General features: G+C 42.7%; 1 protein-coding gene and 1 long non-coding RNA gene across 2 annotated transcripts in view; both read left to right on the top strand.

Annotated features, from left to right (window-relative positions):
- Positions 1 to 21,249: 21,249 nt before the first annotated feature.
- Positions 21,250 to 54,372, top strand: STK38 (serine/threonine kinase 38). Its single transcript, XM_030221834.1, has 13 exons — positions 21,250 to 21,607; positions 24,967 to 25,018; positions 26,471 to 26,593; positions 27,393 to 27,476; positions 28,634 to 28,757; positions 33,830 to 33,984; positions 34,639 to 34,741; positions 35,033 to 35,094; positions 40,098 to 40,215; positions 44,132 to 44,255; positions 46,018 to 46,113; positions 50,265 to 50,359; positions 51,450 to 54,372. Exons 1-13 carry the CDS (start codon positions 21,477 to 21,479, stop codon positions 51,578 to 51,580), a joined length of 1,398 nt encoding a protein of 465 aa, XP_030077694.1. The 5' UTR covers positions 21,250 to 21,476; the 3' UTR covers positions 51,581 to 54,372.
- Positions 54,373 to 71,347: 16,975 nt separating this feature from the next.
- LOC115481813 overlaps positions 71,348 to 72,089 on the top strand; it is an 11,009-nt gene continuing 10,267 nt past the window's right edge. The window contains exon 1 of the long non-coding RNA XR_003944008.1: positions 71,348 to 71,478. This is a non-coding gene — a long non-coding RNA (uncharacterized LOC115481813). The remainder of the gene's footprint in view (positions 71,479 to 72,089) is intronic.

The following is a 72,089-nucleotide window of genomic DNA, read 5'->3' as shown; positions in this document are numbered from 1 at the left end:
GATGGGTGACGTGGAGGGGCATAATCGAAAGGGGCGCCCAAGTTTTGTTGAGGACGTGCTCGCAAAACATCCCAATGGAGGGGCGGGGAAATCCGTATTATCGAAATAAGATGGATGTCCGTCTTTTGTTTCGATAATACAGTCGGGGACGCCCAAATCTTGAAATTTTGGTCGTCCCTAGACTTGGTCGTTTCTGATTTTCGGCGATAATGGAAACCAAGGACGTTCATCTCAGAAATGACCAAATGGGAGGAGCCATTATTTGTAGAGCACTGGTCCCCCTGACATACCAGGACACCAACCAGGCGCCCTAGGGTGCACTGCAGTGGACTTCATAAAATGCTTCCAGGAACATAGCTCCCTTACCTTGTCTGCTGAGCCCCCAAACCCCCTTAAAACCCACTACCCCAACTGTGCACCACTACCATAGCCATTATGGGTGAAGGGGGGCACCTAGATGTGGGTACAGTGGGTTTGTGGTGGGTTTTGGAGGGCTCGCTGTTTCCTCCACAAATGAAACAGGTGGGGGGGGGGATAGGCCTGGGTCCGCCTGTCTGAAGTGCACTGCACCCATTAAAACTGCTCCAGGGACCTGCATACTGCTGTGATGGACCTGAGTATGACATCTGAGGCTGGCATAGAGGGTGGGAGGGGGTTAGTGACCACTGGGGAGTAAGGGGAGGTTATCCCTGATTCTCTCCGGTGGTCATCTGGTCATTTCGGGCACCTTTTTGTGCCTTGGTCGTAAGAAAAACAGGACCAGGTAAAGTTGTCCAAGTGCTCGTCAGGGATACCCTTTTTTTTCCATTATGGGTTGAGGAAGTCCATGTGTTAGGCACGCCCAAGTCCCGCCTTCGCTACACCTCCGACACGCCCCCTTGAACTTTGGCCGTCCCTGCGACGAAAAGCAGTTAGACGTCCAAAATCGGCTCTCAATCATACCGATTTGGATGACCCTGGGAGAAGGATGAGCATCTTCCAATTTGTGTCGAAAGATGGGTGTCCTTCTCTTTTGAAAATGAGCCTGTAAATGGCAGACAGCTGTGAACTGGAATGATGGAAAGAATGGACACTTATCTAGCTTTGACAGTCATTGTGCCCATTTCATTCATCTCTTACTTCCATTGTGCAAAACTATCTCTCTGACTGGGAACGCTTAAAGTCTGGGACAGATGGCAGCTAAAAATGTTTTCAGCAGCTCCAGACCTCTGCATAGTGCCACTAGCACGACAGCTACATTTAGGAGGTTGGTTCATCGTCTAGAATGGCCCTTGTAAAATCTAATTTCTGATCAACAGTATGATGAAATAAGCCTTCTAGTGCACCAGGATTCTGTCTGAGAAGACAAGTGGACAGAATGTGCAGCCTGTGCACATCTGGATGGCACAGAGCATGGAGTGTTTACAACATGTAACTGGTGCCCATGTCTGGCTATATTAAGGTTAGCATTGACAACACTTAGAAGTCAAGAAGGGATGAAGGGGAGCCTTCTGTCTCACTGCACCCTACGCCTGGAATAAACTTCCTGAGCCCCTACGTCTTGCCCCATCCTTGGCCACCTTTAAATCTAGACTGAAAGCCCACCTCTTTAACATTGCTTTTGACTCGTAACCACTTGTAACCACTCGCCTCCACCTACCCTCCTTTCTTCCTTCCCGTTCACATTAATTGATTTGATTTGCTTACTTTATTTATTTTTTGTCTATTAGATTGTAAGCTCTTTGAGCAGGGACTGTCTTTCTTCTATGTTTGTGCAGCGCTGCGTACGCCTTGTAGCGCTATAGAAATGCTAAATAGTAGTAGTAGTAGTAATATATGTCAAGAAGCTGGAGATATTCTTTCATAATACAGTAGGCTATGTGAGCACTGAGAACACACACACACGTTTTGTGTATGGATAAACAACAACACAGGATGTTGTTGCATTCATCAACATATTTGAATGCCTGAGATGCCACTTTGTCATTATTTGCTAATACATTTCATTGGCAAGGATAATTCAGTACAAATAGTTGTGTCCTCACAGGTGTTTACACAGCATCCCGTGTGACAGGCACACCTGCTGCTGGAATAGCTACCCTGCCATACAGGGCAGATGCATGCAACATTGTGGAAGGTGCCATGTGCAAGGCGTGAACTGATGTGCTGGGTGGGATCTTGTCCTTAATGAATAAAGCTTTTGTGCTTCCACTGGTGTTTGCTTCTTCCTGGTATTTCCTGACCATGTTGGAGTATAGACTGCTGTTTACTAGTCTCTGCCTCTTTGTGCGGACTAACTTTGAGAAAACCAAAATCCCTGAAACGTACACCTCATGTCATGAGAAAGCTCTTCAAATATATCGTTTGTTTCCTGTAGATACACAAATAAAAATAAAGCAAGATCTCTTTTGCTAATATTTCTATATCTTTTTTTCTTAAGAGCACATGTTGCATGACGCTGGGTCAGAGCAAAGGTCCATGAAACACAGTATCTTGTCTCTGAAAGTGGCCAGTCTGAGTCACTAGGAAATCCATGATAGATCCTATAGAGTTCCACATCTCACAAAAAGAGCAATCTTCGATATCAAGAGATGAAGGATTGAAAATATAGCACTATCAGATATCCTTAGATAATCCTGAAATGTGTTTATTCATTAGGAGGAAAACCTCAAATTTAAAAGGGGAACACTCCTTTGTTAGATAACCAACATAAGGGAGGACCCTTTAATCATCATCCCCCACGCGTGGAACAAACTCCCCGAGCCCATACGCCAGGCCCCCTCCCTGCCCATCTTCAAATCTCTGCTTAAAGCCCACCTCTTCAACGTCACCTTCGGCACCTACACCTCTACCCAGGAAATTTAGACTGCCCAACTTGACATTTCGTTCTTTAGATTGTAAGCTCCTTTGAGCAGGGACTGTCCTTCTCTGTTTATTTTGTACAGCGCTGCGTAACCCTAGTAGCGCTCTAGAAATGTTAAGTAGTAGTAGTAGTATCATAGGTAAAAAAAACCTCCTACTTTTAATAAACGGCAACTGCTCAATGTTTTAAAAAAATATATTCATAAATATGAACTGTTTCTACATCTCGTTAAACAACGGATCACTTATCTTTTTATCTTTTAAGATTTGCAGTAAGAAATACCATCCACGGTCCGACTTCGGCCCAAGTTTCACATTTTGCCTCAGGGTCCATGGTATCTGACTGCTCTGTGAATAAAACACAAGAAATCAGTATCATACCTTAACCAACATGACTTCAAATAAGGATGATTTTATATGAAGGTCCTTACAAGGGATTTCATTGACGATAGTGTCTGTTTCTACTATCTTCATAAAATGGCTGCTTATTTATATATACTGACGTCAGACGCTTTCACTTCTAAGCTCTGCCTATCAGCTGTCATTCAATATTTAGATCCTATATAGTAGCAGGGGTGACTTGCCCAAGATCACAAGGAGCAGCAGTGGGATATAGTCAAGATAGTGTAACACCATTTATTAATAGGACAGTAGTGGTGGCGACACACCGATGAAAGGACACTAGGTGAGTTGGCCAGTTGAATGACGAGGAGTGGCCTAGTGGTTAGGGTGGTGAACTTTGGTCCTGGGGAACTGAGGAACTGAGTTTGATTCCCACTTCAGGCACAGGCAGCTCCTTGTGACTCTGGGCAAGTCACTTAACCCTCCATTGCCCCATGTATGCCGCATTGAGCCTGCCATGAGTGGGAAAGCGCGGGGTACAAATGTAACATAAAAAACCTGGATGTGTACATATAAGCAGATCATGCATGTGCAACAGCATAAATATTAAATCACATGATACGAAAATAAAGTAGCCCAGATCCAGATTTTTTTTAATATACAGTTTGTTTATTTTTATTTGCCAAAGTAGCTTTCTGTTTGAAATTGCCACAGTCCCAAATTTGAGTGATTCAGGTTATTATTATTACATACATTTCTCTAATTGAACACTATCATTCCTTGTTTTACTGGTCACCAGGGACAAATTAAGGGACCAATGCAGAAAGGCTTGTGGTAGAGCTGCAATCAGATGCCTGACTAGCTTCTACCATAAGCGTAATACTGCAGCTTGAGGAAGGTAATTGCATGCAAATTTTATGTGCAGAAAACCAGCGGCAAATGTGGGGGGGAGTATGCCGGATGCAGGCGCATATGATTTTGTGGTAAACGCAGCTTCTGCGCATGTCCAAATAAAAAACGAAAGTGTCAGTGAACATTGGCAGCTGTTCTTCTGCACCTAAATATAAGCCTTGCAAAAACCGCTTACACATAAAATTCTGCGTGCTTTCAGTTTTGGTTTTTCTCCAACATGCATACATGTCTGTTACTTTCCATCTGCCTTTAAAACTTGCAGGGGCTTCCTGCTGCTTGCAAAACAAGACAAAACAGGCAGTTAAATTTGAAAGATTGACAAGAAATCCTCTCTGCAAAACCTTCGATGCCACCCGGATTCTAGCGAAAAAATTCTCGCATTGTGCCTGCATCACGAGTGACATACTTTCTGCGTTGCACAGAATAACTAAGGGCCCCTTTTACTAAGCGGTGATAAGCCCAACGCGGGATTACCGCTGGCTAAATAGGAAGTACCGCCAGGCTACTGCAGCAGCCCAGTGGTACTTCCTACCCCTATCACGCCATCATATCTGGTGCTACAAAAATAGATTTATTTTTGTAGTGCCGGAGTGTACCCGGCAGTAATCGGTTACTGCTGGGTTAACGCAGGAGCCCCTACTGCTACCTCAATGGGTGGGGGTAAGGCCCCCCCCCAAAAAAATGGCCGCGTGGCAAGTGCTTGACATGCTGCATGGCCATTTCCTGCAGGAGAGACTTCCCTTTTCCCCACTGCAGTAAAAAGGGGCCTTGGCGCATGTGAAAAACACGTGCCAACACTAGTTCAGGCCCCCTTTTGCCGCAGCTTGGTAAAAGGTGCCCTAAATTAGCTCATCAGCTTACATTTTAATGCAGTGTGCAGCTGTGTTGTCTGTGCGAGATCACAGCTGTGCACAAGTCCTGTCTGCATTGCTTGGTGCGTACAACCTATGGGAACCCCACAGCTAAGCCCTTGGTTGCTCTCTGCATCGGCACCTAAGTGTGTCTTGGGTGGTACTCTCATTCATTTCCTGCAATAACAGACCCTTATGCTCAATCTGACCCTGTGTACAGGCTCCTTCTAGGCTCATGCCCTGGGAGACTGCCTCATTCTCCCTCCCTTAGTCCAGCGCTGATAGTCCCTTGACGTTGTGCATCGGTATAGTAAGTTAGGACTTGTGAGTCATCTCTACATCTGACTTGAGTGGCTTGCTACGGTGACTAGAAAATTTCAGAACCATCCAGCAACCTCTCCCCATTGATTGATTGACACTGCCTTGGTATAAAAGAAGCAGCAGCACAGAATCTCTCAGTGCACCAGTAACTATAGGACCAGGAGGGAAAGAGACTGGGGCTTGTCAAAAGTCTGCTCTACGCTTTCAGATCTGACCAGTAAGTATCGGCTGGGCTGGTAACTGTAAAAATTGATATGTCTAACTTCATGGAAATCACTTTACAAGCTGGTAACATGGTTAACTTTGTAATTCCTTTTAATGCAAAGGTGATTTTCCTTAGGTTAACTTTGTAATTCCTTTTAATGCAAGGGTGATTTTCCTTTAATAGCTTGTTTTAGGAAGACAAGATTTTTATATCAGTTTTACATTTTCATGTGCACACAACTGTCCTGCAAGGTAACATATTGCATTATTTTTATTTTCACTGTTCTTTCTCTTATCAAGAGTCAAATTCTATAAATTTGGCACCAATAATGCTCAATGCTTTGGAATGAGCACTCTATAGAATAGCGAATTTGGGGGTCCTTTTACTAAGCCACAGTAAAATGTGGCTTGCAGTAGTGTGGGTGCATGTTTTGGGGCTTCTGACCTTTCATTTACGGCTATCCAGGGATTTCCCCCCCCCCCTGTATTCCATGTTTATAACCTTTGGAGAAGAGTGAGCAAAATATGAAAGTACTTTAATACCAGGTTTCTACCCTTGCACTGTTTGGCTCTTTTTGATGCTACTTCTGCTCCCATTGTGGTTGCAGTCTGATTCTGTTACAGCACTCAGAAGCACAATATATTTCTGTTTTCAGTAAGTTGTCTTTGTTGAGATTTTTCATCCCCTTTCCTTGATATACACTGTCAGCCTTGGAGCAGGGGTGTAGCCAATCCTCCAATTTTGGGGGCGCCCAGGAGTGGCAACATATTCCTCCTTTCTCCTCCCCCCCTCCCGTGTGTACACTAAACATGCCTTTGCTGGCAGGGATGCTGAAGCCCCGCCAGACAAATAAATAGAGGTACCCAAGCCGCTCCCCTCCTCCTCATGTTGCTTCCTTAATGCAGAAGTTGATGGCGTGCCTACAGCTGCCGATGCCAGGGGCATGCGTGAGAACTCCTGGTGTTGGCGACCAAAGGCATGCCGCCAACTTCTACATTAAGGAAGCAGCATGACGAGGAGGAGAGCAATGGCACTGTATTTATCTGGCTGGCGGGGCTTCAGCATCCTTGCCAGCAAAGATAAAGCACTGCTGCAGTTCTGGAGGGGGCCCAAGCCCAATATATGTGTGGGGATCCTAGTTCCCCCCCCCCCCAATGGCTACACTAGTGCCTTGGAGTGGCTTGAGATAATGGAGCTGCTATACTGAAGTGTGCCCTATGTGAAACAGAGGGGTAGCCTAGTGGTTAGAGTACTGGGCTCATTATCCAGGGGTGCCTGGTTCAAATCCCACTGGTGCTCACCGTGATCTTGGGCAAGTTACCTAACCCTCCATTGCCTCATCTACAAAATTAGGGACAGACAGTGGATTGAATGTAACTCACCTTGAGCTACAACTGAAAAAGGTGTGACCAAAATCCAGATAAACAAATAATACAGTGGCACACTTTACCATATATAATGCTATATATCAGCCTTGTTGATGTGTCAGGATCAGCTGTCATTTGCAATAAAAGCTAGCAAAATAAGAGTATGTGTTTCCATAGGTGCCAACTTTTCAAAATTATTGGGGGTGCTAAGCCCAATGGAAATTACCCCTCCCTGGACACATACAAGGAATTTTCTCAATATTGGGGGTGCTCAAGCACCCACAGAGTCAGCTCCAATGTGTGTTTCAACAGTTCTTGCCCCTGTGATAACATAAGAAGCTGCCCATCCCTACTCATTTGTTCATTTTTTAAAAATGATTTTAAACTTACTTAACTGAAAACAATTTTTACACAAATTGGCGGAAACATTAGAGATATGCTTATGTGTTACAATATTTCTCCTTGTGTTTAACTAAACAGGTTGTAAGGAAATTTGCAGCGATGTTGTTATCCCAAAAATCTCTTCATCGAGCAACATATCTGGGGATTCTATTTCTTGCCTCCTTTGCTGCATGTCAAGAAACTGAAAAGTAAGACAACAGTTCTTTTCAGCAAATAAGCACCTGCAGAAGGCAACAAGCTTTCAGTATGAAGGGCTGGTCGGGGCAGACCCTGTGGGGAGGTTCCCCAGTTCAATCTTTGTGTGTTGGCTGAGGCTGGGAATGCTGTGGAGGCAGAATTTACAGCTTCTGGGGAGAGGGTGTAGTGGTCATTATTAAGGGTGACCCCTGGTGGCCAGATTTAAAGCCCGTGATACAGGGTCTTCAAGGAATCCTGTGCCCATCTTCATGCCACAGGACCATCACTGCAATGACCAGACTAGGAAGAGCGGCAGGAGGGATCTATTTAAAAATGGAAAAATGCATTGGCATTTGTGAATGAAGGATTATGGGACCAGACTCCTAATATTGCTTACAACTGAACTAGAATAGAAAGAAGAAAGAGGGAATTACAGTGGTGGAGAGCATTTTTAAAGTGCTTACCATCACTGGCTAAATTAGCTCCTGCCGGATTAGAGGCAGTTGCTGGTACTTATGTGAATCCTGGCCAATATTCAGCCAGGCACCTGCAGAGAGGTTTCTGGTTGGGTTCCTTACTTGCCCCGAATACAAAATTCCTCCCTCCATCCTTCCTCCCAAGAGCAAAGACTGCTCCAAATCCAATCTCCCTCTCCCCGTACCATGTTGCCCTAACATGAACCCCACCCCTTGTGGGCCCCTCAGGTATACCTTTCAAACCCATGATGATCTAGTGCCCAAGGGGCAGGTGCAGTCCCTACCCACTGCAGCTCCAGATTCAAAATGGATGCCGCAACCTCGAGTGGCAGGCTTGCAGTAGCTCTGGAGCAGAACATCAAAAAATGCTTGGTTATTTTCAGTCCTACTTGTGGAAACAGGTGCACCCCTACCCCTTCCTGCTGAGAGGAATACAAAGAGTAGATAGGAGCCTCTTGAGAGAGCAAACAAGCCAAATACGCTGGTCCACTCATATGCAAGTAGTAATATACCACTGATAGCGCTTTAAACTGAACCCTTGCACAATCAGTAACCAGTGCTGACTGTAGGCACAGGAAGGGAAATGAAGAGTGACAGAAGGTGGAAACATTCCCCCCTTCCCCCGAGCTGTGCTTAAAATTCATGTGGGATTCATTCAAACAAGTTGCTCTGGTCCAACACCATGCAAAAGAACTGACAACACAGAACTGCCCAAATCCTCTGGAGTCCATGAGTTCCTAGGTGTCTGCTTGTCCTGAATAAGCTTCTTCCCTGGACAACAAAAAGAGAGTCCAAATCTCCCGCAAAAACACTACTACTACTATAAATCACTTTTATAGCGCTACCAGTCGTACGCAGCGCTTTACAATTGAACATGAAGAAGAAAGACAGTCCCTGCTCAAAAGAGCTTACAATCTAAATCAGGACAAACAGACAGGACCAAAAAGGATAAGGGAAGGACAGACAGAAGGACACATAAGGATAAGATAAAAGTTACAAGTCAGGAGTCAAAAGCAGCATCAAACAGGTAGGCCTTTAGCCTGGATTTGAAGGCTGCGAGGGATGGAGCTAGACGTAATGGCTCAGGAAGCCTATTCCAGGCATAAGGTGCGGCAAGATAGAAGGAGCGGAGTCTGGAGTTAGCGATGGAGGAGAAGGGTGCAATTAGGAAAGATTTGCCCAGTGAACGGAGTTTTAGGGAAGGAGTGTAGGGAGAGATGAGGGTGGAGAGGTAGTGAGGGGCTGCAGAGTGAATGCACTTATAGGTCAATAAGAGGAGTTTGAATTGTATGCGGAAATGGATAGGGAGCCAATGAAGTGATTTCAGGAGAGGGGTGATATGGGCATAATGACTTTGGCGAAATATTAGTCGTGTGGCAGAGTTTTGAACAGATTGAAGAGGAGAGAGATGGCTGAGTGGAAGACCTGTGAGAAGCAAGTTGCAGTTGTCTAAGCGAGAGGTGACGAGAGTGTGGATGAGGGTTCTGATAGCGCATTCAGAAAGGAAAGGGCGAATTCTGGCGATGTTATAAAGGAAGAAACAACAGGTTTTAGCAATCTGTTGAATATGGGCTGAGAAGGAGAGGGAGGAGTCGAAGATGACCCCAAGGTTGCGAGCAGACGAGACAGGAAGAATGAGCGTGTTGTCGACAGAAATAGAGAATGGGGGAAAGGGGAGAGGTTGGTTTAGGAGGGAAGATAAGGAGTTCAGTTTTGGACATATTGAGTTTCAGGTGGTGGTGAAACATCCAGGTAGCAATGTTACTGGTGTGGAGAGGTAGATTTGGTAGATTTGGGAGTCATCAGCGTAAAGGTGATACTGAAAGCCGTGTGATGAGATCAAAGCACCAAGGGAGGAAGTATATATGGAGAAAAGGAGAGGTCCTAGAACAGATCCTTGAGGTACACCCACTGACAAAACACAAAACAACAAGAAAAGCGGAAGAAACCCCAAAAGACCAGACTGAAACCACAAGTGGTAAGAGCACCAAAAAAAGTATAGGGTCCCGTCTGTGGTTTCAGTCTGGTCTTTTTTGGGTTTCTTCCGCTTTTCTTGTTGTGTTAAGCTTCTTCCCTTTCACTTTACACATTGGAACTTGCAGGGAAGAGGGAAAGTGAAGGGGATGGGGACAGGGAACTCACTTGCCTCCCTCCCTGAGTGCTACTGAGTAACGGGATCAATATTCAGCTGGCGTTGATCAGAGTTTTGCTGACTGCCGATGGCGTTATGCCTGGAAATTCAATGCCAGGCCATGTCCAGGCTTTGGCTTTGGATTTCTGGGTTTGCAGAAATGGCTAAAACATAAGCCTGTTAAATGTGATATTCAGCAGTTAACTGACTATGGGGAACTGTATAAAGATAGGACTGAGGTTTATGCAGTTATCCTGGCTGAATATTGGCACTTAAAGGGCCAAGTGCTAACTCTGCCCCCAAAACGTTCCAGAATAGCCGGTTTCAATATAAATGCTAACCGGACATTTTCAGCAGCATTAACCAGTTAAGTGACACTGAAATGACCAGTTAGCCCCAAACTGGCAATTTAACTGGCCACAAGCTATTTCTGCCTGGTTAAATCGCTTTGAATATTGACCCGAATAATTATAGTAACTATTCTTATGAGTTTGTTTTGGTATATACATATTTCTTTTAATTATTTTTAAACCCACCCCCAAAAATGTGCTGCAAGTACAGTTGAAGTTATGAATTAAATCCAGTCACAGGAGCTGATTTACTGACCCCCCACTCCCCTTCCCTCCAAAACACATAGTTTCATGTTAACTCTTGTAAAACATTTATGCACAGCCTGTCTCATAGGTGTGAGCAGTTTCTTTTGTAACTTCAGTATAAAAGAATGGATGTAAATAAATACATTGGCTCCGATATTCAGACCATGGGAAATAGCTGGGCTGTCTCAAGTGTTTTTAGGCTGCTTGTATCCCTTCCCAAATTAGCATAAACCAGCCATTCTCAGCTGGGAGGGGTAAAAGAAACCAATGCTAAGTGCATATGAGAAAGTATATTTTATTCACTTACCAAATACAATAGTTTCGCATGAGAGATCAATTCAGTAACATTAAAAAGCTGCTTACTGTCTGCATCTCTGAAATACTCTTCTGAGACGGCAGCTTATATCCTTTGTTTAAGAAAATGATTTACATGACTCTTTTTCTGCAAACTATCCTTCTCACAGATTATTATCTGGTTCCCTTAAGCTGTTAAATAGCAACAAAAGAGAGTCTAAAACTCCCGCAAAAAAACATCTGTGGTTTCAGTCTGGTCTTTCTGGATTTCTTCCGCTTGTTTTGTTGTTTTTCCCTTAAGCTGTTAGGCAACATTCTTCTGATGTTTATACTAGTTTCTTTCCCAAGGCCTCGTAAGGGTATCATAAATACCAGAGATCATGCAGGCTCATCAATCTCTGATAGACTCCAGAGTCGTACAGACTTATCAATCTCTGGCCTTTTAACCCATTCCATAATGCATATCTGTGCTCATAATTCTACACAAGGGGTCCGCACTGAACCCAGATATTCAATGCCGGGCTGTTTCCAGTGATCGGCATTGAATATCCGGTTTAACTTTGGCGAAGCTAATTTTCAGCGCTGCTGAATTTGGAGCTGGCCAAAGTTATTCCACCCACTGTGGTGGACAAATACGGCCGCCAAACTTAGCCGGCTCCATGATGAAAATCGTGGAATAGCTAATTATATTGCATGATATAACGGGCTATCTTTAATCCACTAACTGGTGATATTCAACGCTGGATAGCCGGCTACCCTGTGATGAATATCGCCAGATAGCTGGTTAGATGTTGTTTCAGCGGTCATTTCCCTTTAAATATCAGGTGGATTGCTTTCAACCAAGCACATTTACCCCCAAATTCTATTGTGCATGCCCAATTTAATTGAATAGGGAGACAATTAGCAAGATAATTGGAATTTTAACAAGCAATTATTGGTGCTAATTGGCTTTCATTCAAATTTACATGCCTAAATTTAGGCACAGGACCAGAAAGGGAGGGTCATGGGTGGATCAGGGGTGTTCCTTTAATTTATGCATGTTCTTATAGAATTTTGGGGATCCACACCTAATTTAAAGACAGGGATTTACACCGGGGTTTCGTTGATGTAAATGGCCATGCCTACAAGTAGTCGGGGTTCCCAGTGCTAAGCGCTCTTCTATAAACAATGCCTAACTTTGAGTCCGATTTTTTAGGTGTCATTTATAGAATTTAGTCCATAAGTAACTTCAATGCGTTGCTCTATTTCAGTAAAAGAACAGTGTCAGAACACCAGCTTTTGAATGACAGAGCAAAACAGATGGAGGAGCTGAAGAGAAAGATGTGGATTCAAAAGGCAATGGAAGCTGTGCACACTGCCAATGGCAGAGACCTCTCTTACTCCAGCTTATTGCGGGACTTGCCGAAAAAGCAAGCCATTCCTGACCTAGTCAAAGATATTCACTCCGAAGCACGAGATCTGAAGAGGCGGTGGGGTGCTTGGATCCAAGATGGGAACGGTTCATTCCGGCATGTGAAGAAGGCAGTGTCTAGCTGGGATTTGAGTGATCTCGCTGCCAGATTTCAGCGCCAAGATATGGGACAGAAAGAAAACCATCAGCCCTAACACAAGCTAAGTAAGCCTTCCCCTTTGTGTGTGTACACATTTCTCTCCCTGCTCTGTGTATTCTGAGAACTCTCCACTTACATTTGCATTTCACCAGCTCTAATAGCACTGCAAAAGTCAGGATTTCAATATAGATTTGTCAGTGATATTGCAGACATGGAATCATTTATTAAGGGTTTTATTTGCTAAGCTGCATTAGCTGTTTAACACAGGAGTCAGTTACTGTGAGTTAACAGCTAGCCCAGGCCACACTAACAGTTAAGCATGAACTAATTCCCACCCTAAGCAGCTAATGTGGAAAACATCATTTTGGGGTGGCAAATGGGCAGATTGTACCTTACAGTTAATGCCGAAGTGGCTACTATGCATTAACTGTTAATTCTGCAGAAAATGCCATCTCAAGGGCATCTTATCATTTGGCACATGCTAATCATTAGCGCGTGCTAAATCTGTTAGTGCACCTTAGTAAAAGGACCCCAGTGAGGGGGTGGGAGAAATTAGGGGTCTTATTACTAATTAGTTCCAAGTTATAGAGCGCCATTCCTTTTTCTAATCTCCCAGTTTCTGATGCTTTGTTGGGCTCTTATCTCAATCGGCGACAGACCCTACTGGGACCAGAGTGCAATGTATTTTCATTTGCAACTAACTACAGGTTTTCTCTATATTTAAGTTTCTCCTCCTTTGTAGCCTAGCCACTGCCAAGGACCACCCCTCCTTTTGGAATAAAGTGTGTGTGCACCCTGACTTTGATCAGTAGGTGTTGCTCTTGAGCGATGGCTGGAACTCTCCTTGGTCAAAGATGGGCTGGGAGGAGAGATTGTGAATATTGCCTTCAAGTATCCCTAGACCTGGCTGAGACACAGAGCAACAATCAGGCTTGAGAATCAAACCTACATTTTCCACATGACACCGCACAGCATGGCCATCAAGCTAGAATCGCTGTGCCTTTTTATTGACTTTTAACTACTAAAACAAAATGGCACACACTGAAGGAAAAAAGTAGACTCAGTCTATGTGGCTGTTCTTTCTGTATGCTCTGAATTTGTAGGGCCATTTTGGTCATTAGGATTATTGTGTACTCAGGCACTTTAATCATATCAACATTTCAGGGATGATAAAGGAACTTTGCATGTCTCAAAGTGGTTAAGTTATGCTCAATGTTTCTGGTCCCTGGTGAATTATGGAATCTTTAATATGGCCACTGAATTAAGATTCTAAATGGAAACCAGTAATAAATGTCCCTATGAAAACCTTAAAACTCTGGAAATATTATGGCTAAAGACAAAAATCACGGGCCCTCTACTTCACATGAATAAAACGCATGTTGGTATATACATAGAGAAGAAATTAGTGTTTACTTCCAACGATAACCCAAAATAGCAAGCATTCCCTGAAAAGGGATCAATGAACTACATTGCATTAACATCAATTATTAGTGGAGTGTTTAATGCATATATTAACAGCCATACACATATTACCATGGACAGTAGTGCAAAATCGTAACTTCATCTCCTTTTTATTTGTAATTTTTAACATTTAATTTATTTTTCTTTTTTTCTACCTCCTTAAGGTACAGTTACATTTTTGCATTAATAAGTTACATCACTGCACTAAGAAATAATGAGCTAGTTTGCATTCTGTTCCATCTCATCTCATTAGTATAGATTTTGCGTTACCCCCACCAACACAAGCTAGATTATGCAATTAACCACTTGCAACAGACAATGGAGGTTCTTAATGCACATGAACCTGCTTAATACCATGATCCCAAAGTGTATGAAATCCATATTAATGAGGATATCTCTCTGCTACATGTCAACAATTTGGTGTCTGTGACAAAAGCTTTGGCAGAGTAACCAATCATTCACGGTGAAGCCCCTGCATACATGTCTGACTTGGTAGACTTGCCACCCAGAAATGCCAAAAAATCATCCAGAACCTTCCTCAACCTCCACTTCCCAAAGTGCAAAGGCATAAAGTATAAAGCACTACATGCATCAACCTTCACCTACAAGAGCACGAAACTCTGGAACGCACTGCCACGCGGCCTGAGAGCGGTCTATGAGTTGACAGACTTCCGCAAACGATTAAAGACCTATCTCTTTGAAAAAACATACCGCAAGGATTAAAACATATAAATCCCATATACATCATAATAATGCCTCAAGACATTACCTCACGTACTCCACTTCCCCGTACTCTCTCCCACTCAACAATCTACCCACAGATAAAAACTGTCTACCCATCACTCTCTTGCTATTATTCGATCACCGTAGTAATTCCCCAACGTCATATCCTATAGTTTCTACGCCCCAAAGGTGACCGATATAACTCTGTCTTCCTTAACTATTCACAATGTAACCATAATCGTAACTGTATTTCCATTATTTATTATTTACAATATATTGTAAGCTACACTGAGCCCGCAAATAGGTGGGAAAATGTGGGATATAAATGCAACTAAATAAATAAAATAAATAAATAACCCAGCACATAATATGTGCAACAAACAGATGCTACTATATGTCTGGAAAATAAACCAATGTCTTGCATAGGTACTATGTTCATTTTGTGATTTCAGATCGGTCATGGAAACCAAAAGGTAATCATGGATTAAAAACAGCTCTGATGTTATTCTTGGTGTGCCCGACATTTTGACCAGGAGTAACTCAGCTACTTGAAGTCAACTCCTCCTCTTTCAGTGGAAGGAATTCTTTATCATGGATGTGGACTTCCTTTGACAACAGCGACAGGATTTGAGAAAACCAAAATCCCTGAAACGTACACCTCATGTCAAGAGAAAGCTCTTCAAATATATTGTCTGTTTCCTGTAGATACACAAATAAAAATAAAGCAAGATATCTTTTGCTAATATTTCTATATCTTTTTTTTTCTTAAGAGCACATGTTGCATGATGCTGGGTCAGAGCAAAGGTCCATGAAACCCAGTATCTTGTCTCTGAAAGTGGCCAGTCTGAGTCACTATGAAGTCCATGACAGATCCTATAGAGTAGATCCATTTTTGCACCTCATTCCAAGGAATAAATAGTCCAAAGTTTACCTGGTTAACAACTGTTTATGGAATTTTCCTCTAGAACGTTCCAAACCTCTTCTAAAACTAGCTAGACACCTTGACAATATCCTCCAGAAACAAGTTTCACAGCTTGTTTGTTGGTTGAGTGTTTTAATGCTGTTACCCTCATGGAATGTCCCTTAGAATCTTAGTAATATTTGACAGTATAAATAACTGTTCCCTATTAATCTGCCCCACCCACTCTGGCTGGATCAACACTACTGGGATCTTTTACTAAAGCTTAGTTCGAGTTATCTGCAGCAGGGCCCATAGGAATAAAATGGGCCCTGCTGCAGATAACTCAAACTAAGCTTTAGTAAAAGAGCCCTATATAAGGCCCAAGCCAAATACAGTACACTCTGGTTAAGTGCAAGGCCTTGGGACTTGCACATAACCAATGTGACCCTTTCTGAACTATATCTTAGTTACCACATGTTACTACTTACACAGCCAATGAAGTTTATTCCTGTCACGGTATGCGCAAAACTAACCCATTTGGAGAAATTGCCCCCAGTGTAGAACCGTTTATGCATTAATAGGACAGTAGACAATTTTGTAAACACATCAGTTAGCTATTCACACAAATATTTATTATTTATTTAGACTTTGCTCACACCTTTTTCAGTAGTAGCTCAAGGTGAGTTACATTCAGGTATACGAGGTAGTTCCCTGTTCCCAGGAGGGCTCACAATCTAAGTTGGCACCTGAGGCAATGGAGGGTTAAGTGACTTGCCCAAGATCACAAGGAGCAGCAGTGGGATACAGTCAAGACAGTGTAACACCATTTATTAATAGGACAGTTTTGGTGGCGACACACCGATGAAAGGACACTAGCCGCCTTATTTTCGAAAGAGAAAGATGCCCATATTTCGACCCAAATCGGGAGATGGGCATCTTTCTCCCGTGGGCGCCCAAATCAGTATAATCGAAAGCCGTTTTTGGGCGTCTTCAACTGCAATCTGTCGTGGAAATGGCCAAGTTGACGGGGGGTGTCGGAGGCGTGGTGAAGGCGGGGCTGGGGCGTGTTTATCGGCCGAGGAGAGATGGGCATCCTCGGCCGGTAATCGAAAAAAGAAAGGCGTTTTTAGCGTGAATTTGGGTCACTTTTTTTAGACCCTTTTTTTTCACGAACAAGTCCCCAATAAAGTGCCCTAAATGACCAGATGACCACCGGAGGGAATCGAGGATGACCACCCCTCACTCCCCCAGTGGTCACTAACCCCCTCCCACCCAAAAAAAAGAACTTTAAAAACTTTTTTTTCCAGCCTGTATGCCAGCCTCAAATGTCATACCTAGCTCCATCACAGCAGGTCTAACTCAAAACGTCTTAGTTTTATTTTTGTTTTGTTCCATTATGGCTGAAAAACGTCTACATCTTAGGAATGCCCAAATCCAGCCTTTAACACACCTCTGACATGCTCCCTTGAGATCTAGATGCACTGCAGACGAACAGTATTGAAAATACCAATTTGGGCGTTTTTGTGAGAAAAGCGTCCAAATGCTGCTTTATGCCACTTTTTAGACATTTTCTCTTTCAAAAATGAGCCGCGTGGAGGGGCATAATTGAACGAAAACGTCTATCTCCATGGGCGTTTATCTCCGAGAACGGGTCCGTGAAGGGGCGGACCAAACTGTATTTTCGAAAAAAATAGACGTCCATGTTTTATTCGACAATTTGTGAGCTGGGCGTTTTTGTTTTTCAGTGATAATGGAAAATGAAAGCGCCCAGCTCAAAAACGAATAAATCCAAGGCATTTGTTCGTGGGAGGGGCCAGGATTCGTAGTGCACTGGTCCCCCTCACATGCCAGGACACCAACCGGGCACCCTAGGGGGCACTTTTACAAAAACAAAAAAAAAAGGTAAAAGAGCTCCCAGGTGCATAGCACCCTTCCCTTGTGTGTTGAGCCCCCAAATCCCCCTCAAAACCCACTGCCCACAAGTCTACACCATTACTATAGCCCTAAGGGGTGAAGGGGGGCACCTACATGTGGGTACAGTGGGTTTGGGGGGGGTTGGACGACTAAGCATTAAGCAGCACAATTGTAACAGGTAGGGGGGGGATGGGCCTGGGTCCACCTGCCTGAAGTCCACTGCACCTCCTAACAACTGCTCCAGGGACCTGCATACTGCTGCCAGGGAGGTGGGTATGACATTTGAGGGTGAAAATAAAAAGTTGTGAAACATCATTTTTTGTGGTGGGAGGGGGTTAGTGACCACTGGGGGAGTCAGGGGAGGTCATCCCCGATTCCCTCTGGGGGTAATCTGGTCATTTAGGGCACTTTTTGGGGCCTTATTCGTGAAAAAACAGGGTCCAGGAAAAGTGCCCTAAATTCTAGCTACAAACGCATACTTTTTTTCCATTATCGGCGAAAGGCGCCCATCTCTCCTCGGCCGATAACCACGCCCCAGTTCCACCTTCGCCACGTCTCCGACACGCCCCCGTCAACTTTGTACGCTTCCGCGATGGAGTGCAGTTGAAAACGTCCAAAATCGGCTTTCCATTATACCGATTTATTCGTTTTTGTGAGATAAACGTCTATCTCCCGATTTGGGTCGAAATCTAGGCGTTTTTCTCTTTCAATTATAAGGTGGATAGTAACCTATGGAACATTTTAAATGTAAGTGCTTTGAAAATTAGCCCCGTAGAGTCCAATTTACTTCCTCTCTCAAACCTTTCTGTTCTACAAACTCACATTCACTCTCCCTTTCCCTCACCTGGAATCTCCATTCATGGTTTTCTCCCCCCCCCCCCCCCCACCCTGCATAGTATAGAGAAAGCTACAGGGCCTGTTTCTGGGTTTGGAAGCAGTAGCAGGTGCTAAGTGAGTGTTGGGACCATGCAAGCAGATGCTTTGAATACAGTAGTTAGAGCGGTGGGCTGAGAACCAGAGCTGACCAAATTATTTTCATTCTCGATTACCTCTGGTAGGAACCAGACACTAAGGGTGAAGTGCTCCAAAGAGTGAGATTGAAGGTCAGAGAGTAAGACTGAAGATGAAAGAGTGAGATTCATAGGTGACGTGTCCGATATATAAACCTAGAGAGTTTTAGGGGGGTAGTTATTAAAGTGCGGTAACTGTCAGACTTTTACAACACCTTGATTTACTGTGGGAATAACTGCAGTTTCTCAGTACTGCAGATCAGAAATCCCCAATGTATGTGAATAATGCAGCAAAAGGCCCTTATACAGCAGCTTGAATCCTAGTGGCGGAGAAGCCTAGTGGTTAGTGCAGTAGATTTTGATCTTGGGGAACTGGGTTCAATTCCCACTGCAGCTCCTTGTGACTCTGGACAAGTCACTTAACCTTCCACTACACCAGGTACAAATAAGTACTTGTATATATTATATAAATCGCTTTGAATGTAGTTGCAAAAACTACAGAAAGGCAGCATATCAAGTCCCATTTCCCTTTTGACAGGACTGACTTAAGGCATAAGCTGGGTGAGGCACTGGTTCAGGATACCAAAGCCTAAATCAATGACTCACCCTTTACAGCAACATTCCATGCTACCAATCCTAGGGCAAGCAGTGGCTTCCCCCATGTCTATCTCAATAGCAAACTATGGACTTTTCCTCCATGGACTTGTCCAAACCTTATTTTAAACCTAGACACACTAATCGCTGTAACCACAGCCTCTGGCAATGAGTTCCAGAGTTTAGCTATTCGTTGAGTGAAAAAATATTTCCTCGTATTCATTTTAAAAAGTATTACCATGTAACTTCATTGAGTGTCCCCTAGTCTTTGTACTTTTTGAAAGAGTAAAACATTGATTCACTTTTACCCATTCTACACCACCTCTATCGTCGTATCCCCCTTTGGCCATCTGTTTTCCAAGCTGAAGAGCCTTTCCTCATATGTGAGGAGTTCCATCCTCTTTATCATTTTGCTCGTTCTTCTTTGAACTTTTTCTAATTCCGCTATATCTTTTTTGAAATATGGCAACCAGAATTGCATGCAATACTCAAGGTGAAGTCACACCATGGAGCAATACACAGGCATTATAATATTGTCTTATTTTCTATCCCTTTTCTAATAATTTCTAGCATCTTATTTTCCTTTGCTTGACCGCTGTTGCACACTGGGCAGAAGATTTCAGCATATTATCCATGATGACTCCTTCATCTTTTTCTCAGGTGCCAACTCCTAAGGTGAACCCTACTATTACTACTACTTAACATTTCTATAGCGCTACTAGACATACACAGTGCTATACACTGGACATGAAGAGACAGTCCCTGCTTGACAGAGCTTACATCTAATTAGGACAAACAGGACAAATAAGGGATAAGGGAATTATTAAGGTGGGAATGAAAAAACATGGGTACTGAACAAGTAAGTAAGGGTTAGGAGTTAAAAGCAGTATCAAAAAGGTGGGCTTTTAGCCTAGATTTGAAGACGGCCAGAGATGGAGCTTAACAAACCGACTCAGGCATATGGTGCAGCAAGATAAAAGGAACCAAGTCTGCAGTTAGCAGTGGAGGAGAAGGGTGCAGATAAGAGCGATTTACCCAGTGAGGAGTGTAGGGAGAGACAGTGGCGTAGCCACAGGTGGGCCTGAGTGGACCAGGGCCCACCCACTTAGGACAGGCCCACCCAACAGTTGCCAGGTGGGCGGTTTTACCGCCCAATTGGGCGGTTTTCCGTGACCCGCCGCGGGAAATTTTTGCCCGCGGCGGGTTGCGGTTTTTTGGGCTCCTTTTTGGCTTCGGGGCGGTTTTTTCGCCGGCTTTTGCGGTTTTTTCGCCGGCTTTTTTCGGCCGCGGTGGGCGGGGTTAATGACGTTTCTGGGCGGGGTTAGTGATGTGGGAGGCGGGGTTAGTGACGGGGGAGGCGGGGTTAGTGACGGGGAGGCGGGGCCGATGACGGGGGAGGCGGGGCCGATGACGGCGGGGGCGGGGTTGATGACGGCGGGGGCGGGGGTGATGACGCGGGGGCGGGGGTGTCAGTGGCGGGGTTTGAGTTTGGGCGGGTTTTGGGCTGGATTTTGGGCTCTTTTAGGCTGGAAAAAAATTTTCCACCTGGCAACCCTGCTTGTAAGTCAATAACAGGAGTTTGAACTGTATGCGGAAACAGATAGGGAGCCAATGAAGTGACTTGAGAAGAGGGCTAATAGGAGCATAGCAACACTAGCAGTGGTGCAGCAGAATTTTGAACAGATTGAAGGGGAAAGAGATGGGTTACTGGGAGATCTCCGAGAAGCAAGTTGCAGTAGTCTAGGGAGAGATGATAAGAGTGTGGATAAGGGTTCTGGTACTATGATTTGGATTATTCTCCCAATGTCGGACTCTACAAATATATTTATTCCACGCACATGCTAATTAATTTGGGTTTCCGACTTGGATTGGCCACTATTGGAAACAGGATACTGGGCTAGATGTTACGTAATCGCCAACCCCTCCTTGACCTCCCATCAGGATAGAGCGTTCTCATTCATCACCTAGCAACACTGACTGCACCTGCAGCCTTCCCACCACGCTCTGACTCCAGGGCACGTGAACGTGATGGCGACCAACCAACCTCCAGTCGAGTCAAGGCAACTTTTTACCACCTAACCTGCTGCGCGAGTCAAGGCCTTTCGCGGCCACGCATAAGACTCGCTGGTCTGGGCGTGCGTCTTACGTCACACGCCTGGAGCACGCACATTCGCATTCTCTTTTTCTGGTTTCCGCGCAGCAGCAGCAGCGCACCAGTCCGTCGCTAGTTCTCATCTGTTCCCGTCCTGGGTCCCGGCGGTTGCTATGGCTGAGCAGCCGGTGGCCTTTGTTCTAGGGAGGGCTGTGGTGGTGGAGCTCGCGCCGGTGTAGCGGCCCTTCCTGACGCGCTTTTTTGTTTGTTTCGTTTCATTTCGGGACTTCTCTTTCTCCCCCTCCCCCCCCTCGCCATGGCCACGACGGGCCAGGCCCCCTGCTCCTCCATGAGCTGTCACACCAAGGAACGAGTCACTGTGGCCAAAGTGACTTTGGAGAATTTCTACAGCAACCTCATCGCCCAGCACGAGGAGCGGGAGCTGAGGTGAGGAGGGAGCCCGGGCAGGGCCTCACCACCACCTTCCAACCGAGGAGGCTGTCCCGGGCAGGCATGGAGTGTCACTTTCATGGGGAGATTGGTGGGGGAAATGAGAGCTACGAATCCGTGCGGAGGTCGAAGAGTCTGGATCCACTTGTCTGTATGTGGGAAAACGTGTAGGCAGTGGGCACGACGAGTTAACAAAATACCCAAACGGGACGAATGCGCGCAACACTGGTGTTGGGAGTATGTGTAGAGATTGCAGGCAGTTCAGTTTAGTTAGTGTGTTTGTTTTAAACTCTTATAATATTTGCTTGTTATGCTACTATCATGTTTTATTCATTATCATGTTACTCAAGACTCTTCTGTAACACCTAATGTCTACTTTCTACTATATTTCCACCTATCATGATGTATTGTAAGCCACATTGAGCCTGCAAAGAGGTGGGAAGATGTGGGATACAAATGCAATAAATAAATAAATTTTTATATACCGCTTACAGGTTAGAAAAAAAAAAACTATCAAAGCGGTTATAATTTTCTCTAAAATCATGCCTAGAAAATATATGATTGTATCTGAAAGAGAAGCATCTTGTTATTGACGTGTATTTGTGGAGTGACCTACTAATATTCATATGCAAGAAATTGCATTACCCATAGATTAGAAAAGAGCAGTTCAGTTCACTAATCTGTATGAAATCTTAGGTCAACAAACAAAAGTACAAGTAACCACCATATTACTTTTCAAAACTAAAAAGCTGTAAAGTAAAAGGATGGTGGAGGGGGCGGAAGTTCTAGAGAAGAATAACATTTCATCACAGTGGTTTTGTAACAGACGGCTGACATGCTCTTCCTTGTGTACATTTCCTTTTGCCGTACACCCTTATTAACATAAAAACGACCATACTGGTCAGGCCAGAGGGCCATCTAGCTCAGTATCCTGCTTTTAACAGTGGCCAAGCCAGGTCTCAAGTACCCTGCAGGAATCACAAGGAATCTTGATTGCGTGTTCCCAACCCTAGGGATTCACAGGAGCTATCTTAATAACAGTTTATGGACTTCAGGAAGTTATCCAACCCTTTTTTAAATTGGTACATTAACTGTGTTTACCACATACTTCCTTCAGTGAGTTTCAGAGCTTAGCTATGCAATGAGTAAAAAAGATATTTTCTGCTACTTGTTTTAAAAGTATTACTCATGCCTGGCAGAATGATCCTTGATGAATATCAAACCATACAACTTGTTAAGTAGAGCTCTGCTCAGGTGTTGCTTTCTGTTCACAATGCCAGAAGACTTTCAGGCTTATTTTCGAAAGAGAAGGGTGCCCATCTTTCTACATGAATTGCAAGATGGGCATCCTCACAGGGTCGCCCAAATCAGCATAATCGAAAACCGATTTTGGGCGTCCTCAACTGCTTTCCGTCACTGGGACGACCAAAGTTCACGGGGGCATTTCGGAAGCATAGCGAAGTCGGGACTGGGGCGTGCCTAACACATGGGCGTCCTCGACCGATAATAGAAAAAAGGGCGTCCCTGACGAACACTTGGATGACTTTACCTGGTCCTTTTTTTTTCTTATGACCAAGCCTCAAAAATGTGCCCTAAATGACCAGATGACCACCGGAGGGAGTCGGGGATGACCTCCCCTTACTCTCCCAGTGGTCACTAACCCCCTCCCACCCGCAAAAAAATTATTTTAAAATATTTTTTCCAGCCTCTATGCCAGCTTCAAATATCATACCCATCTCCATCACAGCAGTAGGCAGGTCCCTGGAGCAGTTTTAGTGGGTACTGCAGGCGGACCCAGGACCATCCCCCCCTACCTGTTACACTTGTGGTGGTAAATGTGAGCCCCTCAAAACCCACCAGAAACCCACTATACCCACATGTAGGTCCCCCCTCTTCACCCATAAGGGCTATAGTAGTTGGTGTACAGTTGTGGGGAGTGGGTTTTGGGGGGCTTAGCACAAGCTGTGCACTTGGGAGCAATTTCTGAAGTCCACTGCAGTGCCCCCTAGGGTGCTTGGTTGGTGTCCTGGCATGTGAGGGGACCAGTGCACTACGAATGCTGGCTCCTCCCATGACCAAAGGGCTTGGATTTGGTCGTTTCTGAGATGGGCGTCCTCAGTTTCCATTATCGCCGAAAATCGGTGACGACCATCTCTAAGGTCGAACTAAATTTTGCGATTTGGGCGTCCCTGACCATATTATCAAAATGAAAGTTGGACGCCCATCTTGTTTCGATAATAAAGGTTTCCCCACCCTTTCGCCGGGATGTTCTTGGGCGCCCCTTTCGATTATGGCACAGCAGACTTCTTTCAATTTGAAATGATGTGAAAGGAAACAGGACTTATGGGAGTGCCTGTTGTAGGCAATAAATATCGCTATAAGAAGATTCAAAGCCGCACAAATATTATCTACTTAGGCTGTAACCATTCACTATTAAAGAAATTACAAGACTTACAAAACACCGCAATGAGGCTTCTCTGTAACGCACATCAGTCTGACCATATTTCTCCTTTTCTTAAATCACACCATTGGCTTCTAGTAGAACAATGGGTCACTTTCAAAATTCTTATGCTTACCTTTCAAACTCTTTGTATCAGTGTCCTCCTCTAACTCTCATCCCATCACTATTCCCTACTGTCTGTCCCTGCTCCCTTCGTTTGCTTAATGACTATCTATCGTCTGGTTCTCCCTAACCTGAAATAAACTATTCTAGAATCTACATGACATCAAGCATTCTATGTTGCCACCTCCAAGGAGTATTTTTTTTTTTTTTTTTTTTTTTTTAAACTTCTCAGCAGATTGATGTTTATTGCAGTGTGTGTTATACATGATGCATCTACTCTGTCATTTTCAACAGATTATCAGTTTATGCTTCACTGTGAGGTCCTTTTACTATGATGCAGTAAGAATTGACTGTATTTACAGGTCTTTCCCGTGTGCTAAGGCCATTTTTACAACAGATGTAACAAAAAGCTTTTATTTTCATTAATAACTGTGTGCTAATGTTGCTATTAGCACACTGCCATTAAAAAAACAAAACAAAAAAAAAAGTGAGTGCTTACCGCCCCTATTAAGGGCTCCCATGTTAACCGTGCACTAACCAATTAACATGCGGTGATATAGATGTGCTGCCCAGACATGCTCCCTCAAAAAAAAAAAATCCAAAAACATTACCACATGGTTAGCATGTGCTATGTCTAAACTAATGCAGAACACTTTAGCGCATCTGTTAAGCTTATTTTGCTACTTTAGGCATTCGTTAGTTCCTAATGCAATTTAGTAAAGGGACCCCTATGTGACTTGAATTGCATTTTGGTTTTTTTTGCTGAACAGTTATAAAATTATATCTTTTGTAGGCAAAAGAAGCTGGAGAAAGTGATGGAAGAAGAAGGCTTAAAAGATGAAGAAGTAATTCAATTTGAACTGATTATATATATGTACAGTGTCACAAAGGCGTTATGCCTGTCATGTAGTGTAGTTATCAGCGTATTAGGGCCTTTACATGTTCTGCTTGTGTTATTTCTAGTGATTTGCAAGTCATTTAGGATTCTGTAGTCGTTTAATCTACATCGTGTTTTACAATTGAAGAAACGTGTCAGTTATTTCATAGGTGGGTTCTGTGAGACCCAAGTTTTGCTTGCATGTGTGCTGCTGGTTGGAGGTGGGGGGAAAAAACCCATAATGGTCCCTATTTAAAGGGACATATGTTTAGCAGCATCTATTATGCATATAAGACCCCTCTCTGTGTATTTTCAGTGGCACTATGCAGATAGTATTGCTGAAAATTCTAAGGGCCAGCACTATCTGTGTAGTGCCAGGGTGGGGTGAAGGCATTTTACAAAGCTATACGGATAGCAATATTCAGTTGCTATCTGAATAGGTAAGTGGTTTAATGTGGGACAGATTGAAAGTTGCCTCAAGTTAAACAGCTGATGGTGAGTGCTCATTATATACGTGTGCTGCTGCCTATTTGCATAGTGGGTCTGAGTATATATATTTTTAATGCATGGCCGGCGTTTAAAAAAATATGCTTGCTATTGCAGCGGAATATTGAGCGTCTCATAAAACCCAAATAATGTTGGATAAAAGCCAGTGAGCTAAGATGACTTGCCCTAATTTGCACAGAGGTGGAAGATAAAAAAGAGCAGATCGTATAAAAAGATAAATATAGTTTATTTCAAACAATATATATATATAGACAGCCCGACACAGGCCGTGTTTCGCTCAACTGGGCTGCTTCAGGGGCTATATAAGTAATCTTTACTACCAAATATAAGGTGCGCTTTGCTACCAGATATAAGGTACATGTAAAATGTCCTATTGCTCAGTGTATGACCTCAGAGATATGTGACTGTAATACCCACTCGATATTAACGAGTTATGCTTTTGGCATCTCTGGTTCAGCTGTTTTTTTCAAACCAGTTCCATTCTTCATACACTGAGCAATAGGACATTTTACATGTACCTTATATCTGGTAGCAAAGCGCACCTTATATTTGGTAGTAAAGATTACTTATATAGCCCCTGAAGCAGCCCAGTTGGGCGAAACATGGCCTGTGTCGGGCTGTCTATATATATATATATATATATATATATATATTTGAAATAAACTATATTTATCTTTTTATACGATCTGCTCTTTTTTATCTTCCACCTTGGAGTTTGCAGACCGTCTGCCTTTGTGCTTTCTTGGACCCTAATTTGCACAGATGCAGAAAGGAAATTCAAAACTCATTCTTCAATCCCTGGTCTCTGGATTGTACTTCAGTGCCCGATATGCCAGATCATGTCTTCTCTGAGAAACCCTTGTAGAGCTGGCCAGCAATTGCTGTACCCTTGTCTTTCTGTTGAAATATATAGAAGCGAATGAGGAGGTCGGCACATGCCCGAAAGGAGACGGAATTTCTTCGCCTAAAGAGGACCAGACTGGGGTTGGAAGATTTTGAGTCTTTAAAAGTAATAGGAAGAGGAGCTTTTGGAGAGGTAAGATTATCTCGGAAGGTGATGTGACTACTAAAGAGACCTCTGCACCAAAGTCACTTTTCTGGCCAGTGTTGTCAAGAAGGTGTAGTTTTTCAAAGTGTTTGGGTGAGGAAGTATAGGAAGTACACCCCAGGGTAACATTTGGGACATTGTATATTGTTACTATTTGTCTTGTGTACCTCACATCAAATTCTGCTTTTATACTTTTATTTTTGTTTAATATTTTGCTTTTAAAATCTTAAGTTTTTGGACAAAACAAGAATTTTCTAATGAGCATTTTAATTTGTAATAGCACAGTCATTTGAAAATACTCTTAACTGGGTTAAGATTTGGTTCCAGTTTGCTGGGTTTTCTCTCAGTGATAAAGAATGGTGTGTGGTTTGTGTGGCAGGAGGAAGTAGAGATGAATGATTCAGGGCCTCCTGGCTGTGCAGGGTTCCAAATCCTCTTGGCTAAGTTTGGTCCCTTCATAGCTATTTGGCTGAGATTGAAAACCGATTTTACATTGGCTACTGGACCCTGTTGGTGAGGCAACAATATGACAAATGCCAGAACCAAAGGACTGAGCAATAAAAATATTTTCTGTGGATCAACCAGCTTTACACACTCTACTAGTTTCAGAAACAACACAGGAAAACAAAACCAACCAAGTATGAAAATATTCAGATTAGCTTGTGTTACTACCGGTTCAGCTCTATCCCTTTCTGTACAGTACTCTGGCCATTGCAAGTAAACTTTACCCCTTTTCATGACAGTGTGTGTATGTGTGTGACATTCACAATGTTTGTGCTGTTTGTAGGTACGACTGGTTCAAAAGAAAGATACAGGACATGTGTACGCAATGAAAATATTAAGAAAAGCCGATATGTTGGAGAAGGAGCAGGTATGTATCACATAAGCTAGTTCAGTTTACTTTCATCAGTTAAATGTACTCGATTGAGACTGATTTTATTTAGCTTCCAGAGAAACCGAACATCGGTAGTGCAGAAGCAGAAAGTGCTTTTTTTTCAGGCTGAGCTAGATTGTAAATTAAGGTTTTTTGCTGTTAAAGAAGAAATACAAAAGTAGCCTTTTGTATTTCTTTTCACAGTGGAAAATTCTGCAAACATTTTGTATCTTTGTTGTATAGTAAAATGTTTTTTAACCATGTCCTTGAGGTGCACTTTACTAGTGCTTCTAGGATATCTGTGATGAATATACATGTGTGTTGTATATATGGGGTCTCCAGTCTGATTGGTTGTGCCATAGGATTGGGTTGGGAGCACTGATGACAGCATGTGGTGAATATATTCAGCATTTTCTTTTATTTCCTATTAAAAGTGTAAAGAAACAATTTAGCCTTGGTTCTTCATGTAATTTGTTCATGAGAAATAATTCATCTCATCAAAGATAATGGAAACACACAGAGTGTTTCGGATATAGCTTGAGGAACGGTTTGTAATGTGCATCTTGCTTGCTGCATATATTCCTGTGAATAGTGTCAAAAATCTGTACATGCGACCAGTAAAATACCAGAAGGTGTACGTGTGTGTCTTTCTTTCTTTGATTTATAATTCATTCAGTCACCACAGTTCAAGGCAAGTTACATTAAACATTTACAGCGTTAAAATTCAGTGACAAGTTACAACTATGTAGTGAAATATGTCCGATATCAGTGCATTTTCATATGAAATGACTGCCTATTGAAAATATGAGACAAAATATTTAAAAGCGAGACCCTGAACTGTCACTGGGCATTTTGAGTCACTTTAATGTTAGCATATTTAGTTTTGCATTGACTGGTACACTTGCCTTTAAATATTAAGTGCTATAACTGTCCTGTGTCTCATAGTAAAAACATTGCAAAATGTTGTTTCTGGACAATTGTGTATTTTCCTACAGTCCGCTGGTAGCAGATCACCCAGAAGACTCCATATGTGCTTTCAGTCTTTGACATTTTGCTTTTCCAGGGAAGCGCTTTGAATGTTTATTCACAAAACTGATGCGTCTCTTTAAAGCCAAAGATCGCGTTGTAATTAATCCTGCTGCGTATACCTCCAGGTTGGACATATTCGTGCAGAACGGGACATACTAGTGGAGGCAGACAGTTTGTGGGTTGTGAAAATGTTCTATAGTTTTCAGGATAAACTAAACCTCTACCTTATCATGGAGTTCCTGCCAGGAGGTAATTACTTATGACCTAATGGTTATTTTCATTTTACTCTCTAGCAAGTTACTTTCCTTTGTTTCTCAATAATAAAAACTTCTTGTAGGTCTTTTTCCTGCTTTGCTTGCACTAGTGACAGGCAGGGCTGTGCGAAAGGCGGGAATCTTGTCAGTTGACTGTTGACCTGACAGTTCTTCACACAGTTGGTATGAGAACAGTGTTCTGGCCATGCCCTCTCACCCTCTTTGTTATCTGGGATTGCAAAATCGTTCTTGAAACTATTTTCAGTTCCTTCAAAACAATAAAATAAGCAAATGAGATTTTCATGGAAGCTGCAGCCCAGAATTTGTACAGTATTGATTTGTTTCTCAGATGTGAACCTGGCAGTATTCTCCAGGCTTTTAAATTATTTTATTTTTTTCATTCAAATGATTCGCACAGCCCTCCTCGTCCAGGTCATCTTGCAATGTCGACTGCTGATAAATGATCCCTTTCTCCACCTCACTTCCTGTATTTTCATGCAGATAATAAGCTGGAAATTTTTCCTATAACCATCAGTTCACTGTATCTACTATCACAGCACTTATTAATGGCCAGCACTATGCATGTAAATACAAAATGATTTCCATTTATTTAACTGTTTTACATTTTTTTAAAAGTATTATTACTATGTTTAACGTCTTAGCATTACAGCAAAGGTGTGTATATGTATATATAGTGTGTGTAACAGACCAGTTTGTACTATATATATATATATATATATATATATATATATATATATACATATAAATTTCAGATTGCGTGGAGGCTATCACTGAGTTTAAAGTGTGTGTGTGTGGGGGGGGGGGGGGACCTCGGCTTTTTCTTTACCTTACAAAACACTTAACACACTTTCCTTTTAAAGTAGCAGTGTCTTTTGCAAGATTTCAACACCTTTACTTCTCTTGATGTACTACAAAGCTTGGTTTAAGTTCTGAGGAATGTCTGTTCACTGTTTCTCTTAGCTCTGGGCCTTTTAAAGAATGTGGGTTTAACAGGCATAAAATATTTTCCTGTTTACATGCATAGGAATCAAAAACACTTTTTAAAATCCTGGGCATTTCTTGCCTCCTCCACATCCCCCTGTTTTCCAGCTCAGCTGGATCCAGCCTCTGTTGGGCTGTGGTGCCATGAACCTTTAACAACTACCTTGGGGGTGTATTTGCCCTTTTTTATATCCTTTCTTCAACCTTTAACTTGGCCATCATAGCCAGCGGCCATAAACCATGGTGGCTTCTTCCAAAACTTGGCAAAAATGAGCAATTGCACTTAATGACTGAGGCTCCCTCCCCTGAGGAGCTGTGAGTGCTGCTTCCCCAGCATTGCTAGGCAGCCTGGGATGCAGAATCTTTGCTCAGATAACAAACGTAGCCTCCTCTGCAGGGTAGTGTGCAACACAGCCACTGAGTCACTGGGCTGGCCCAAGAACTGATAGTGTACCCATCAGCGCGTGCTAATCCTGTGTTTTCTGAACATGTACAAGAAACAAAACAGCGAAGATGACTAACAAAATAAAAAACAAAATTGTATAAAAAACATCCAAATAAAAAAAAAAAAAAAAATTTTAATTAAAAATCACACAAAAAAGACAATTGGGTTATAAAAATTGAGAAGTGAACTTTATTAGCCAAACAATAGCAGGGAGAAAGGGACTCAACACAGCTGTGTTTCGGCCGTACAGGCCTGCGTCAGGAGTCTTCTCACCATACGCTGATTAATAATTCTGTCCAATTGTGGAAGCAATGTTTGTGTCTATTTTTGAATACTATAGCGCTAAGTCGTACTCGAAACAAAGTCGAGCGGAGAAAATCGGAGCAGCATCTCTGGTCTGTGAAATCAAACAGAACTAATATTTCTGAACATGTACAAATTTTTTTTTTCATTTTAAAATGTAAATCATAAGAAACGCTGCACTTTCCACATTAGAGAAGGGCATCAATTTGTCTTTTTCTTTGCTCTATTTCTTCTTTCTCTGCTCTTATGGTATTCTTTTGTTTTCTCTCAATCTTTTATTACATAAACCCTTTATTATTATAAAGTTCTTTTTATTAGGAAAAAGACAAATACATATACAGTAATCTACATCCTTCCCTGCATCTTACCCCCCCCCCCCCCCCAATCCAAGAACAAATAGACTCTTAGGGTCCTGTTTACTAAATCGTGCTGTAGGCACACTAGCATTTTTAGACCGTGCTAATGCTAGAGACACCTGTATATTCCTATGGGTGTGTCTAGCATTAGCGCACACTAAAAACACTAGCGTACCTTAGTAAACAGGGCCCTTAAACTTTTAAATAAATGGTTTGTTTATTTTATGACTTGACACACACCACTTGGCTAAAAGAAGGCCAAAGCGGTTTACAATAAAAATGTAATATTAAATCAACTTAAAATTAAGAAAATTCCATTTAAGATAGGAAAGAATCAGTCATACTATTAACAGAAACACTTAAGCAACCTAGAAAACAAAAGGAGGGAGCAAAAGGGAGAACCAGGTCTAAAACTTACAAGTCTAAACCTAGCTGGCACTTAGTCCAAAAGTAATTGAGACAAAATAAGCCTTTAGTTTTGCCTTAAATTTAGGTAAAGTAAGTTCAGTTCTCAAGTCAGCTGGCAAGCCATTCCAGAGAGAAGGGTCTAGAAAAAGAGTGCAGAATTACGGGTTGTCTCATAGTGGCCTGCCTACCTTTTTTTATAACACCACCATGAAAGTCACCTGTCCTGAGTCTGCCTTTCAGTGGTTTGTTCAGTATTTGTGTTTTGCCTGCATCAGTGCAATATTTGCATTTGGTGGGGTGAGGGGGAAGATCTCTGATCTGATAGATCACTAGTTTGCTTAGTCACTGCCATCTTTTAGAATGCAAGTAGAATAAGCTTTCAAACACTGTACCGTCTTCAGGCATTAAGGACCCAATGCTCAGAAGCAAACTTGGGTGCTAGAGGCCATTAGCGCCAGACTAGCGCCCGCGTTTGCTGACACACCATGCTTAAAGGCCCCCACTGCAGGGAGTATCGAACGTGCCGAGGGATAGCTCAACAAGCATGCAAATGTATGCTGATGAGCTAATTCCCTATTTCTCTGCAATGCTCAGCAGCAAGTGTGCCAAACAAGGGTGCTCTTGCCACTGAAAACCCTACGCTAGCTCGGAGCTGGCGCTAGGGTGTCTCAGGAAGAAGAAACCAGGCATCTACACACACATGGGAAGGTCCTTTCAAGCCTGCCATCAAGGGGGCCCCTTGCACTCCATCTGCACATTGCCAGGATCCTTTACTTTAATGTGAGAAGAGATTTCATGATAGCACCAGCACTGCTGGATGTAAGAGAGAGGACAAGTAGTTGATGTAGGTTAAGCACTGCGCTGCCATGTAGAGCAGCTGCAGGGCTTTGGCTGGTCTGTGAAGGCGTCGATAGGGCAGCTCTTCCTCTTCCTTCCTTCCCTGTTCCGATGGGCTTGTGCTTAAGAGCTGTGCTTGATGCACAACTCTAGAGCTCATGCGCCAGGTACCATCCTTCCCCTTAACTCTCCTCATGCTCTGCGCTATTAGCGCGGCTGAATTTGCATGTCATTGGCGTTGAGCATGAGGCAGCTGCTCAGATGCAGTGATCGGAGTTTTGATCTGCACCTAAGAGCAATGCTGGAATAAAAGGAGGTTCTTTAGGGATTTTTACTGTCAGCTAAGTTCTTATAAATAAAACATGGTGCTGAAATCTAAGCAGTTTACCCCCATGGAGTCTGTGCCATGAGGCAACCTTTCCTTCCTCACTGTTCTGCTGAGCACTGTAAAGTGCAGTCTGCTTCTTTATTTTCTGCATCTGTATTGGTAACTGAATTCCAGTAGCATTTCTGCCCTCATTTGTGTAGAAACTGTTTTTTTTTTTTCAGGAGAGCAAAGGTAGAGTTTTGATAAGCAGAAGAGATTTATAAGAGCATCTGGAGCCAAAGATACGGATATTTAAAATTCATTCGTATCCTCCTTTTAAAACCAGTATAGTGTGGTGTAGAAATGGTAAAATGTAGTGAGGTATTCATTGGTTTGAAGTTTGTAAGCCTGAGGATGTGATGGCTGGCACAAATGTTTGATAATGCTGAACTGAATGGAGACTTCAATTATGTATAACGTGCTCAGAACCATTGTGCCGTTCCAGCAGTGGGTTGGCACTTAAAATTCCATGATCACACTACTAAATGCTATTACATTTTTTTAATACTTATTTTGTTGGTGTCTTTTTAGCGATGCTTGATATAATACAGTTGTGCCAAATTCAGCTGCAAATTTCAATGCCCGCTTCAATCCATACATCTTGGTGCTAGAAAATAGTGCCTGTCCAAATAAAACCACAAACTTAACTTTGTATATCAGTCCATTCAGTTGATGATTACATCTTGCACAGATTAATTATGCATAACTATTCCTAAGTCTTACCCGACATAGTACTACCTTTCGCTTGCTGCGTCCTCATGAGACAAGACATAAAAGAAATATAATTCATATAAAGGAAAGGCTCTCAAGATCATGGACTACGTTCTTTGGTTCTGAGCACTTTACACACAATTTAGAAATAATATTTTTATTATCGCTGTGATTGATAACAAAATTGAAGTCTCTATATAGTTCAGTAATTTCAATTAGGAGAGATGGTTTTATGTATTTTTCCCTATTAGTCTTTTTGATTGAACAAATATTTGATAAACCAGGTTAATCTTAGTCTGTCTGTGTTCAGTCAAAGCAAAAATGGGCTATGTTGAACTGCTTCCAGTAGTCTATGAGCTGGAGAGCTTTTGGTTCTCCACATGCACAGAATAAAGTTATTTATGTAGACTATACTTTGGTGGGGAGGAGATGGGGGTTACATCATTACTTTAGGCTCCAATCATATTTAAGAATAGCCTCTTGTCATATGCACATACAGCTGCAAGGAAAGAGATGGCATCCACCAAGCAACTTCACTGATAGTGTATTCAAAAACAAAGGGATGGAGGGAGGAAACTAATTAAGGACATAACACTTCAGCTTCAAACTTTTGGCATACATTTGCTGTGGTGTTCCAGGTGATATGATGACCTTGTTGATGAAGAAAGACACCCTCACGGAAGAGGAGACTCAGTTTTATATTGCGGAGACGGTGTTAGCTATTGATTCCATACATCAGCTTGGATTTATCCACCGTGATATCAAACCAGATAATCTTCTGCTGGATAGTAAGGTAATTCTGCTTGGACTCCAATTCTAAACCACTTTGCCTTTGAAAAGAGACACAAGAAAAGGGGGGATGATAATGGGATATTGCATCTGTAATGAAGTCCATTTGAAGACTAACAAGTTAAAAATGAACCCCGGACTTTACTAAGGTCAGCTGGGTAAAGCAGGGACTTCAGTAAAGTGTTCCTCTCTCATACAAGAGTTGTAGTCCTTGAATGCAGTGGGTGCCAAGAGGAGAATCTGATTTGGAGATTATAATACTGATATCTATTGCAACCCCTTATTTCTAGAAGAAACTGAGGGTTAACATGTGCTATACTTAATAGAAAATTCAAGTGCATTTTACTGGGTACTTAAAACCCATACTCTTTAATTTCTAAAAAGCATTAACAAAATTGGAACCCATTTCTCCCAGAAAGAGACCATGCTGTCTCCTGCTTCCGATGTTGTAATATCTGAAAATAAAAAGCAGAAATGTCAACATTGTTAGTGTGACTCTTTGTAATGGGGATTTTTGCAAGTTTTGGTACCCTTTAACTGTACTTGAGTTTTGGAGATCAATAGATCATTTGTAAGTACACAGGAGCTTGGTTTTCGTGCTGAAAAACTAGTTTCCCTGTGTTTTAACTCAAACATTAAATTTGTATCTCCTGGCTAGGGTCATGTCAAGCTGTCCGATTTTGGCCTTTGTACTGGACTAAAGAAGGCTCACAGGACGGAATTCTATAGGAATTTGAACCACAGCCTTCCTAGTGACTTCAGTAAGTCCCATAGTTATGCACATATGGGTTGAAAACCATACTTGGGATTGAATGATGTCAGATAGTTGTATGTTTATCCCTAAATATTTGATAAGAGCTTTTTGGTGTAAATAAATAGTACAAATAACCAGTTCTACGTTTAAAAAAATTGGAGGAGAAAAGCTCTTACGTGAACTTTTGGGGATAGTAGTAAAGCTTTGTTTAAAGTATGGTAGGGTCAGTGGTGCATACCCATATTCAGCCATGGCATAGAGGCCAATTAAAACCCATGCTTGTGTCCTCTCTTCAAAGCTTTCCAGAACATGAATTCTAAGCGGAAAGCAGAGACCTGGAAAAGAAATAGACGGCAGTTGGTAAGTACAATCTTAGTTCTCTCTGGTGTGTTAAGGCTGACAAAATTAAATGTCAAGACCTCTTAAGGGAGGGAAAGGGATAGTAGCAATTAATTAGTAGCCATTATGGATGAGTGGATTGGATAGGCTATATGGTCTTTGTCAGCTGTCATTTTCTATGTTTCTATGAATGGCCTCGCATGAATCAAGATGAACCGGGTTTCTTTAGGGGTTAGTTCTGTGCGTACCATGACAATGAACTTTGCTCTTAAGCCAGGGTATGTGGAGTATGATCTCAGTCTCTCAAATTCATCTGATTTCTCTATGGGTTTGGTTGGGATGAGTCGGTTCAGGAGCCAGATATGCAGGGCTTTATTTTCTGTGGAAGATTATCTGTCTAAAAATTAATTTTGACATCCATTCAGCAATATTACACAAAGTTGGTCATTTCAAGCTTTGATCTTGGAATTACGTGGTAGGGTAATGTTTAGAGCAGCAGGCTTAGAACTAGGGAAAATAGTTGCATACTTGTAATGGGTGTTCTGGATATTTCAGCCACACAAGTGGTTAGGTAACTGGTGATGGTGTGAAACTGGAGAGGATTCCAAGTGGTGAAGTCCCTAGAAAAGACTTAAGCATATGCATGGGAATTCCTGCCCACTGTAACCAACACTGTAACGTCTACTGTACTACATATTCCTCAGTTCATACCTTAGCATGGCTGAACTCAGGGTTTGGAGGGAGGGATCGTGTGGCTGAAATATCCAGCTGTCTATGGAGTGTCCGTTAAAGGTATGCAGCTCTATTTTGTTCATGGGTAGCCTGTATATTTCATCCGCACAAGTGGTGACTCCCAAGTTAAAGATCGCTCTAAGTTGTTAGTAATATTTATTTTTATTTATTCATACTTTTATCCCACAGTTATCCAAAAATGAGATTTTGTTCAATATGGCTTAACATTTAACAGTTGTTAGAGAGTGCATTGATTCAATTACAATTACAAGGTGGTATGCTATGTTTTACAGTGTTTGGCAAGATAACTATTAGTGCGTATGGAATAGTCATTGGGTTACTTGAAAAGATATGTCTTGGTTCATTCCTTAAATAAGGATGCGCTACGTTTAGAGGTTGTGTATAGTTATTACAGAATGATCTACTATAATAAAACTCACCCTCGACGTTCTGAAGACAACGTTCTGAAGTCACTCAATCACTCCCTGAAGGGTTCATGGATTCATGGTGGTGAAGCCAGCCAGCCTATGCCCCGCCCTCGCGTCAAATGTCGACGGAAGAAAACATTCACGTTGCCAGGCAACGGTAATCACGTAGGAGGCATGAAGGACCAATCAGAAAATACCACACACAATGTGAACCGTTACCAGGCAACGCAATGCGACGTTAGTTGGACCAATCACAGGAAAGTACAAGGCAAGAAGGGAGGAGCATTCAACAGCAGAACGCCACATTATTGTGCAGCACAGAGAAAAGAGGAGCAACGCTAGAACGATAGCACAATATTCCTACTGTGGGCATTGAAGAGCGGATCAGAACAGAGAGTAGAGGACCACCGCTACCTGTGGGTATGTGCGAAATACTTGCGTTTCATTCACGTGGACTAGGTGGAGCCGAAAAACAAAAGCATGCCCCTCACCATCAGGGATGTCGCCGCCCACAAAAAGCTGCCGCTAACAGAAACCTGTCGCCCAGCTGGAATGATTAGCCATGAGCCAGCCAGTAGCAAACAGCGACCGACACAGGGGGAGGAGTAGGGAAACACGCTCTGCGTGTTTCCCTACTCCTCCCCTGCCTCGGAATCACTGGAGACTGACTGCAAACCTGCAAAACCAACCCCACACCAACGCACCCCCCTTCAAGCGTTTCCCTCCAGTGGACTGCAAAGGACAAAATGTTCTGGTTCACCCCCCCTCCCCCCCCCCCCCCGACGCCCCAACAACGTGCTCCTCTCCCTTCCGACTCCGGCAAGTCGTTTCACAAATCCACGATGCCAACAAACCTTCCACAAGACGTTCCCGTTCCTCTCCATTCTGCCCCGGGGAAATCGTCAAAAAAATGCAGGATGCCCACAAACCTTACAGAAGATGTTCCGGTTCACTCCCCCCCCCCCCCCCCCTCAAAAGCCCCAACAACGTGCTCCTCTCCCTTCCACCTCGGGAAAATCATTTCACTAATCCAGGATGCCAAAAAACTTTCCAGAAGCAAAGCACTTCTCTCTTCCTGCCTTACCCGACACAAAATAACATGCTCCTCTTCCTTCAAAAAATATAAAACAATGCTCTTCAGCAAAACAAAGAAAAAAAAAAAACTTATCCAACAATCAGGAAAGGATAACCCCAAGACACACATTTACATTTCTGAAAAAAAAAAACCCCTCCAACCTCCACAAACCCCCACCCAAAAAAAAAAATCTGAACAAACACTTATCCCTTAATATCAAACAGGAAAAACAAAAAAATAATAACCTAACCCATATGCTAGCGCCCGTTTTATTTGTTACGGAAACAGGCCTTTTTTACTAGTTAGTTCATATTTTACTCATATAATTTCCTGAAGAGGTAGGCCTATAGGTCTCTTCTGAACTGGATGTAGTTTATGACTGTGGGAATTGAGTTCACCATTTTGAGCCCAGGTAGCTAAATCTCGCCATGTAAGTGGACTTGTACGTTTTTGCAGTTGGGCAGGTGAAGTAGTAGGTAACCTCTGGTTCCTGGGTTTGCATTTCTTTGTGATAGTTTTGATCATGTCTGGCATGTAGTCCTGTGACATTACAAACCGTATTCTGCAGACGATTGCGCTAGTTTTGAAAAGTAGTCTGGCCTTGTTTGGGAGTCAGGGCAACCCCACAACTCATAATGCTACACTATCATATTTCAACTTTTTGAATATCAGTCTGGCTGCTGTGTTTTAGACAGTCTGCAATGAACATAGTAGGTTTTCTTTACAGCCTACATATGTGAGAAAAAGCAACCAGAAAATATTTGTTGGTGGTTTTGAGTTGAAGTGTATACATTGAAGAGTTCAGAGCTGGTCCAAACTGTAGTGATTCATGAAAACATTTATTGTGGACCATGTAACTGCTGTTGGTGATATGATGAGTAGAATATTTTTTCACTCAAAAAAATAGTTCTGGAACTCATTGCTGGAGGATGTGGTAATGGTAATAGCGTATCTGGGTTTAAAAAAGGTCTGTTATTGATATGGACATGGGGGAAGTAGCATGGAATGGTGCTACTAATTGGGTTTCTGCTAGGTACTTATGACCTAGATTGGCTACCGCTGGAAGCAGGATACTGGGCTAAATGGACCTTTGGTCTGACCCAGTAAGGTTATTCTTATGTTCTTAAGAATACCTCTTGCAGTTCTAATAGTACCATGCAAAAAAAGAAACTGAGTATTACGTACAGTAGAAGGTACGTTATTGGTTACAGTAGGCGGGAATTCCCGCACATGCATTTTAAGTGTATTCTAGAAACTTTGCTGCTTGAAATCCTCCTTAGTTTGATGTAATGTAACCACTTGTGTGGCTGAAATATTCCAGCTGTCCATGGAGAAGCCAGGGTTCAAATCTCACTGCAGCCTCCGTTGCCTCAGGCACAAACTTGGGCCCTTTTTACTAATCATTTTTCCCATCAACACAAACTGAGAATGAATCTTTAGTAAATGGGTCTCTCAAATGTTCAAATTTGATGATATACCGCATAAAAATACAACATATCCAAGTGATTTATTAGGGGGGAAAGATCACAAAAGAAGAGGCAAAAGGGAAAAACAACAAAAAAATTTTAAAAAAATATATTAACTACTTTTTAATAATGCAAACTTAAAAAATGAAAAGAGATTGTAAACAGTCTAAGGGCAGAGAAATATCTACTGTAACCTCAAATGCCTCTCACCTTGAGCTATCAGTGGAAATGCTGTAAGATGAAGAAAAAAAAAAACATATTAAGGATTAGATTCTGTAAATGGCACCCAAATTTGAACATTCCGAGTTGGGCACCATGTATAGAATAGCGCATAGTGCCAGGATCCGTGCCCAAAAGTTGGTGTAAATCCTCAAATGTAAGTTAGGCACAGATCCTTCAAATGCTATAATACTGCGTGCATCTTAGGTGAATGCCTCTGACCCGCTCATGCCCCTCCCGTGGCCACACCCCTTCCAGTTACACACTAAAAGATTTGCATGTGCATCTTTATGGAACACTGTCTAGCAAGATGCATGGGCAAATCCAAATTGTTTCCAGTTAAGGCCTTTGTTAGTGACCAGTTGGCACTAATTGGCATGTTACTCAATTGGGCGCAGAATTATAAGCGCCATATATAGAATCTGGGGGGAAATTTCTTCACCCTCTCCCTCCCCCCCCCCCCCCCCCCCACACACAAAAAATGTCAATAATTTAATTTGACTACTTGAAGTTTGAGGTACAGCATCAGATCTATTTAGGGCATCAAAGTTTGCATAGTAACATTTTTGGGAAACAATTACGCAAACGAGAGAGCTTTTCTGGAAGGGTTTTCCATGCAGTGGTTTTTTTTTTCCAATTCAGAGTGTTTTGGGGAAAACTCACATCTCTGGGGCGTAGCAGTTGCCTATTGCTGAAGCTGGTTTTTGTGGTAACTGGTGAAATGATCTATGAGCTCACTCTTAAGAAAGAATTGGCCATTGAGTTGGTCCGGTATGTTTCTACTGTTGTGGCAGAGCCAGATGTGACTGAAGGGCTGGGAGGGGCTAGAAAGGACAGGAGCTTAGAGTTTACCAGGCTATAGAAAGTGATGGTTTTTCTTAAACTGCACTGCGAGCTCTAATGCTAGCAGTCTCACCAGTGTCACAAGCTTATTTCAGGTAGGCTCTCTGGATCTTCTTATGCTTTGTTTCACGTTTGTATTTTTTGCTCCCTTTGGTGTGCTTGATGTGAAAAGAGTATTAAATGCCTCTCTTTTTGGGACACACGTGCTCTGTCAAGCTGTTTTTTGATTTCTTAACTTGTAACTAAAGTTATCCATTTCAGGCCTTTTCCACCGTGGGAACTCCAGATTACATTGCCCCTGAAGTGTTCATGCAGACTGGATACAACAAGCTATGTGATTGGTGGTCTCTTGGTGTCATCATGTATGAGATGTTAATAGGTAAAACTGATAATGCACCATTTGGGACTTGGGTTTGGTATATAGATAGTGTCAAGAAGATGCTGTTCTGGCTGTACATAGTTAATGACGGTGTAAAAAGGACCATCTGAACTGTCTACCCTGCTGCTGCCAGCCACAGTGTGTGACCACGTGCAAGACGATTCCTTAACCAGACTACTCTTTTGTCTGCTGCCTTTGTACTTTTAATCTTCTCTGTTCTTAAAAAGAGAGGAAGAGATAATAGAGGTTTAGGAGCTGGTATGCATAGGCCATGTGGTCTTTATCTGTCAGGATTTTCTGTTTCTCAGTTCCTTCAGCACCCACCTTTTCAATGCCTAACCACAAAACTTTCTCATCTCAGCAGTTAGCAACAGTAGTGTGGCCATGGTTCAAACATCTGGCCTTCGCGATCCCCTAAATAGCCTGCCAGACAAACGGGGCTATATGAGTGCTTCTATGCCATTTAGGACTTCTAGGTGTTACCAGGGGCATAACCAGCAGCCCTTTTTTGTTTGGGAGGGGGGGGGGAGGACCTGTTCCTTTCTGCTGTTCCCCCTCTCCCTCCTGTTAAATGTTGCTGGCTGGGATCCCCAAGTTCCGCCATCTGAAGAGCTCTGCAACCCAACTCTCCCTTGGTGTGAAGAAGCCAATGGCATGCTTTCCAGCTACCGATATTGGCACTCCTTGTGCATGCTCAGTTCATATGCGCAAACTAAATATGGGCAAGGAGTACTGGCTGGAAAACACGCCGCCGACTTCCTGACACCAGAAGAGGTTCGACTGCGGAGTTCTTCAGCTGCCAGGGCTTGGGCGTCCCTGCCAGTAAAGGTAACATTTTTAATGGGGGGGGGGGGGGGGGGACCCAGAGGGGAAGACACCCCCCCCCCCCCGTCCTGTTTTAGAAAACTTGCAGCCTACCAGATGAACCAGCCACGTGGCTGTTACCACTAGAACTTCTAGCATTCATATTAACCCCTTTGCCATTCATTCTAGCAACACCCATTATATGGTGCTGTGAATGTTTAAACATGCACTGCTAGATTATGCTTTCAGCTCTGTGTACTTTTAGCAAATACAGATCTTCTGTGCTTATCTCATGTCCTCTAAACTTGCTTACAATAAATTGTTAACCAGGATGCCTTTTATCTGCAGGGCAGTTTAGACAAGTTGAATGCACCATTTTAATCCTATGAGCCTTTGTTTGCAACTGCTTAGAATATTTCCCTATTTTATTTTATCTCCTTGCCCAGCCTTGCAGTGATATTTCTTGGCCGAGGAATATTTTACCTGGAACCCAGCAATCACAGGCCTTAAATCCTGCCATTGGGTATCACTATTGCTCACTGACAGGGACTATCTCTCACTGTGGGACTGAGTATTTTCTTATTTTCTTTGCAGCTAACTCAGGGAAATTGAACCCTGCTAAATACATAGCAGCACTTAGCACTTGCCTTAGGGCTGGTCCAAACGTTATGTATGCAAACTGCAGAGATGCATGAATCTAACAGTATTTTACATAAGTACATAAACATCACTGAACTTGGACAGATCAAAGGTCCACCAAGCCCAGCATCCTGTTTATAACGGTGGGCAATCCAGGTCACAGTGTCTGGTGATCCCAAAAGAATAAAATAGATTTTGTGACGCTTGTCTCTGAAATCGGTGGATTTTCCCAAGTCTGTTCTTTTAGGAACTTGTCCAAACCTTTATCAAGCCCTGCTATGCTAATGGCGTTTACCACATTTTCTGGCAACAGATTCCATAGCTTAATTATACGTTAAATATTTTCTCCGATTTGTTCTTATTATGTACTACTTAGTAACTTCATTGCATGCTTCCTAGTTCTTGTACTTTTGGAAAGCGTAAACATGCGTTCACATTTACCTGTTCCATGCTACTCAGTATTTTATAGACCTCTATTATATTTCCCCTTGGACATCTTTTTCAAGCTGAAGAGCCCTAGCCTCTTTAGCCTTGTATCATAGGTAAGTCGTCGCATCCTCTTTATCGTTTTGCCCTTCTCTGTACATTTTCTAATTCTGCTGGCTAGTTCTGTTGCCAGATGGCCCCAGCACCATCACCTCTTGGACCAAATAATGTTTTCAGCTAAGGATTAGCTCTAGAATCACTACTCCATGATTCAGTCCTTTTATTTCATCTAGGAACGTAGACTGGATAAATGTATTATTTTATTTTGTTAGCTTCTTTAATTTCTGCTAACAGTTCAGCACCTGGCCAGGCGGACGGTAATATACTATCAATATCCTTTTCCCCTTTACACATGGAATTTCTGTCCATAAGGATTTCAAGATATATTTTGTTTCCAGCAGAATTTTTATTCTATTTGATTCAAGGCCCTCTTTAACACACAATGCTGCTACTCTGCAAATTTGATCCACTGAATCACTATTATATAATTTGTACCCTAGTATGACAGTGTCCTTTTTTTTTTTTTTTTTTTTAATCCTTTTTTCACCAAGACTCCAGAAATTCCTATTATATCTACATTTTCATTTAGTACTGTCACGAAATGCCTAGCCACCCACCTGGGTTTACCCCGCGGCCACTTAGGATCTATCCTCAGCACAGCTCAGGTCCACCTGCACCTGCTGCTTGTGCTCTACATTAGCACCTTCCTCCTACTGACAGGGTTACAACTGCCTCTGGGCGAGTCTCCCGCTCTGAAATTGTACTCGGTGATTCTAGGTTACTGGAGCCACACTCCCAGTGGTCCCACAGTTAAAGCACTCACAGACCCAACACACAAACCAGGATTCTTTATCAGTCCAGACAGACAGAACAAACAAACAAAATTGTGTTTATTCTCATAAAAATATTGAACAATCAACAAAAATGTACAAGTAGCAAACAGTAACAAGTAACTGAAAAATGGATCAATTGGAAAACTAACTAAACATCTATATACAGTCTAAACAGTACCTGGGAAGATCAGGACATATAATTGTTCACAGAGCCTTAGCAAAGTGGTCCGTCTCCCCCCTTCTTCCAGGCTAAGACTGAAGTAACAGCCAGTATCTGCTGGGTAATTTCAAAACTCCAGGCCAATCAGAGCCCAGAACAGTCAAGTTTCAAATAAAAACTGGTTACATCTCTGCAAGGCATTTCCTATTATCTGTGTACCAAATAAAAGAAAGAGAAATCAGTCCTCTGTAACAGCTTTAAGCAGGAGAAATGCACTTTAGACATTTAAGACGGGAGAGTATCCAATACATTTTACAGGCTTAAAACACACTGTTTTTTTCACAAATACTAAAGTTCCATAGAAACCTGTGGAACTTTGGAAGGCTAAGTGCTTTGAAAGTAAGCATTCTATGTTTTAACTCGCCCATCTTATTTTTTTTAAGCTTCTAGCATTTGTATACAGATACTTCAACAATGCTTTTTGTTCCTATTAACTTCCTCAGCAGTAGATGCTGATAATTTGTAAGTCTGTCTGCTCTTTAAGGGCACCTGGTCTACTATGGCCTTTATTGCAACCTGTTTATCGGGATACTCTTAACTTTTTTTAATGAAAGCTAACTTATTCCAAACCACGCTCTGGTCAGCTTTCCCCAGGTTCTAGTTTAAAAGCTGTTCTAAAAGTAGATGCCAGCAGCCTGGTTTTCACCCTGGTTAAGATGCTTATCTTTTTGAAATAGCTCCGCCCCCTAGGAATTTTGCCCAGACATAAGTAGCTGATGGCTTTGTTAAAGAATTATTGCTGTGTAGCCATTGTATTTGTTAGCATTTCTGTTCTTAGGTTTCTGCGGTATTGGTAACAAGTTGTCGTCATCTGAATTATTGCAATTAGTGTTCTGTGTATCTACATAAAACTAATTGTGTCATTCTGCTAATTCTGTGTTGCCTTCCATACACTTGTCTGTTTTTACCACCTGTACTGTGTATTTTCTGCCAGGTTACCCACCGTTCTGTTCTGAAACCCCCCAAGAGACCTACAAGAAGGTGATGAACTGGAAAGAGACCCTGAATTTTCCTCCAGAGGTTCCAATCTCAGAAAAAGCCAAGGATCTAATTCTGAGGTACTGATGAAAATGTGTTTACTGGGTTCTTGTCATGGGATCATGGGGAAGTCTTGTTTGTTTTTTGCTTGGTTTTGTTTCATGTTGGATAGAAACAAGAATTTGCATGGGGGGGGGGGGGTGTCGGATGACATGTATTGCAGATGAGTTTAGGGGATTGTAACTATAAAATTCTAGAGGTCTCGGTGTTTAATATCAGAGATTTTTATTTATTTCTTTCATTTATACCCCGCCTTTTGCCACAGGTTTGCAGCCCCAAAGCGGCTTACAATGAACTAATAAAATAGATACAGTTACAATTACATTTCAAAAGTTAGGGCGGGAGATCAGGATAAGAAGGGAAAGGGAAAGGCAAGGGAGACAAAGAAGGGCAGCAGAAGTTCAGGTAGACCAAGGGGAATGATGGAAATCCAGTCTGACGCGAACAGGGCCAGCAAGGCGAATGAAGCTCTGAAGTAACAGCCGGAGGCTGGCATCCTCTACAATGGAGTCAGCGGTGCAGGATTCAAGATGGCGGACCAAACGGTCATCCTCCAAAGCCCCAACTGTTGGAGCATTCCGAGCCAGAGACCTCCTCCACTGCACCTCCATCAGACAGCTAATTTAGCTATTAAAGGTGCATGTTTAGAACCTTGAGTACTAAGTTGATTCTCCTTCAGTTTTGTGATTTTGATCGACATTCTCTGACTGAATGGAGCCCTTTAATGTTTTTGTTTTTAAGTTCTAAAATGGCTGTGTCTTTCAAACCAGTTGCCTTATTTTTCTCCTCATAGCATAGCCTTGGTGAAGCAAGGGTTAGAGTGTGGGCTACCTCCGAGAGAATGATAGCAACCTCATTTGGTCAACGTTTTACATAGAAACTTATGACTTACTGTGCATGAAAGTGGTTTGGTCTTAAGTCGTCAAAGCAGCGTGTAGAGTAATTTTAGAATACAAAAATCAGTCTTGCATAGAAAGTCAAAACCAGCAGTGGTTCACTCTGTCTATAAATTCTATTCTGCTTATTTACTTTATCACCTGCATCCATTGGATAATCAGCAGTGTACAGTAATACAAATGTCAATGTGTTGCCAATCTATTTTCCTTCTCCAGCCCCCTAGAAAGAGTCTTGAACGGAAAATTAGTGCATTTGCTTTTCTTGGGAAGGAAGGAAAAGCTATGGCTTAATATAAACTTGCAGTTTTGGGGGGAAGGAAGTGGGGAAGGGATAATTGACATTGTTTACCAGTTTCTGGCTCTGGCTATCAAGGGGACTTTCCTTGTCATCTCTACCAGACCAGTCCAGACTAATGGGTTGTGGCCATCTACCAGCGGAAGGAGACAGAGAAAATAGTTCCAAGTAAACCGCCCCTTAAGGGTATCGTCCAGCCTGAAATGTTCAGTATTTTCTCTGTCTCCTAGCAGATGGTGGACAGATCATGCAGCTGCTCTGGATTGCTGGCTGGTAGCTCCTGTCCCAGATTCTTCTGGTGACAATGGAGCCAGGGGTGTGCTGGTAGCTGTGTTGGGGCTAGTTTTAGATGATACTCAGTGGTCCTACGTGCAGGACGTCAGGACTCACAGAATCCAGATCAGCGAACGCGCTCGACTCGGAGACTGGCGCTGAAGGGGACTTCGGCTGACGGGGGTTGGGGACCCTCGCCAGCAAAGGTGCCTGGCGGTGGGGGAGGGAGGCCAAAAGGGGGGTTCGGTGGCGCCCCTCCCGCCGAAGTCTGGCTACGCCCCTGTTTTGAAGTGACGGCTGGTGTATATTTTTCTACAGGTTCTGCTGTGAGTGGGAGCACAGAATTGGAGCATCTGGGGTAGAAGAAATCAAAACAAACCCTTTCTTTGAGGGTGTTGACTGGGAGCATATAAGGTAAGATATTTCCATCCTTTCAGACACACAGTGTGTGGTTGGGACTTTGACTGGACAGTACACTTCTGTTGCATTGTGATAAAGTCTTTGAGCAGGATTGCATGAGGATTACTTTCGAGCACTGCTCTTAATTGCGAAATGGCAGCTGTTCAGTTCTGCATGTGTGCAGATAAACTGGGGCACTGAGTATGTGGCTGCCCTAGATGGATTCGTCCAGTATCTGAAACAGATGGGTGGAACAGGAATGCATTTGGCAAATTTTGATTCTCGGTCAGACTGCCGCCACTTGTTTGTAGGCCATTGGATCTGTGACAATTTTAGCTTTTTATTCTGAAGATGGATATCCTAAAGACGGGAAGAAAAAAACGTTTAAAACAGTTTTGACTTGTCAAATTTTGACTTTGCTTCTTATCACAGTTCAGTCCTCTGGCAACCTGTTGTCTCCATTGATATTATCACTGGCCTTGATTCAGGCACTCCAGTATTAATCGCATCATGACTTCACTGCTGCTACCTCCATATTGCCTTAAGACCAACTCAGGCCTAACTTATAACCCAAGCCCAGTCCTTCATTAGCTTTAAGGAAAACTTTCATATTTGTATTTTTATTAAGTATATTTAAGAACATTTAGTCTCATTGCATTTTAAATCGTGAAAAGAAACTAAATTTTTCAAAGAAAGAGACCTATGTATTGTGACCGAAGGCGGTGGTTTGTTTTATTGTAGCCAAATGTGGAAAAACACATGTCACTATGGGGGTGCTGTACTAAAGTGCAAAACATCCTGTTCGTAAATTCTGTTACCTGACCAACAGTAGCAAGTTTTCAAGCACAGAGGGTTCCAGAAATTTGGGGAAGGACTCAAATCTTTGGTTCAGACTGCAGTTTTTTCTGAAGTTATTCCAACATATGGAAAGGGTCAAGGAAAGACTATAAAACAGGAGTTCAATAAGTGGCTTGAAGCCTGGTGTAAAGAAGGTGGGTTTAGATTAATAGGAGGATGGGGGCAGTAGGTGGAAAAATAACAGGCTGTACTATAATGATGGGCTACATCTTGCTGTGAGAAATTCAGTCAACATGTTTCTAGATGTTTAAACTACAGGGTGGGGGTGGCAAAAGGAAGCAAGGGAATTCAGAAAATCACCCCTAGGAAAAGCATGATGGTAGTGCGGAAGATAATATTAATATGGAAAATCATCTAAACTCAGTTAACAAGTGGAAAACAATGAGCACAAATGCTCATCACCTAAGTAAAAAGGGTCAATATTTGCAGGCCCTGATGTTTTCCAGTACAGCGACATTGTTCAATGATTCCAATGAACAGACTGAAAAGATGGAGTAGTGACACTGTATGTGAAAAATACCAGAGCGGCAGAAATGCAGGGAACCTGGGAAAAGGAAGAAGCTGTATGGATCATCTTGGAAAGAGAAGATGGAATCTGTACACACAGGTGTTATCTACAGACCTCCAGCACAAATGGAGAAGCTGGACAAGGATCTGATTGGATATATCTATAAGCTTGAAATGAAAGGAGAGGTTCTGTTGCTGGGAGACTTCAACTCGCCTGATGTGGATTGGAATGTCCTATTGGCAGAATTGGAAAGAAGCAGAGAGATCGTGGGTACCTGTTTAAAGTACTTTGCTTAGACAAACGGTGATGGAACTCACGAGGAAAGGGATGACGCTGGATCTCGTGCTCACAAGTTGAGAAAGTGTTTCCAGCGTCCAGGTGGGTGGTCACCTAGGGAATAAAAGCGGAGTACAGATGCACAAAACTCAAAAGTACTGGATTTCAGACACATGCTAATGATTTTGGTAAAATTGGGGAATACCTGAAGAAGGAGCTGATGGTATGGGTATGCATAGGAGAAGTGGAACGGCACTGGTCCAAGCTGAAAGCTGCTATAAATGATCGCACTCAGAAGTGTTGGATGGCTTTAACCCAAGTCCATGAGGAAATGTTTGAAACCCGCGGAGTTGGGCGTCTCCAGGGGAAGCAGTATGGTACAACAAGCGAGCTGGGCAAGCAAGCTGAGCAGAAAAAATTCAAAAAAATGTTTTGAGATAAGTTCACGTTTTTCTTGATGTTTGTGCACTAAATTGTTACAGCACGTTTTGATTAAGGCAATAGCAGTAGCACTTACACTTAAGTAAGAGTGACCCTATGAAAGATGTGCTATGCCACCTGGCAAAGAAATGATGTTGCCTTTAAATGAGTGGTAATTTCTGAGGGCACTCTTTATGAACAAGATTAATGAGATATACAAAGTAATGGTATTAGTATGTCATTAAGAGTATATTGAAGTCTTTTTGACCTATATTGCTGTTAGCCTTGCTTTCACACCGCAGTGAATGTCTTTGGTTCCTAGTAAATATATTAGTTTTCCTACCAAGGATTGTGGGATTTGTTTTTGCACACATCCGGCTATAAATGTAGCAACAGATCTTTATACAAGGAAAGTAAACAAAAAAAGAAACAGTAAGTCTGTGTGGTTCTCCAAATAAGGGTCTGATGGCTTCAGCGGGGCCCGGGACCATATTTTCAGTTCCAACTGAAAATGCTCAAGCATTTTTAGACAAAACACTACCCGAATTTTGGATCTGTTTCGGTGATGAAACTGAAATTCAGGTGGCCTTTTAACACCCAGTCTTTTTTCTTTCCTGGGAATCCATTAAGGTGCACAGTGTTTTCACTCTGTCGAATTAGAGAAACTTAAAAGAATTCTGTGTACAGTCAGGCAGTGGGTTGAAAAATACAGCTCCTGGCGATAGGAGGTCCTGCTGAGATTTCGGACCAAGGAGAGTTCGTTCTCCTGGGACAGGACGTTTCATTGTCCCCTCCATCGCGTTATCCTCCACCGCAGCTGGCAGAACCCGATGATAGGGGCGGAACCAAACATCGCGAGAGCGTGGAAAGGTCTGCACAGATGAGGACGGCTGTCGGGGTTTCTGCCGAGAGCGTTGGCGCTACAGGGACTTCTGATTTGAAGAACCCTGGAAAGAGAGCAACTGCGGTGGTTACGCTAGAAGCGATTTGGGAGACTTTGCAGACTGACGACATCGACTGGAAAAATCGAAGGTTTAGTGAGTAATGTTCAGGAACTAACTTTGTCATTTGCTTCAATGAAAACTGAGTTAACTGAAAAAATTAATTTCTTGACTACAGAAAATACAAAATTGAAGGAAACATCATTAAAGTTGATAAAAGATACTTCTATGATACATAATAGGCTGGAGTATTTTGAAAATTATAACAGAAGATTGAACCTTCGTTTGTTGAACTTTCCATGTACCCCAGTCTATACTCCTATCGAGATCTTCAAAAGATATTTGATTGAACATTTAAAATTTTCTTCAGAATCAATACCACCATTAAATAAAATATATTTTCTTCCTATAAAAAAGAGTAATGAAACACAACCACAAGGAGACCTAAATGTATCGACATTGCTAGAATCATCTTTAACAGCTACAACGGAGAGGCGAACATTATTAGTTTCATTTGTATTTCAACAGGATTTGGATTTGGTCAAGAAATTGGCTTTAAGACATTTGCAAACCCCCTTTTATGGAGAGATTTGGGTTTTCCCAGACGTAACAAAACAAACACAGATTAGGAGAAAAGAATTTCTCCTATTAAGACCTGATACTATAGCGCTGGGTGCGACTTTTTTAATTTAAACTACCCATGCAAATGTAATATAAAATATCTTGGTGTAAAATATGTATTTTTGTATCCTGAGCATTTGAAACAATTTATAGCACAGAAAAAAGTAATTTAATTCCGGTCTGTGCCGCACAGTATGAGCAGAACCTGAATGGGTAACAATTGAAATTGGTATATGGATAATAGTTAAGCCTTTCTTAAGAATAATATGTAAGCATCTTATCTCCTAACGTTAATGGCTCTTAGCCCTCCAGTATGGTGGTCTAATACAAGTCAATATAAAATGTTACGATGTAATTTTTCTTTTTTCGTTAGAATTTGAAAAGTATTTCTTGACTGTTTTTCTCTTAAACAAGTTGTAATGCTTGTGAATTAATGAAAAATGATAAATAAAAGATTAAAAAAAAAATACAGCTCCTACTTGTGTCTTTTCATAACCTTGGACTTGTGGAACTGCCTATAAAGATGATTTCTCTTTTTACAGGGAAAGACCGGCTGCAATTTGCATTGGAATAAAGAGTATAGATGACACATCTAATTTTGATGACTTTCCGGAGTCTGATATCTTGAAGCCACTCGGTAAGTCCATTTTTTTTTTTAGTACAGGGAGACTTATGCAGAAGCCTGTCTTGGAGGGCTTAAAGTTGACCCATCGTGCTGTCAGAGTTGAATGAATTGTTGCAGAGCTGATGCCCACCTTTCTTGTAGTGGGTTTCTTGCATTTTGCCTTATGTAAAGATATAATGTATTAGTAATAAGCTGAAAAATTGCACCAGCTCTGTTGGGGAAACTGGGTTTGTTGATGCAGTTAAGATTAGGATCTAAAAGCTATTTAGGGTGAAAATAACCAGAAATAATTTGAGCTCCATGTGAACAATGCTGCCCAGCTGTACAGCAGTTTTACTTTCCATGTTCTCTTGAAATGAATATACAGAGGAGGTGCCAGCAGCTTGAAGCAGTAAGATCACAGTTCAGTATTGGCTTTCAGAGGGAAGGAAGCTTTTTTTTTTTTTTTTTTTCCTTTCCTTTCAATAGATCTGGATGAAGTAAGTAAAAAAAAAAAAAAAAAAATACTCTTTCTCTCACATTTAATTTCAATCACCTTCCTAGCCAGCCGCCCCCCCCCCCCCCCCCCCCCCCACGCGCACACAAAAGCGAGTAAGTTCTGCATACATCCTCCTGCTGGTTATATAGCACCGTGGTCCTCGAGAAAGAAATTCTGTTATTGCAAAGTGGCAAACAGGCCTACTTAAGTTGTCCTTTTTGTCATATTTATTTATTAGATTTATAAACCTCTTTGTTGGCTATTAGTCTGTTATTACACATTGCTTTATATACAGCCATTAATGTCCAAAGGCAAAGCATAGCAGTGTGGAGAATCTGCCATAAGCAGATTAACATATTCACATCAAAAGTCATGGACAACAGCGTGGAAGCTTCTCAAAGGCTGTGAATGTCCCGAGCTTCCTTGAAACTTATATTGACCTTTTCAGAACAGTGTAGTTGATATACTGCAGTCCTCTGTGCTCTTGGTTAGGATGTGTCAGAGCTAGCTGTGGGAATGCTGATCTGTCTTCATATGACCGCTCTCATCTAGTCAGGAGCCAGGCAGTGATATAAAAGTGTAGTAGCAACATTTCTGAATGGATTTTTCTTTCCTTCTTACTAGTGGCCATGAGTAACCATCCAGAGACAGACTACAAGAACAAGGACTGGGTTTTCATCAACTACACCTACAAGCGCTTTGAGGGTCTGACCGCTCGTGGAGCTATACCTTCCTATATGAAGTCTGGGAAGTGAACACCTCACTCTGGGACTGCTGCGTAACCTTCTCTGTACTGCCTGTGCCTTTGAAACTTTGCTCTCTAGAGCATCTGACATTTAATGCCGTCTGGCAGGACAGTATTTTTTTTTTTCTCATCTGATTATGATCTATTCACCTTGCTACTGTGGCTGCCATCTTAAAGGCTATGGAGAAACTCTCAGCCGTATCTGATACGTGCAGCTGTGTTGCCTTTGTTCCCCCTCTTCTCCCTGCCATTGGAGCATGACCTTAACATCGCTCCACAGGTAACGTTCTGTTACAAGTTGAATGCAGTGAGATGACTCCAGTGAATGGACCGGACATTCCTGCTGGTGTCTGAAACCACACAGCCTATGCACTGTGGGTACTGACTACTACAGAGCACTTTGTTACATCAGGATTCACTCTGCATTCTCCAGGACACAAGGCTTCCATGAAGAAAGAGAGAGAACCCCCCCCCAAATCTTCCCATTTCCACCACCAAATGTTTTTTTGTTTTTTTTTTTTGAAGCCCTGTTGAGCATAGGGCTTTGCATTATCATGTCAACAGGGATAGTGCCTGCTAAAAGAAATAATTGGGGAATGGCATGAATTTTGGGGTGCGGAATCTCACGTTGAGAGAGGAGCACTTTAATATGATGAGTAGGGCCTCAGAATCAGAAGATAAGGTAACTATATTGTACCCAGTACATGCGGATATAGCTGGCTGTATATGGCTCAGGTTATAACTGCCGGCAAGGACCTGGGAAAAGTCATCCTTAGCCCCTGCACCTCCACTGTGCCTTTCGTGCTTGGAGGCAGCCAGTCTTATTTTCTGGGCAAGTGCCGATGGACTAATCACTGTTCTGCAAAGCGAGTTTGAGGCTTACAAAAATGTCCAGTGATATATACCAAAGAGCGTACCTTCCAGCAAACGACCTTTAAACTGGTTAAAGAGGATTTATTTTCACTTTAATATCGAGTCCTAATTGCCTCGTGGATTTGGGGGGGAGGGGAAGTAGAGGGAGAAGAGATTCTACAGAACACGCAAGTATGCGCAGATCTCTCGGTCGGTCGTTTGCTTTAGGCATAGAGACTGCTGCCTGTGTAGCCAATCCTTGGGTTTGAAACTTGAAAGCATCATGTTGCCTTTGCTCAGTTTCTTTCTAACACCCCATTGCTGTAGCAGAATCAAAGGTAAAAGCTTGCTCCCTTGCACAGAGGTGTTAAAGCAATAAATGGGGAAGGGTAGGAGCTGTGTAGTCTTCATCTTCATTAAATGACAGGTTTCCTGATTGGTCCTCCATGGTGGGAGCCCTAAACTATTCATATTTTCTTTTCAGGTTGGTAGTTGAAAGTTGTGGCTCCCTTTTCATTTTTGTCTCGACATAGTCACCATATTTTGTAAGGATATGACATCATCCTGGCTTTTCTGAGCTGCAGCAGAAAACATTGTTTAACAGGCATTCGCTATAAGGAACAGTACGATGACACTGTTAGACTACTTGGCCTCAGTATGAGAAAAATGTTCTTAGCTAGTGTAGTAGAAGCTACTCCTGTAAACAGCAGAGACTGTGAAAGCCCCCTAATGGGATGCACCTGTGATGCTTGTGGATACCCAGACCCCTACCATTTATCTAGATAGGTTATGTAATGTGAGAAGTGCTGTCTTTATTCCTCTGTCTGTTCTTGGTACCATCCTCTCTCTCTGCTCGTTAAATCTACCTCCTGTCTTCAGGGGGCGCCTCTTGTATTAATTTGCATGAGACACGGGCCAAGTAAGGCTTGTCTGTAGAAGTATCGGTGACCAGCAAATAATTCCACCTCATGTGTGACAAACTCCATGTAGCTTGTCCAGAAAGAACCGTTTTGAAAGGTGCCTCGTCCTTGGGTTTACCCATTGAGTCACTGTTACAGAGCTCTTGTTTTAATGGGTCAAACTGTGGGAACTGTTTTTCGTGAACTCGGACAAATAACGTTATCGTTATGCAAAAATAATTGTGTAGATTAATACAGATAAACACTTTCCTTTCTTGCTGCAAGGCCCTGTCTCATTTGTCTACCATACAAGATCCTCTGTGCTTATCCAGTGCTGCCTTAGCATTAGAGCTGTGCTTCAGCTCAAAAATACGGCTTTCTTTAAAAGAGGGCAACTAGTGTATTGAACCAGGGTGCTAAATCTTTAAAATTTTCTCTTTGCATTAAGAATTAAATGATCTTAGTTTTTGGCATTGTCCTGACCCAGTGCACTGTTTATCATTCAGAGAGGCGTGCAGTCTGATGGTGTCTTTCACCCTAGTGCCATTTTCTTGAGTAGCACCGAAATTATGTATAGAATTGGCCACACCTGGAAGATTTAGTTCTGCTGCTGGAGTGGCCGTACGTGGGTCAGAATTTTGGGACAGCCGGTTCAGTTTTACATTGACTTGTGTAGTGTTGTTACTATGTGAATCCTGGATGTTCAGAAACCAGGCTAGTGATGCTGGAGGATTTATATGTTAAGCAAGAGGAGAAAATGTAATTTTGCACAATTGCTTTAAAACTTTTAAGTTCTAACGTATGTAAGACGTTCTGTGAGCAGCTTGCTGTCGGTGTCTCTTTGTAAAATGGCCAATATAAATAACCAAAGAATGGAAGTGATTGGGGGTGGGGTGGGGAGGGGGAGGGCGGCTTGTTTGAGAAGACAGAAGAACTTGTGTTTGGAAGCAGAGAGTATGTATACTTGTAGCTCATGATTTGCTGTGAAGAATAAGATCTGTATAATTCATTCTTATAAGCCTTTGTTCTTTTTAATACATTTGTGAAACCATACTTGTTTCCTTGCATTCTGCCTGTTCGTTGTGTAGAAATCAAGATTTTACCTGGAGTCCACCATGCTGCTTTTCTTTACTTCACTTTCACTACCTTGTTGCCTGATTTAAAGGAACAGTTTAGCTGTGCTGGGGTTTACTCTTACCATCTTTCGCTAAGAGTGATGACCCTTTTCACCTTACATTTTGGGGGACTGAGAGAATAGCATAGACCTTGTTGGGAGGGGCACCAGAATGTGAAGTTAAATAACTGAAGTCGTAAGCATTTAACCAATATTGTGGAAGAGCTGCAGCTCCTGTAGAAGATGAGAAGATGGTTATCTGATTTTAAGGTACAGGCCTATACTCCTGCTGTGATTGTTTCTTCTGTTTCTAAGAGGGATGCACATTACTGTGTTGTGGGATGTTGTTCTCACAGGTGTCGCTAGTTTCTGCTTGTTTTTTTTGTGGTCACAGCATTGAAAAGAGATCAAAATTGTTTTTCAATCAATCCTGCAGCAAGTCATAGAAGTATTTTACTTTGCTTGTTTTTCGTAGTCAAAGGAGGAATATTTGACTTTTGGGGGATTGTTCTCATCTACCCTCCTTCCTCCCTTTTTTCATTTGTATAAAAACCGCTTCAAGTCGTGTTCAATTGAAAGTCTTGGATGAGAAGGAAGTGCTGTGGCAGTCAGTACTTGAAGGCTGCTGTTGGGTACTGAAAATATCAAATGGCTCAACTCAAAAAAAAAAAACAAAACAAACAACCCTCCTAATTTTCAGTGGTAAAACAGTTCAATAGAACAAACATAACCAGGAAAATGTATTAACTAAAGTGATATGTCATAATGATAAGAGGAGCACCCTCAGCGTTTTAAACACCCATGTGGTAGTCACTTAAAACCACTAACAGGTGCAAGATAGAACCTCATTCATTGGGTTGCTCACTCAGGAGAGAGCAGTCCTTTCTTTGCGACTATGGAGTGAAACAACCAACGGAGCCCTTAATGTCTGATTCTATCCACACGGCTCATAAGTAACAAGTTTTTTGCACTTTATTTAATATATATGCTGGCTAAGTTGGTTTATTGGCGTGCATTTGTTTGATTAGATTGTAAGCTCTTTGAGCAGGAACTGTCTTTCTATGTTTGTGCAGCGCTGCGTATGCCTTGTAGCGCTATAGAAATGCTAAATAATTAGTAGTAGTGATTAATAAGGGATATTATTGCACTAAGCACAAAATAGCACATGGCACAGAAATATCATCATATGGAGTGAACGACCCAATGAATGAAGTGCTATAGTCCACCCATTAGTGGTCTTGATTGACTGCCACGTGAGTGTTAAACTCTGAGGGGGCTCCTCTTATTATATTACTAGCCGTTAAGCCCGTAAAAACGAGCGAGTATTGCAGCCCTCCTCTCTCCCCTGGCCTCACCCCGTCCACCGATCTTCCCTCCCCATATCCAGCGACCCTCCTCTGTGCCCTGCTCTCACCCCAAGTCCAGCAGCCATGGCCTCTCCCCCCTGCCCTCCCCCCATGTCCAGCTACCCTCATCGCCGCCGCTCCTTCCCCCCTCTGCGCCGGGCCCCCTGCACTGACAGCGCCTCTCACCACCTGCATCAAAAGGACATAATTCAAAGTGCCACAATTCAAAATGAAATCAGTGTCCAAAGATTCATCAGTTAAAGAAATCCCAGCACTTATGTTAACTCCCCATGGGGATCTCCGTTTCGTCAAAGACTTCCTCAGGGGATATTGTATATTAAGCTGTATTTCAGAACGTGGTAGAGTGAAATTTTTACTAAACAAAATTTCCCTTAAATAATAGACTTGCTTCTTGGAGTAATAAAATTTTCTATCTGATAATTCAGCCAGTGGTGATCAGTGGGTTGTTTTTTTTTTTTTTTGTTGTTGGCTGCCCCTGGCTTTATTCCCAGATACCACAGAAAGTCAAAACCACTCCAAAAGGTTCCAATCAAGAAAACACAAAAGAAGTGGGAAAGACCAAACACATGATCCAGGAAAAGAGGACTTTGGCAAGCCTTCATCAGGGGTCCTCAACAAACACAAATGGATACAAATCAGTAATAAATCACATATAAATGAATAAAAACAATATACATTTTTTTTACCATTTGTATTTACTGATTGCTTTATATATGATTTTTGTAACTGATTTTGTTTGTTTCATCATGTTTCCCGCTCCTTTTGTGCTTCTCTTTATTCCCAGGTACTGGCATTAAATATCTAGGCATTTGTGGCCGGCTAGTACTTATGTGGTTAAGTGCAATATTCAGCATGGAACTTCATAAAGATAGGACTGCTTTTTATGCAGCTCAGAGCTGAATATTGCACTTAACCACATAAGGCTGGCTCCACCCCTGGATTATTCACAGACTAGCCAGTTTTGGCTTAGGTGCTAAACTTGGAGATTTAGCAGCATTAACCAGTTAAGTGCTGCTGAATAGTCACAGTTCACCCTGGACAAGCGATTTAAACAGCTAGGAACATCTCCTGGCTATTTAAATCGCTTCAGTATCGGCCAGTTTATGTTTTAAAATTCTTTAACTTGTTGAGAGAATATTTAGTTGGAGGAGTATTATGAATGATCTCGTACAAAATGTGAACTAACTCATTCCTGCAAAGTATAATTTTCCTGGTGGTTCTATAGCCATTGTGAACCGACTGGATTCAGTGAGCATCAGGTAACATAGTAACCAGCCTTACTTGGGAAAACAAATGCTTCCCTCTCTTTCTTCCATGGGATTTACAAGGGTCTTCAAAGAACTTTAGAAAACTAATGAATAAATAATAATGCATTTACAAGAAAACTAGTCGACCGTGTGGTCCTGGAGAAAACAGGATACGTTGCAGTTTATGCAAAATCTTTGTGTTCAAGTTTTGAAATATCTAAAGACGAAGAAGTATCTGAGCAGGCTGCACCTTCTGAAGAAAGGAATGCAGGTGTCCTTGACAGACCAGGTACTAGAGCATTTCTTTATGCCCGTCCAGTACAAGGTAGCAGTCTGCTGAGTCCAAGAGATTACTGGCTGCCATGAGTACCAGTGAAGGATACAGAGGGTACAGCTTCCTACAGTGTAGGTAGCTTTTGTGTCAGACCTGGACCTAGCCCATCAAAGGCTTGATACTTGTCTTAAGCAAAAGTCCAGTCTATGTAGATTCTGTACCAATGTGAATGTTTTTCAGCCCCCACTCCTTTAATGCAGCTTTTGCAACATCTTGATTCTCAATGTACTGGAAGAAATGGTTTAGTTTGCTGCTATGAACATAGTAGATGATGGCAGAAAAAGACCTGCATGGTCCATCCAGTCTGCCCAACAAGATAAACTCATATGAAGAACTTCATACAGAAGAAGCAAGGTCCGTGTAAAACACAGAAAGATGGTTGAGTTAGTGTGAGGTTTGCAGTATAGCAGAACTATCTTAACAGTTGACAGGAAGGGGAGGGGCTTAGGAATTGGATGTCAGTCTCGGGACTTCTACTGAAGGCTCAACGACCCCTCTCTACTAATGACCTTGTGCTGGGTCCCCCTATCTTCCTCTGCCCTCGTGGGGGAGGAAAATTTTTAAAGTTTTCTCCAAGTGTAAAGGTTGTTTTACACACAGAAAAGGGATTTTGTATAATTGTGTGACCCCCTATGTTGTAAGAAATGTTGGGTTGACATTCAAAAAGGTTGAACTGGGCACGAGAGGCTCCTGCCCAGTTAAACCTCGCTGAGCTGGCCAGCCCCCCTGATACTCAACAGCACTGGCCATTCTCTAACCCATTCCTTGGGGTACACCTAGTCCCAGTGGGTTTTCAGGATATCCACAATGAATATTTTGTGAATTAAATTTGCATGCAATTGAGGCAGTGCATGCATATCTATCTTGGGCATATTCATTGTGGATATTCTGAAAACCCAATGGGACTAGCTGTGCCCTGCGGACTGGGTTGTGAATGGCTGCTCTAACCAGTTAGGTTAGGGGCAGTCTGGGGAGCAGAGCTTGGGCAGAGCCAGCACTTAGTCCAGTGGTTCCCAATCTTGGTCCTGGAGGCACCTCAGCCACTCAGGTTATCCACAATGAATATTCACTGCCTCCACTGCATGCATTCATTGTAGATATCCTGAAAACCTGACTGGCTCCAGGTTGTGCCTCCAGGACCAGGTTTGGGACCCACTGACTTAGCCAGTTAGCAGCAATATTCAATCTGCTGATCAGCTAAGCAAGCATATAAAGTTAGGATGGCAAAAAAGGTCTGATTAGCAGTTGGTGCCTGATTAACTTCTAGGTAAGCCTATGTGCCTGGATATACAATGCAATGCCAGGCATTGAACATCTGGGCTTATTTCAGCCCATTGCTGGGAGTGGCTTGCAAACTGCTTACTGCCTTGAGCTGAATAATACCCACTATGCACAAAGGAAGTGCACACCTGCTTTTTATGCACTCTGGCGTAAATTCTAGAAGTAGCGTCTGAAAATCAGTGCTGAAACTTTAACACGCTTAGCACAATTCTAGAGTATGTGTCCTTTATAGAATCACGCTTAGGCATAAACTGCGCCTGGCTGTACACGTCTGCAATTAGGCCTTCTATGAGTAGGCTTAAATGCCGACGCCTACCGTTCAATGCAGTATGGCCACATTTTATTTATTTATTTGCTGCACTTGTATCCCACATTTTCCCACCTATTTGCAGGCTCAGTGTGGCTTACAAAATGTTACAACGACATATACATATTAAAGAATAAGAATTTCAGAACATAGATACAGATAGATGCATAAGAATATCATAGCAATCATATTAACGGAATAATAATTTACAATTGTTACAAATAAGAGTGCATAAGTAAATCTTGTAGCATTGGAAGTGGATCAATAGAGAAACATAGCATGATGACATCAGGACAAGATGTAATATTTAGTCATGAGGATGTAATTGAAATGAATAAATTAGGAGGGTTCCATAATAGTTGTATTGGAATAATTTGGGAGTCAGATCGTTATGGGGAATCTTTTTTGTATATTCTATATCAATGCGCATAACATTTTGGAATGCCCCTATCCACGCCCTCAAATATGTACAGGTGTTACAGTTTATGTATAAATCCTAATTATTGCTGGTAATTGGTTATTGCCCAATTATCAGAACTGATTGGCTGGTTACTCAATTAAGTTATGCATGTAACTCTTAGTGCTGTATATAGAATCTGGCCCTCTGTGCATAGATGTTCCACAGTTGTGATTTGAGCAATGTGGAGGTGGATTTGCAATGCACAAAGTCTGCTTGTGGATGGAAAAGTGTACACCTGTCTTGGAAGCGATGTAAAGCTGTGCTCGATGGGCTTGGTTCTGGGATGCCTATATTGCCTTTATAAAGGAAGGTGGTCTTTTACTAAGGCATGCTTACGTTTTTAGCGCATGCTAAAAATAGGCATGTGCTAAATGTTGAGAAGCCAATGTTTTCCTATGGCCGTCTTTAACATTTAGATTGCGCCTATTTTTAGCGTGTGCTAAAAACGTAAATGTGTCTTAGTAACATACATAGTAGATGACGGCAGAAAAAGACCTGCACGGTCCATCTAGTCTGCCCAACAAGATAAACTCATATGTGCCACTTCTTGTGTATACCTTACCTTGATTTGTATCTGCCATTTTAAGGACACAGACCGTAGAAGTCTTGCCCAGAACTAGCCCCACCACCCAAACACCAGCCCCGCCTCCCACTCTCGGCTAAGCTTCTGAGGATCCATTCCTTCTGCACAGGATTCCTTTATGTTTAACCCACGCATGCTTGAATTCCGTTACCGTTTTCATCTCCACCACCTCCCGTGGGAGGGCATTCCAAGTATCTACCACTATCTCCGTGAAAAAATACTTCCTGACATTTTTCTTGAGTCTGCCCCCCTTCACTCTCATATCATGTCCTCTCGTTCTACCGCCCTGCCATCTCCGGAAAAGGTTCGTTTGCAGATTAATACCTTTCAAATATTTGAACGTCTGTATCATATCACCCCTGTTCCTCTTTTCCTCCAGGGTATACATGTTCAGGTCCGCAAGTCTCTCCTCATACGTCTTGTAACGCAAATTCCGTACCATTCTCGTAGCTTTTCTTTGCACCGCTTCCAATATTTTTTTACATCCTTAGTAAGGTACGGCCTGCAGAACTGAACACAATACAACGTGTCTTAGTAAAAGACCCCCCTAAGCTTATAATAGGTTTCTTTTTGGACTTCTCATCTAGGTGGCTTGATTAAAAATATATATATTGTTCCCAAACTGTTCAGTTTTCCCTTACAGCAAATAAAGCCGCAGTGCCGTATCAGTGTTGCTGGAGGTGATAGAAGGAGCCATAGGAGCCAAATTTTCAAAATTATTGGGGGTGCTAAGCCCAATGGAAATAACCCCTCTCTGGACACATACAAGGAATTTTCTCAATATTGGGGATGCTCAAGCACCCACAGAGTCGGCTCCTATGGAAGGAGCGCTTGCCAGGCACCATAATGTTAACTTATAAATGTTTAGGTGCTTGGCATTGCCATTCCTACCTCTGAAAGACACTGGAATTGTTTACAGGCAAGGGAAAATCATTTCGCTCGTCATCGCACACTCACAGTGCTTCAGTTTAATTATTTACAAATGGCAGCTTAGTTGTGACTTAATTACTTTGGCAGGAAATTAAATGTGTATTCAACTTCTTTTAGGCCAAAGACGAAAGCCACTGTAGCTTCAGTTTGTTTTATTTTTTTTAATCTTCTTTGTACAGGATGGCAGGTTCTGTCTGCTTCTTTGTACTAAGAAAGCACAAAGGCAGACGGTCTGCAAACTCCAAGATGGAAAACGAACAGAGCAGATCGTTTAACAGGCAAAAAATGATTTATTAATGGAAAACAAATTGCACAATATGTATACACACAAACAGCCCGACACAGGCCGTGTTTCAGGGGCTATAAAACAATAATAATATAATGAATTAAAAAATAACGAATATATTGTTTGTACTACATATTATACAGCTGATTTCAAATGGTATTAAAACATATAACAATATGTAAACACATCATACACAGATATTTGTGTATGATGTGTTTACATATTGTTATATGTTTTGATACCATTTGAAATCAGCTGTATATATGTAGTACAAACAATATATTCGTTATTTTTTAATTCATTATATTATTATTGTTTTATAGCCCCTGAAGCAGCCCTGTTGGGCGAAACACGGCCTGTGTCGGGCTGTTTGTGTGTATACATATTGTGCAATTTGTTTTCCATTAATAAATCATTTTTTGCCTGTTAAACGATCTGCTTCTTTGTACTTCCAGCCTAGGCCATTTTTTTGTGTTCTCCTTTCTTTATATCCTCCTTTTCAACATACCTAATCTGGTCATCGCAGTGATGGTGCTGGGCTTGGGTGTCACGTGCCATCACTTTTCTGTATTGTCCTAGACACCTTCTGGGGCCCTGAATCTGACCACACATAACATAGTAGATGACGGCAGAAAAAGACCTGCACGGTCCATCCAGTCTGCCCAAGAAATGTGCCACTTTTTTTGTGTATACCTTACCTTGATTTGTACCTGTCTTTTTCAGGGCACAGACCGTACAAGTCTGCCCAGCACTATCGCCGCCTCCCACCATCGGCTCTGGCACAGACCGTGTAAAGTTATACCTGTTAACTTCTAAAAGGCCAGGGTAAACCAGGCACACCCCCTCCCCCAATAAGTGCAACCTGGACAAAACCCTTCGATACATTCAAAGGTCTGGATTTTGTGCAGGCTGTCATTCCTGGTACTGGCCCAAATGAACAATTATCTAAAGGTGCTGTATCCTGTCCAGGTGCCTTGTAATATTTAAGGATTTAAGGAAAATAATGGAGGGAGGAGAATAAATGCAGGTACTGGTAGGCAGGAGTCCATGTGGGTGGGTGACCAATTTCTGGAACAGGTCGGTCAATCCAGCAGTCTGGTTGGTTTTGTTTTTTTTTTACCTGATATTGTTCTGTCATATCTTATGTTTCAATCATTTTTATTAAAGTTCACACAATCAGCTGTTACATTTCACATTGCATAATTGTTTCCACAATTACTGTTGACATACCATCATATTTGTATTTTATCTTTTTACTCCCCTCCCCCTCCCCATTCCTTATTCCCCTTTCCTCCCCCAAAGTCATATCTTATAATAAGAGACTGAACAGGGTAGTAACTTCTGGATCTCGAACTGACCATCCCTAGTGCCTGTCCCAGATTCTCCCCCTTCCCCTCCCCCCCCCCCATCCAACTCGCTTGGATGTAAAGCCAAAGTAACAACAATGTTATTGTAACAAAGTACCATTGACACAAATTTGGCTGTAGCTTTGTTTATTAAAGATAACAATGATAACCATAGGAATAATCATTTTCAACACAAAAACTCCTGGTCACCTGATCCTCCTGCTAGCCAGCTCATTAGAGCCTTAAAATAATTGCTCATCTCCCCCCCCCCCCCCCCCCCACCCCCAATGAACTAAAACCCCATAGCTTGGGTGTCCACCCTCTGTGGCAAAACCACTCACCCAATCACAGATCTCCTTCCCTGACTAATCCCCCCCTGCCCCTCCCCCATTTCACACGGAAGGGCGTGGGAGGGTGGGAAAGTCAAAGGAACAGGACAGGAAAACTGCTGCAGGAGCTTTTCTTGATAGCCTGTCTCTTGTTACTAAACAGCAGCACTATGATTTCAAATGAAGAGTCTCCAGTTATGGAAGAGGACCCCCCCCCCCCCCGCCCCAAGATGTGGTTCCACCTGGATCTGGAAGCAGCTGAAAATGGCCCCTTCTTCCTTTGGGCCCCCAGCACTCCAGGGGATGTTCAGGCAGAATTTACACCACCAGCACCGCAGGGGCTGTTAGGGCTGTATTTATTATATAGTATATCTCTACATCACAAAATTGCTGAATCGTGTTGTCAGAGGATGTGGTAACAGCGATTAGTGCATCTGGGTTTTAAAAAAGGTTTGGACAAGTTCCTGGAGGAAAAGGCCCTATGGGGAAGCTGCTACTTGCCCTAGGATTGGTAGCATGGAATGTTGCTATTATTTGAGTTTCTGCCAGGTACTTGTGACCTGGGTTGGCCACTGTAGGAAACAGGATACTGGGCTAGATGGACCATTGGTCTGACCCGGTATGGCTGTTCTTATGTTCTCTTACGCTGCCAAAAGGAAATGTCTGTGTGAGCTCAGCTCTGTCTCACAGATGTTTATACCTAGGCTGGATTTTTTTTTATTTGCACAGTTTCGCATTTTGCAGAATACGAAGCTGACATCAACAGAAGGAAGCCAAGGTGTTTCAGGGCTGTAATTTTGAAATTCATTCTAAAGGAAGCCTAGTAACTAAAAGTTCTACAAAATGTTGATGTGAATATTAAGATCAGTCGTGGATCACATTTGGCATGAATCTGCTTACACAAATGTCATTTAGTACTGTCTATGTTCCGATCCAAGACAGATACATAAATATTGCTGCTTCTTGCAATAATTTATATTCATATATAAACAACCAGCTCTCATGCTCCAGACAGAAGTTCCAACAGTCTTCTGCTGAGAAAAATAGAAATGCACTAAGAGGCTGAATTAAGCATGAGCTGGGAACAGGGCCAGCCCAACCATTAGGCTAGGGTACCCATTGATACCCAATATTCTTGCATCATTCATAAGCATTCATCAGCCATTTACTTAAAAAAACAGAAAAATCCAAAAGGAATGCTTTCATTCACTTGCCTCCTGCTTGGGTATATTGCTTCTGAATCTCTTAAAGGGGGGGGGAGGGGAGGGGAGGGTGCTAGTGCTGGAGTGAAGGGAAGCCCAGTTTTTAAAGTAATTAAAAAGCTCAGAAAGAAAGGAGAAAATATTTCTTCACTGAACGTGTAATTAAACTCTGGAATTCATTGCCAGAGAATGTGGTAAAAGCAAGTCATTTAACCCTCCGTTGCCTCAGATACAAAAACTGAGATTGTGAGCCCTTTGGGGACAGTGAGAGTACCTGTTCATAACCTGATGGTTAAGCAGAATGTAATGTAATTGAATTAAATTAAAGAAAATCATGACCAGGGCCTGATTCCCAACAAAGCATCAGTCTTGTACTCTTCTAACACAGACTTCCTGTCAGGGGCAGGGCTGGCAAGAGACTGGGCTGGGCCCGGGGCAAGGCTGCCCCCCCCCCCCCGAGGTCATCGTCGTCGTTGCCACCGCCCCCTCTCCACCCATCCTCCATCCACCACTGGGCCGGGCCCCCCTCAATTCAAATCATAGCGCCTCACCTCGACCTCGCGCAAGTTATGTCAGACGAGGGCGGGACACAGGGAGGGAAGGCCCGAAGGGAGGCGATCTGCAGATTGCCGCTGCTGCACTTCTTTCACGCGGAGCGAGGTCGAGGTGAGGCGCTATGATTTGAATTCAGGGGGGCCTGGCCCAGTGGTGGATGGAGGGGACTGCGGTGCCGGTCCCCCCTTGGAGGCCCGGGCCTGGGGAATTTTGTCCCCCCTGCCCCCCTTCTCGGCGGCCCTGGTCACGGGAGGGGGGGGATATGCAGATCTGTACTGGAAGACCTACTACCATGCTGAGAGCAGCAGTAAATAGATGCTGTCTTACTGGGTGGAAGCCCCCCCCCCCCCCCCACACACACACATTCTGCTGACCCAGGTGGCTGTGTAGTTCACTTACTGGCAGGGCCAGCCTTGATGACGACAGAAAAAGATGACTGACCTATTATCCAGTGTGTTCATTATTCCTATCCACATTACAAGGATACATGCCAGCTGCCAGCCATAATGACTATTTATAGGATATTGCTAACTTATCTAGGGGACTTTAATGCACTACAGCTGATAAGAATGAAACTTCTTAAGTCTATATAAGAAATACAGCAGCTAGGGTAGGCAATGCTCTAAGAACCTCCCCTAAAGTTCTAAGAACACTGTACTGGCACCATAAATTGACATTCAAACTAATCAGCATTTCAGACTAGCTTCATATCTTCTCTACAATACTAAATAATCCATTAGACAATTAAAAAAAAGGCTTCAGCTAAATAAAAAATCATTAAAGATGTCACTTCCCACCCAGTAAATTCCCCTCCCAGACATTACCTTTGCACCTTCAACCAGACCTACACCCCTTTAGCTGCAGCTCCAAACTCACACACTGCCGCTGACCCAAGCTTTTACCTATTACCCGACCCGCCTCTTCTAACTCAACTTCCTGTTGACAGGACAAGAAAAAAACCCGGATACAAACCGCCGCTTTAAAACAAAGAACTGTTGCCCCGTCTTTAGCCGTTTTCAAGTCCAAACTCAAAACCCACCTCTTTACCACTGCTTTTGACTCCTAACTCACTTGCACTGTCCTTTATCCTCACCTCTTTATTCCCTTACCCTTAATTGTTCTATCTGTTTACCTGTCTTATCTAGATTGTAAGCTCTTTGAGCAGGGACTGACTTTTGTGTATGGTGTACAGCACTGCGTATGCCTTGTAGCGCTATAGAAGTGATAAGTAGTAGTAGTAATGTAGAAGCCTGCCCTTGCAGATCAGCAACGCGGCCGCGCAAGCTTCTGTTTCTGTGAGTCTGACGTCCTGCACCAGACTCACAGAAACAGAAGCCTGCGCGGCCGCATTGCTGATCTGCAAGGGCAGGCTTCTACATGGAATGTTGGTAGTGGAGGAGTAGCCTAGTGGTTAGTGCAGTGGAAAATGGAATGTTGTTACTATTTGAGATTCTGGAATGTTGCTTTTACTTGAGATTCTACATGGAATGTTGCTTTTATTTGAGATTCTACATGGAATGTTGCTATTCCATTAGCAACATTCCATATTTAGATTGTGCGCTCTTTGAGCAGGGACTGTCTTTTGTGTATGGTGTACAGCGCTGCGTATGCCTTGTAGCGCTATAGAAATGTTAAGTAGTAGTAGTAGGGCAGTCTAATCTCTTGTTCCTTCTTCCTTTCCATGCTACCATCTTGGGCTGATGGGCATGGAACAAGGTCCCTCAGTTATTTCCCCACTGACTGCCCTTCTCTTTTCATCCCATCTCAACCCCTATTTGACCACAAGCTTTTGTAAGACTGTCTGTTGTCTGGACACCTACCCTCCTAGATCCCCCCCTAAGCAGCTTGTCAGACAGACCCAGCTAGACAGTTACTAAAGAATTTGCACCTGCCAGCTGCTGTTTCTGTCATCACAGACAGACCCTGTTGTGTGGCTCTCTGCTTTTCTGGTAAGATTTCTTTCGAGTTTTTCACCAGCTGCTCAAATCCAGAGTATAACAGGGGCACTGAGGAATGCAAGAAATGTACAGGCAGACATTTCTACAAATAGGAAATATTCAAGTACATAGGCAAAATATCTAAAAAAAAAAAAAAAGGTGAATGAACTGACAAACTAAACAACCCCCTTGAGATAGTAAAGCTGAAATTGGTGCAGTTTTAGGGGTCAGAAGAATTAGGATCAAGATCTGAACAGACAGCAGAGAAGTGAACACAAAGTGGAGCTAAAAAGAGTGAAACTGAGGTCTTACAGAACCAGATTCGTGCTGAGAATAGTCAATAGTCCGGCTTCCGTCGCACGGAGCGTATTTAGCCCTGGAATCTGCCACAGATTGAAGTTTCAAAACACGAAAGGTCAGGATGCACCAAACAGGAAAGATGTTGATTAATGCTTGCAGTCATGTCATTCCTTGGAAGTTTTTAGCAGGGATTTAAATATTCCAATCCGAATGAAGCGCTTAGTCTTATCATCAGCACAGAGGGGGATCTGCTATTTAGCTCACATTTTTGTCCCTGTGCTGCACGTCCAGAGTTACCAACTAGGGAAAGAAGATTTTCTTTTTACTACTACTACTTAGCATTTCTATAGCGCTGCCAGGGTTACGCAGCGCTGTACAAGTTTAAACATGGGGAAGGACAGTCCCTGCTCAGGAGAGCTTACAATCTAAAGGTTACGAACTATGTAGTCAGTGTAGGTATCATGAATGGGGAAGGTGGTTAGGCGCCAAAAGCAAGGGAGAAGAGATGGGTTTTGAGTAAGGACAAAGATGGGCAGGGAGGGCGCATGGCGTATGGGCTCGCGAAGTCTGTTCCAGGCATAAGGTGCTGTGAGGCAGAAGGGGCGGAGTCTGGAGTTAGCGGTGGTGGAGAAGGGTACGGATAGGAGTGATTTGTCCTGAGAGCGGAGGTTACGGGTGGGAACATACGGGGAGAGGAGGGTAGAGAGGTAATGGGGGGCTGCAGATTGAGTGCACTTGAAGGTCAGTAGGAGAAGCTGAGAAGCTGCCAGATGTTTACTGTCAATCAAACATTTTATTTATTTTCTTTCTTTCTTGTACCAACGCAAATTTTCCATAATGTTGAAACTGCAAATAGCAAGAAAAAAAAAATCCCCCTCTCTCCCCCAGTTCTCTTTTCCAATCCATGGCTTTGCTGTAGACCTGTTTTCCGCATCAATATTTTACACACCCTGCAAACACATTCTTTTTAAAGCACAGTGGAAAACTTTGTTCTTTATTGTTTATTTTACTGTGCTTATATCTCACAATTTCCCACCTCTGGCAGGCTCAATGTGGCTTACAACAATTGAATAACAGGGTACAATAAACGGAAAGGGGTAAGCAGGACAGTAAGAGAAAAATAGGTGGGTCAGTCCAGGATAGCAGCGTCAGTCCATACTTGTGGCTTCCTACTAGTACTACATAGTAACATAGTAACATAGTAGATGACGGCAGAAAAAGACCTGCACGGTCCATCCAGTCTGCCCAACAAGATAACTCATATTTGCTGCTTTTTGTGTATACCCTACTTTGATTTGTACCTGTGCTCTTCAGGGCACAGACCTTATAAGTCTGCCCAGCACTATCCCCGCCTCCCAACCACCCGCCCCTCCTCCCAACCACCGGCTCCGGCACAGACCGCACAAGTCTGCCCAGCACCATCCCCACCTCCCAACCACCAGCCCCGTCTCCCAACCCCGGCTCCGGCACAGACCGTACAAGTCTGTCCAGCACTATCCCCACCTCCCAACCACCAGTCCCGCTGCCCACCACCGGCCCTGGCACAGACCGTACAAGTCTGTCCAGCACTATCCCCGCCTCCCAACCACCAGCCCCGCCTACTTAACATTTCTAAAGCGCTACTAGAGTTACGCAGCGTTGTACAATTTAACATAGAGGGACGGTCCCTGCTCAAAGAGCTTACAATCTAAGAGACAAATGAACGGTCGGTCTGATAGGGGCAGTCAAATTGGGGCAATCTGGATTCACTGAATGGTAAGGGTTAGGTGCCGAATGCAGCATTGAAGAGGGGTTTTAAGCAAAGACTTGAAGACGGGCAGGGAGGGGGCTTGGCGTAAGGGCTCAGGAAGGTTGTTCCAAGCATAGGGTGAGGCGAGGCAGAATGAGCGGAGCCTGGAGTTGGCGGTGGTGGAGAAGGGTACAGAGAGGAGGGATTTGTCCTGTGAACGGAGGTTACAGGCGGGAACGTAAGGGGAGATGAGGGTAGAAAGGTAGTGAGGGGCAGCAGACTGAGTGCATTTGTAGGTAAGAAGATTAACGAGGGCGAACAGGATCTTTGGGGTAGGCTTGCTCAAATAAGCAATTTCCAAAAAGCCAGGTAATCCGGAACCGTTCTCACTGATTTTGGTATGGTATTCCACAAGTGAGTGCTGACGTAGGAAAAGGTGGAAGCATACATGATGGTCTTATATTTCAGCCTAGAACACTAGGGCAGGGCACAAAGTGGAGTACTGAGGAGGGGAGGAAGGGAGGGTGACGTTCTTATACGCGTGATATTATTTGTACAACTTTACAGACATATCAGATGTTGCTCATTGTTTGCTGTCTGTAGTTAGTTGGCAGCCCTGCACGTATGTAACCAAATATTTGTGGAATGAACGCTTACACGCTCCATTCAGAGCAGTCCCAATGGGTTATGTATCTTACATTAAAGTCTGGTGCCATCTAGTGGAGATTGCCTGTAAGGACAGATCATACTCATCAGTGTCTATCCTAAAATATAACTCGCCTCGGAGCTGAACATATTTACTTCCGTTGAGGCCGGGGTAAATCTAAGCCCCCAAACTTCCCACAGCTGCACAGCAACTCTTACTTCCAATATGAGCAAGTTTGGTATTTTTAAAATGTCCTGTTTTTTTTTCTTTTTCGCGAAGGAAAATGCAGGGCAGCTGTTTGAAATATAGCGTCTTTTCTTCCATATCAAAAGATTTTGTTTCTGTTAGCTTATCTCGTTTTAAAGCAGTAATTAACTTTTCATATGCAAAAGCAGCTTTAAACTTGCATCTAAAAGTAATGGAAAGGACAGTATTAGTGCAGTGACCTCACGGTGCCCAACATTAGCCATCTAGCTTAAAAAAAAAAAGTTTGCACAATTGAAAATCTATGTTAATGATAAATTACTCATGATGTTCTGGGGAGGGAGGAAATCAGTGAACAATAGATTTATGGCTTTTATGATGATCTCATACTGGTATTTTGTACTAGAGAAAAGACGATTAACAGTGGAACTTCAGGTTTGTTACCTTAAAGTCTGCCTGAAACTGCCACAAACTGTAATTAGAACTGTTACATTGTAACAGATACATTTTTAATGAAAGGGTATAAAAGGGAGAATAAACGGATAGGAAAAAAACCTTTATTCAGATCCTGACAGGAGACAGGTTGGATCTGGCATTGGGCCAAAGTGATTGATTGTAAGCATAAACATGGAGAGGAATCCAGGTAAGAAATCATTCGGGATTTAGATTGAAATATAATAGTGTTTTCCAAATCGGGGTTATAAAGAGACCACGGGCACCCAGATCCTATTTTCAAAAAGCTGATTGCATGTTTTTGAAGGTTAAAGGCAGCATAACTTATGAATAAATATCTTTATCGATCAGTTGGAGGAGGGGGCGGATATTTCTTTCCGAGCTTGGATGCGCAGGATTTTGACAAAAGTTTTTTTTTTCCGTAAAAATTCAGAGGTAAAAGGAAACACGCCTTTAATATCCCAACACTTAAATTCCCTCAACTGGACGTTTATTTTTAAAGAAGAAACTAAAAATTAAAAGATTATTGGTCTAATTTTTTAGGTATTATTCTCTCAAAACCCGCCTCGGCTCTGAAGCCATAAGGAAATGAAGCTATGTAGATATTAGAAAATATTATTTCAAGATGGCCTGTAATTTTTGTTTTGCAGGATTTTATTCATTTGGCAATATTAGAGCTCTTTATGGTTTGTAAAACTTGTGTAAAAATAATCTTAAAGTTGTAAATATACACAAAAAATGATAACCGTGGACATTTCAGCAGGGGCTGAGTTCTCTGCTTTCATTTTCCCCAGTGCCTTACTGCGTCTGGGTGTTGAAAACCTGCTATAGCACCACCACCCATTGAAGCGAACAAGCTGATGGAGAGTTTGGTTGGTTTTAGACCCACTGTAGTACATGCACGAATTTGTAGATCTGATTTTAAGGAAAGCAATGGGAAATCGGAAATAGACAGCATTGCATGCAAAGGGAGAAGAAAATCAGGACTTTTGTGGGACATCACAAGGTGGCTGCTGCCGTGCACAAACAAATTTTCTCTAATGCATGCGAACTTAGGGAAAAACTTGAGTTGTGCAAAGAAAAAGCTTAGTTAGCTGCACAGAGCCAACAGAAACATACGAAAAGCCTGTGGGAAGGAGCAAAGGCCCGGATAAAGGAGTCCTGACACTGTCCCGGGAGTGACTCGGCGCGCGTGACCCTCCCCCTCCTTGCTACAACTCTCTCGTAAACAACTTCTGTTTCCCGCCGTTTTCCGACCCTCTTGTGGTTCTTCTTTCTTAGAGGCGCGCCGGGAGCCAGCGTCACGCCCTCTTTTCTCCGCTTTCTGATTGGTCCACTGCGTGCTGTAAACAATGGGGCAGGGCTCGAGCGATCGCGACTCGGATTGGCTGAGCCGGTGGAGGAAGGGCGGGAAAATATAGCGGGAGAGTAAATCGCTCTGTTTGGGCTGCAGACTGCTGATCGCTGTGGCTGAAGGCGCGGGTTCAGCTACCCGGGAGTAAGCGCTGTGCAGGCGGCAACATCCATGTGCATCCGGCCCTTAGAAAGTGAATATGAATCTCTCTGCCCTCCCCCTCGTTCTAAGCAAGAACGCCTTCAGCGCTTAACATTCCTCGGGGAGAAACGCTCCAGTACATTTTCTAACGCTGGTGTAGTTCACACGGGCAGATCTCAAGACATTGCCCTTTTTTTTTATTGGGTCGTGCTGGGAGATCGATATTAGGGTATCAAACTAAAAGCAGCAGCCGGTTAAACCGATGGATTTTGCACTCCCACGTTGCAGCCCTTGACTTTGACGTGATGGTGCCTGTAGTACATTTAAAACTAAGCCCAGAAAATATTTTGTTCACGTTATAATTAAGCTCTGGAATTGGTTGCCAGAGGGTGTGGTAAAAAGCAGTTAGCATAGCTGGGCTGAGAAGAGGTTTGGACAAGTTCCTGAAGAACAGTCCATAAACCCTTCTTAAGGTGGTCTAGGAAGAAGCCCATGCTTATCCTTGGGATAAATAGCAATGAATCTGGTTATTCTGGGACCCAGCCAGGGATGGGCTTGATGGGCCTTTGGTCCGACCCAGGATGGTACTTCTTCTTTTGGAACTGGTTTGGAGAATGGCTGCTGTATAGCTTCTTAGAGTGTTTAGCTTGGAAAAGCCATACA

This window comes from Microcaecilia unicolor, chromosome 12 (assembly GCF_901765095.1).
Source record: "Microcaecilia unicolor chromosome 12, aMicUni1.1, whole genome shotgun sequence".
Taxonomy (NCBI): Eukaryota; Metazoa; Chordata; class Amphibia; order Gymnophiona; family Siphonopidae; genus Microcaecilia; species Microcaecilia unicolor.
This window is presented reverse-complemented; position numbering and strand designations above follow the sequence as displayed.

Bases quoted from the DNA above. Each gene is read 5' to 3' on its own strand.
- STK38 (XM_030221834.1), top strand. From the start codon at position 21,477: ATGGCCACGACGGGCCAGGCCCCCTGCTCCTCCATGAGCTGTCACACC. The intron at 21,608-24,966 runs GTGAGGAGGGAG...TATCTTTTGTAG, and splicing joins CACGAGGAGCGGGAGCTGAG to GCAAAAGAAGCTGGAGAAAG. The intron at 44,256-46,017 runs GTACTGATGAAA...ATTTTTCTACAG, and splicing joins GCCAAGGATCTAATTCTGAG to GTTCTGCTGTGAGTGGGAGC.